Source organism: Zingiber officinale, chromosome 2A (genome assembly GCF_018446385.1).
Source record: "Zingiber officinale cultivar Zhangliang chromosome 2A, Zo_v1.1, whole genome shotgun sequence".
Lineage (NCBI taxonomy): Eukaryota > Viridiplantae > Streptophyta > Magnoliopsida > Zingiberales > Zingiberaceae > Zingiber > Zingiber officinale.
In genome coordinates, this window is record NC_055988.1 from 163,475,253 (window position 1) to 163,547,341 (window position 72,089).

The window sequence follows — 72,089 nt, forward strand, 5'->3', positions numbered from 1 at the left end:
TTAATATAACCTAGCCTTAGAAGCCAAAGATATAATTGGTTCATTTTCGAAGGTTACTTTCTCTTAAAGTTAGAAGATGTGTTACTAATTACATTTGTTGCATCGTGAGAGTTATTGGATTTATAAATTGCCAACCAACGTACCAGAACAGATAACTTCCCTCTTTTTTTTAATAACAACTTTGTTATTAAAAGAGGCAGAATATCAAGTTCTTTGAATAGTTTAGAAACTGAAAACTAGTTATTTCTAAACTTGGTGCGTAAAGACAATTACTCAAAAATCCATGTTTTATTCTTATCAAAAGATAAATATCTCCCACTGCAACATTTCTCTTATTAGAGTTATAAGATGTGTTTTAATTTTCATTTAGTTGCCGGGTTTCCCTGCAATGAATTGCGGACATGATTAATGGCATCTGTATCTACACTCCAGGTTCTGGTAGATAACACCACTAAACATGTTTCAACTAATGAATTAAATACACCTATATTGTTCTTAGTTCTAAGAAGACAGTTTACCTTAATGTCCAAGTTCTATTTCCAATCATTACAATTAGGATTACTAAGTCTTTCTTATAGTATGACTACTAGGGGATTGACAAACATTTTAAATCCTAAGAATCACAAAAATACTTGGTCAAGATCAACTCCATAAAAATTCCCATGAATTTTGTATGCCACGATAGTGTGGACGTATACAAAATCGAAGAGAAGATTTTATTCATTAATTTTATTATCTCGTCAACTTTACTTTATGACGAATAAAATTAATAGTTGATCTGTCTTTGATCAAATATTTGGTCAAAAACTTTTGAATTTAAAAAAAAATATTGATTCCTCAAACAATATTATTTAAATTCACCAACACCTCAAACACTGTGAATTTTGTATGCCACGTTAGTGTGGACGTATACAAATTAAACATTTGTAAAAGGAGGGTTTTAACCCATTAATTTTATTATCTTGTCAACCTAACTTTTTGACAAATAAAATTAATAGTTGGTATCATTTGGTCACACAAATAATAGCAGTGACTCCGATGGGGAGGATACTATTAGATGTGTCTAAGTGTATACCATTACTTGACAGTAAGTCCATTAATAAGATTATGCCCCTTCCGTTGGGGAAGATCACACGCTCTTAATTAACTTCCTATAGTCATCCAAAAATGGAAGTCTGTTCTAGTGATCCACAAACAAGCTCACCTGTTATGGAGGAAGGCACTCAGAGCCAACGCGCAAGCTTGTTTGCATCACTTACAAACCAGTAATGGAAACCATGGGATTTACTTACAAAACCCTCTCCCACTTAGTTATTTATAAATGAGGAATTTTAACTATGCTAGCCTACTAAATATATAAACTAACATGCACACACAACACAATATAAAAGCAATAAATAGAAAATCTAATTTTCAACTATTATGACTTTTATCTCTTGTTGTCCTCTGTGTGTTGTCATCCCAAGCTGCTGCCATATTTGGCCACTGCCATCCATCTTGCTCCTAGTTTCGCTGCGCCTCTGGTCCTTAGAAGGTTCCACGCTTTGCAAGATTCGATCCGCGACATAAATAGAATTTTACATTTTGATCCTATATTCCTCGAAGGAATGTACATGTAAATTAGATCGAACATAAAATAAAATTTACATCCATCGATCCTATATTCCATAAAAGGAATGTACATATAACTAGATCAAAAATAAAATCCTAATAAAACTAAATACAGCTCCTGCTGTATTTTATAATACAATCATGCACACATAATAAAATGCCCTTGACATGTCCAAGGGTCCAATCACACACATAATAACTATAAGCCATAATAGTTGGATCATGCATCCACAAAGTTAGCACATCCTACTATTAACCTGCCTAAATTATGTATGACATGTGCATAATTAAACTAATACCAAATACACAGAGGCAAAACCCTAGCTCTGATACCAATTGTTGGTTGCTACTCGGAAAACCTAGAGGTTCCACTGTACAAAATTTTGTACAAAGGTCTGAACCTTTTCCTAGCTACCATGTGTTCTTTTAAATTAAATTTTGGATCGCCTGCGGAACTTAACACGTTTGATCCAAAACTTAATCTATTTGTTCTTTTAGGTTTTGACTTGGATCTCCTGCGGAACTTAACATGTTCGACCCAAGTCACCTTAAGTTATTAATTCCATTAAATATTAATTTTCATAATTGGTTCCCAGTACTGACGTGGCGAGGCACATGTCCTTCTTGGATATGGGAGCAACCACCACCGACTAGACAAAACCTTTTATAGAAATCTAATATTTAATTTCCTAAAATAACTTTAGGTTAACCAAAAAGAACAATCAAAACACAAGGAAAAAAAATAAAAGAACACAACTTCGAAAAACATATTCGAAATACTAGAACGTAAGCCTCTTGTATTTGGTATTATTTCCATAAATAACTAGCACGATGCGGAAAAAAAAAATTACTAGTTATACCTTCTAGAAAGACCTCTTGATCTTCTACCGTATTCCTCTTCTAACCTCGGATGTTGTGTGGGCAACGATCTTCCGAGATGAGAAACCACCAACCACCTTCTTCTCCTCCTAGCTAGGTTCGACCAACAATAAGGAAGCTTCACCAAGGAAGAAGATCAAAACACCAACCAAGCTCCAAGAGATGATAGCTTTCTCTCCTTCTTCTTCTTCTTCTCCAAGTAGTATCCGGCCACCACAAGAGCTCCAAGGGGAGAGAGAGGTTCGGCCACCACAAGAAGAAGAGAGGGAGAGGATGATGGCCGGCCACATCAAGGAACAAAAGAGGGAGAGAAATAATAGAGGTTGTCTCTCATGAAGGCACCCTCACCCCTTCTTTTATATTCCTTGGCCTAAGCAAATTAGGGAATTTAATTACAATAAAATTTCCTTAATTTCCTTGACATGATTTAATTGAGGAAAATAAAATAAAATTTCCCCAATTAAATTCTAATGGTCGGCCACATCATGAAATCAAATTAGACAAGTTTCAATCAACAATTAAAACTTCCTAATTTGTTTCCAGAAATTTTAAAATTAAAATTTCTCTTCAAAATCTCTTCATGGTTGATAAAAAGAAATTTCTATAATTTTAATTTTACAACATGTGAATAATTTTTAAAGAGAAAATAAAATATCTCACCAATCTACAAATAAGGAAAGAGATCTAATCGCTTTCTTTAATCTTTTGTAGATCTTTTACAAGAGAGATAATTTAATTTTAATTATCTTTAATAAATTATATCTTCCACATAATAAAAATTAAAATTAAAATTCTTTTTTAATTTAATTTGGCCGACCCCTCTAGCTTGGGTTCAAGCTAGGGTCGACCACCCCAATTTATACCTAGGCCGACCCTAGCTTGGTTCCCAAGCTAGCTTGGCCGACCCCCTTTAGGTGGGTATAGAAGGTGGGTATAGGTGGGTATAGTACTCTATAAATAAGAGGCTACGATAGGGACCGAGAGGAGGAATTAGTTTTGGTCTCCCGATAAAATTAAGCATCCCGTGTTCGCCCTGAACACACAACTTAATTTTATCAATAATAATTCATTCCACTAGAGAACTATTATTGAACTACCGCACCAATCCCAAATTATATTTTTGGGCTCCTTCTTATTATGAGTGTGTTAGTCTCCCTGTGTTTAAGATATCGAATGTCCACTAATTAAGTGAGTTACTGACAACTCATTTAATTAATATCTTAGTCCAAGAGTAGTACCACTCAACCTTATCATCATGTCGGACTAGGTCCACCTGCAGGGTTTAACATGACAATCCTTATGAGCTCCTCTTGAGGACATTATCAACCTAGTATCTCTAGGACACAGTTTCCTTCTATAATCAACAACACACACTATAAGTGATACCATTTCCCAACTTATCGGGCTTATTGATTCATCGAACTAAATCTCACCCATTGATAAATTAAAGAAATAAATATCAAATATATGTGCTTGTTATTATATTAGGATTAAGAGCACACACTTCCATAATAACCGAGGTCTTTGTTTCTTTATAAAGTCAGTATAAAAGAAACGACCTCAAATGGTTCTACTCAATACACTCTAAGTGTACTAGTGTAATTATACAGTCAAGATAAACTGATACCTAATTACACTACGACATTCTAATGGTTTGTTCCTTTCCATTTTGGTCGTGAGCTACTGTTTATAATTTATAAGGTACTGATAACATCATCTTCTGCATGTGGCACCACATACTATGTTATCTACAGTATAAATTAATTGAACAACTACATTTATCACAAATGTAGACATTTGACCAATGTGATTCTTATTTCTAGATAAATGTTTTATACCAAAAGCTAGGCTTTTAGTATACATTCTAACACTTACGTTTAGGAGGAAGAGAAAGACTTGGAAGCTTTGGACAGAGACTTAGGATTTATTCAATGAGCATAAGTAACCTCCTTCATGTCCCAAAGCTCTTCTTAAATAAGAGAAGAGAGTTGATTACAGTATCAACTCATCTGGCATCAGTTGACTGGTATTTCCATCAGTCGACTGATGCTACCGTTGGGCTGTGGCCAACAGCTACATCGCAGAATGCCAACGGTCACAAACGACCACTTACCAGTCGATTGGTAAAAGTACCAATCGACTGGTCGCTGTTGGCTGAGTGAATAGAATGCTTCTGTTCGCTTCCAATGGACTGAGCAATCGACTGGACCAGTCAACTGCAACTTTCATCAGTCGACTGGTCCCGTTACATACTCACACTCATCTTCTCCGGAATCGTCCTTGAAGCCCTCTTCCTCGGCCTTCATCCCTTAGATGCACCCGAGCCCGTGGCTCCTCTCCGTGTCATCCTTCATATTGCCTTGAAGTCCGCTTCCCTCGGCTCAACTCCATTGCTCATCGTCTGGCGGTCCCTCGGATATCTCCCACATCATCCTTCACCGTCTCAAGGACTCGAGCCCTAGGATGAGCTTCCCAAGCTTAGCCACACCAAGCTCCTCATGTGTGTTTTACCAAGTCCTACATGACTCAAACACACATATCAAACCAATATGAAAGCCTAACTTAAACTTTTTGACACACATATCAAAACTATGATCGTACCGATTAAACTTAGGTCGATTACACCAACAATCTCCCCCTTTTTGATGTATGGTATATGTTTAAGTTAGATACAAATAATAACAACTTGAAAATTACAAGCATAGTATAAAACCTAAGCTCCCCCTTAACATATGCTCTATCACTCAATTTTCAAGTTTTGCACAAAATAGAGAAATAAAAGTTTCTAACTTAAACCTTCTCATTTCTCCCACTTTGACACCATAAAAAAAATTACACTTATCTTCCAAGTACACTATGGTATCAATGTTGACTTAAAAATACCCAAAATCAGCTTCTGAAAGTGCTAGAAAATAGCTACCAGTTGACTGATAACTGTTGCAGTCGAGTGACACAAAGTCAATCCCAATTTCAGCCTTTTGAAGCCAACTTATATAAAAAATTTCAGAAAATTCAAAAAATCATGAAATTTTGAACACATTTTTTTTTTATAATGTCCTTTAACTAGGAAACATATGTATTCATGAAAATTCATTATATTTTTAAAGTTTTGATAAAAACTCAAAAACTTTGAAAACAACTCAAATTCGTATCACTTTGAAACCTAGTTTTGCAATTATATGTTTCAAAATAGCTATGCCACAATAAATAAAATATAGAATTATTTTCAAAACATTTGAAATATCCAATTATGATCTATGGGCAAAATGCCCATTAATTATGATACATTTCATAACTCATCAAAATACCATAAATATAAGTGAATTATTAGTATCATCCTAGCATCTCACATCTATGTTTAAAATGATAAAGCAAGCCATTGTGAGATGAAATGAAGGTTGTAGGGATCGTTGGTTGGCTAGAAGGGGGGTTGAATAACCCTACACAAATTAAAACAAAACGAACCCTTATTAGACAATTAACTTAAATAAAGAACACTTACATAAATAAAATAAGAAATGAACTGAAAGACAGAGGCACCGAAATTTTACTTGGTTACAATCGGGGAAGTTGTTAATCCAAGGAGGTGAATGCGCACTAAAAATCTCCTTCAGGCGGAGAAGCCTCTTTACAGCATGAAGCACAGAAAGTGAGAAGCTAAATGGAAATTAAAGCGTGTATCACTATGTGAAAAATCTAGAATAGACTTCGGATATTATCCGAAGTAATAGGTAGATATTTACCGAAGTAGACACACGTGAAGTAAAAGGGTTAATTTTTTACTTCGACACACGATTACCGAAGTCTATCACCGGTCCAAAACCGGTTCAAAATCAGACCGTTTTCGAAGTAAAAAACCGCTATTACTTCATCAAGACCAGTAAAAATATCGAAGTAGTTGATGACATATTACTGCATAGGTTACATTGTCTGACGAAGTTTAAAGGAGTTACGACTTCACAATTGTTTATATTATAGTGTAGTAAATATATAATATTACTTCTACATATTTTAGCTTTATCGAAGTAATTGTTATTGTATTACTTCATCGTAGTATGGAAGTAGGAAAGCATATTTTACTACACTTCAACAATTTAAGTTAGCGCAGTAATACATACAAACGACTTCAACAATTTTAATCACGTGGCCAAGTAAATAGTTTCTTTAACTACGATAGTATTTAAATTTATTGAAGTCTTATGTGTTGTATTACTTCATCATTTTTATTTATAGTATCGAAGTAGTTGACTATATTTTACTACGATACAAATTTAATTGACAAAAGTGTATATCATAATATTTTGCTATAACACAATAGTTTTCATCACTAAAATTGAACAAATATCTATCAAATATAATCCAAAAGTGTATTCATAAAACAAATGTTTAACCACAACCCAAAAACTTTTTGTATCCATAAATCTTTAAATACAATCTAAAATTTGTAGCATAGCCTACACTTAGGCACCCACATAGAAATAGACGAATTCGCTCCATTCACTTCTGACTTCATCATTCTGAGATTGATTGTAATATTGTTTGTTTTTTGATGCTGCAAACTGAATCATTAACAAAAGTTTGAGGATCAATGAAAAATAAGTTAATATTTTATAAATAAAATATTTCATAAAAAAAATATTCACCTTCCTCTCCAATTGTGGATATTCATCTAAGACTATCTCTTTCATGTACCGCATCACACAATATCCACATTCAACGCCACCATTTTGTTTAAGATACCCTAATGAAATTGAAAATGTTATGCAAGAAGGAACAATCATAATAATAAGAATTATTAATTGATGTCTAAATACATAGTCACAATACATACTGTCAATTGTTTAAAACCTGGTCCTTTTGAAATACCCCTTGATGCATTGTATATCTTGACCCCACTACATTGTAAAAAATAGAAAATTATTTTTTCAATCTATAATGAATTGAATGCATTCAAAGTCAACATAAGTTACTACTTACTTGGTCACAATAGTTTGCCAAGCATGATCTCGGTTCCTGTTACTCAAAGAGTCCAATAAATATATCATATTATTATCTTCATTAATTATAGTCAAGATCCAATGGTACCTGCACAAATAAAAATATAACATTAACTAGCATGTAGTAGGAAATGATAAATAATTAAAATCTTACCCAATGTTATATGGGATGAAGCATATGGTATCTCTGTTCGATGCTCCCAACTGAGCAGCAATATGTTGTGATAATTTGCTACCTTCTTCACCCACACCGCATGTAGGTATGTGACCAGGATCCACAAATGACACATACTGGGCTCTATTTTCTTTCTTCAAGTATTTGTAAAGGTAACTGCAAGGTAATTGAAAGGTAATGACAAAGTAATGAAAAATATAAATATACGCCATGTAAACCAAAGCAAAAACATGTGAACAAATTTTGTGAACAAAGCAAAGCATGTGAACAAATATTGTATTTAACACATAACATACCCCATGTAAACCAAAATTTGTCTGACACCTATCTCTTTCATCTCCATAAAGTGTAAGATATCTTCTCTTAGCAACCATACACTTTAGGACGTCCAAACATAGCTTCATCAAATTCTATGTGTATGCTCTCATCTTTAGGCATCAATCTGATAACATATGAATAGATATACTTGCATGCCATCGACAAAGTTTTTTCAATTTCCTTGTACTTGTCCTGATCACCATGAACATCCGAAGGAGCAAATGATTGATGTTGCATATTCTTCTACAATATGTTAAAATATTCATATGAGTATTCAAATGATTAAGGTTTTTTCAAATATCAACTTTTCAAGAAAATTGAAAATACCTTCTTCGTTGGTAAAATGACCAACTCTTTAGGCCAAGCAACAATTGTTCCAACAGCATCATTGACGATTGTTGGTCCAGACCGAATTGGGATTGGAAGTTCTGCTTCTTCATCTAAGACAACATCAATAGATACCTTGAAATTCCCTTCCCCAAGTGCAACATGATGAATCAATATATTTGGGCCTCCTTTTGATAGTATTGTGCCATACGCCACCACATTTTCACGTTGTTTCACAGCCAAGTTACATTTTTTTCCCTATAAGAACAATAAGAAATTGTATATAAATATGTGAATTTGAAAACAAAAATTAATTTGACATAAAATTGAGAAATATAGAACCTCCAAGTTTGAAGTGCCACATTCATAAACCTCCACATCATCTCTCCAATTTGGGTCGTTCATGTTTGAGGACTTATTCGATATCACAACCTCACAAGTTTGATTATTAATGACCTTAGCAAGTTGAGCCTTCAATCTCTCTACTTCAACCTTCAAGCTCTTATTCTCCTCCGATTGTTCTTTGAAGTTATCGATCAAATCCTTTGGGACTAATTCCCTATTCTTTCTTGCAGTTTTAAAGTAGAGTTGGGGTTTTACGCATCCTCCCACACCTCTAACTCGTCCATAGTGTTCCTGATTTCCTAATGCAGTGGTTAATACATCGTTCATCCCAGAAGGTTTGAACTCTCCTTTCATCTTCTTTTCCAATAAGTCATCCTACAATTAGGGATGTAACAAATTAATCCAAAAATTCCAATATTATTTAGCTAGACAATATGAAAATTAGATAAAAATAAACATTTACAATTTTTTCAGCAACTTCTGCTATCTCCATATTTGTAATGTTGCCAGATTTGTCCTCACGAGCTTTACGCCAAAGCAACGATCTATCAACTTCCTCATTTTCAGCAATTAATTTTTTCTCCCTCTACAATTCCAAAAATGATCAGTTACATAATATTAAATACTTGCTTGAAAATGCCAAGTATAATGCATGGTAGCTTACCAATTCAGCCTCTAAGCCAATGTAGCTTTTGCGAGACAATCTGTGATGATATTTATAATGCATCGTTCGTTCTTTTTGCTTTTCATGAATAACCTACATAGAAAATACATTCAACAACAGCCAGCAAATGAACAAATTGCAAATTCACGAATAACCTGCACATGAATAAAAAAAACGAACAAAAAAAGGAACAGCAATTGAACAACCTGCAAATGAATAAAAAACATGCAAATGAATAACCTGCAAATGAACAAAAAATGACCAGCAATTGCAAATTCAAAAACACGTCCAGCACTTGCAAATTGGAAAAAAATGAAAAGCAATTGGAATGAACAAAAAACGAACATCAATTGCAAATGAACAAAAAACGAACAGCAATTGCAAATTCAAAAAAACGTCCAGCACTTGAATGAATATAATGAACAAAGAATTGCAAATTGGAAATGCTGGACGCACCATTACAAAAATTGTAAATTGGAGCTGAAGCAAATTGGGACGAGTTAGAGCTGAAGCAAATTGGGACAAATTGGAAATGCTGGACGCACCATTACGTGTAAGCATGAAGCATGAAGCATTTGAATATGAAGCAAATTGGAATAAACAAATTGGAAATTGGAATGAACACCATTACAAAATAAACAAATTGGAATAATAAATAAAATGAACACCATTACAAAATAAATAAAAAAATGAACATGAAGCAAATTGGAATAAACAAATTGGAAAAAACGTGTAAGCATTTGAATGATATTTCAAATTGCAACTGCACCATTACAAAAATTGCAAATGCAAACAAACAAATAACACCATAATAAATACATGAACTTGCAAATGCAAAAGTACAAACAACACTATTCTTTCTAAGACAAGAAGTTATATAAGCCAAATTTCCAGTTAACACCATATGGGTGCGTACCTCCCATGATGGATGGAGTCTCTCATCTACAAATGCTTTCCAAACTGCTTTTGGAATATGATATTGACTCGGTGGAGAACTTAAATTTTCAGGATTACCTATATTTGGCCAAACAAATCTGCTAGTGAGTTTGTTTTTGAAATCTCGTCACTTTTGAGATGCTGAATTCATCACAGCAGATTCACTTTGTGGTGCTAATTCAAACACATTCTGCAACACAAAAAATTAGTTAGTACTATTAATAGATAAGTTGAATAGGAATAAGAAACTAATAAACATACAAGCTGGATAATTATACAACTATATGACAAGAATGGATTAAATAAAACAATAATAGCAGAGAGTTGGAAAGCTAACTTGATTTTGGATTGTATGTATATATAAATCTTACCGAGATCTCTTCCCACAATTTTTGTTTTATATTTTCTGGAACACTAGGCCAAGACTTTATGTTGATTGACACCATGGTTCTAGCAACAGAGCCAATGTATGATTGCAATGCCTTTCCATTTGTATTGTATAATGGCCACCCCATGTCATCATAATCAATCTTCACTTTTTTTACCCATCTTGTAGCTGCAGTGAGTTTACACATTGATGTAGGACCTCGTTTGTTCTTCTGCACATCTACAGAACGTTCTTCTCTATCAGTAACTTCATGTAGCTCTGCATCGGCTACTCCATGTAGCTCAGCATCGACTATTCCATGTATCTCCTCAACTGCTACTCCTTGTTTTTTACGACCCATCTAGTATTGTCTGTATAAGAATATAAATGAAACCAATTAAAATTTGTACAATAATAATAACATAAACATGACATATATAATTACACTAACACAATTATAAATAAATACCAACACAGACATAAACTTATCATAGAATTGCATAAATAATTTTTTAAAGTGCATAAAACATTTCTTTATGTTCATAACAAAACCATTACATAAAAATGAAAAACATTATTTTTTATTTTTTGTGACCCAAACACCCTCAATTTCCGATCTAAAATATCTTTCTTGAGTAGGAATGCAATGAGTATCAATATCATCAATTGGTCTAGAATCAGGAATACTGCTCCAATCATCATCATCTCCCTCATAACATCTATTTGGAACTGGGAGCACAATTGACCACCCCTTTTGTAATGGATCATCAATATAAAAGACTTGGTTGACTTGACTTGCAAGCACAAATTCGTCATTCTTGTGTCCTCGTTTGTTCAAGTTGACAAAGGTGAAGCCACATTCATCGTTGTTGATTATTCCTTTGTCATTTGCAACCCAAGCACATTTGAAAAGAGGAACGTGAAATTGATGATAGTCTAATTCCCATATTTCTTCAATCACTACATAAAAAGACACATCAGCTAGCAAGAGATTCTTATCTTTAGCACTACATACAAGCATGGTGTTGGCAACTAAAGAAACCCCACTGTTTTGGCAAACTCTGTCATCACCCCGCGCCTTTGTTTGGTATAAATTGCCATTTATCACATAACTATTGTACTTAATAATTTATGCACGAGGTCCATGGGCCAACCATGTTAATGTCGATGTTGTTCCACCATTGCAACTGTCAATTTCAGCAGCCACCTAACATGTAATCAATTTGAATATGGTGATTAAAAAAAGTAAATATAAGTTGTTCTGTACAAATGATAGTAAAAATTTAATCAATATGGTATCCACCTTTGTACGAAACCAATCAATAAACCTCTTGTTGTGAGCATCTTGTATCCACCTTTCATCTTTCTCTTTTTTGGGAAACATTGATTTCAAAAAGGTTTTATGCTCACTGTAGAAGTATTAATATATAAATTTGTGTGAAACATTAGATAATCTCAAGTACATATGCAGAATCATAAATAATACAATACACTTACATTATATAGGGAGATACTTCCTCCATATTTTCTAGCACAGTCAAATGTGCTTGTTGCAGATCAACTTGTTGCACTATAATTGGTGTGTTGCATGCTTGCAAGCCAGAAACATTTGCTTTTGGGTCTCGAATTGATTGAGGAACTCCAATAGGATCAACGTCATTGAGGTATTCTGAACAAAACTCAATTGCTTCTTCTGCTAAATATCTTTGAACAATGCAACCTTCAGGATGTTTTCGACTGCCTACATAACTCTTAAGCACCTTCATGTATCTTTCAAATGGATACATCCATCTGAAGTAAACTGGCCCACATAATCGGACTTCTCGAACAAGATGGACAGTTAAGTGAAGCATGATATCGAAGAAAGATGGGGAAAAATATTGCTCCAATAAGCAGAGTGTAACAACCAAGTCAGATTGCAACTTATCTAACTTGGCTACATCTATAACTTTGCAACAAATATCTTTGAAGAAGAAGCATAATCTTATGATAGCATATCTAACATGTTTTGGCAGCGCATCACGTATAACTATTGGCAAGAAATGATGCATTAAAACATGACAATCATGGGATTTCAAGCAAGTCAACTTCAACTGATCCATGCACACAATATTATTCATATTCGAAGAGAAACCTTCTGGAACTTTTATATCCTTTAATGACTTGCACACCTGTAACTTTTCTTTTTTTGTGAATGAGCACGCAGCAAGAGGAAGATATGTTCTCTTCTCCCCAAATATAGGTGTTAATTCAGGCCTAATTCCCATCTCAACCATGTCCAACCTAGCTGCCACATTATCCTTGGTTTTTTCCTTTAACATTCATCAAAGTATTAATGAGGGATTCAAAGATATTTTTCTCGATGTGCATAACATCGAGACAATGCCTTACATGCAGGTGTTTCCAGTAAGGAATATTAAAAAAGATTGACTTCTTCTTCCAATATTTTCTGAAAATTGTTGCTCCTAAATCTTTTTCTTCTATATTGACTTCCAATATATTAGCCTTTGCATTCTTTTTTTTCCCTCTCACACTTATCCTCTTTCCAAACTCACACCTTATGTCAGAAAGTTTGTCAAACAACTTAATCCCAGATAATGGTCTAGCTGCTTCTCCAAGTTCCTCCATGCCATTAAACTCCTTCATTTGCCTACGATAGGGATGAAACCGTGATAGGAATCGTCTATGGTCAGCAAATGACATTTTCTTCCCATTTTCCAAGTGACTTGCATAAGTATCTTCTCCGCATATTGGACATGCATAATAACCATGTGTAGTACATCCACTAAGGTTACCATAGGCAGGAAAGTCATTGATGGTCCATAATAAGACTACTTTAAGAGTGAAGAACTGCCTTCGATAAGCATCGTAGACTCCATCAACTCCTTCCCACAATTGTTGCAAATCTTCAACTAACACCTCCAGATAGACATCAATATCGTTTCCAGGCTGCTTAGGCCCTGAAATGAGCATAGTTAGCATGATGTATTTGTTAGAGTGTATACTAAAAGCCTAACTTTTGGTATAAACATTTATCTAGAAATAAGAATCACATTGGTCAAATGTCTACATTTATGATAAATGTAGTTGTTCAATTAATTTATATTGTAGATAACATGGTGTGTGGTGTCACACACAGAGGATCATGTTATCAGTATCTTATAAATTATAAACAGTAGCTCACGACCATAATGGAAAGGAACAAACCATTGGAAGGTCGTAGTGTAATTAGGTATCAGTTTATCTTGACTGTATAATTACACTAGTACACTCAGAGTGTATTGAGTAGGACCATTTGAGGTCGTTTCTTTTATACTGACTTTATAAAGAAACAAAGACCTCGGTTATTATGGAAGTGTGTGCTCTTAATCCTAATATAATAACAAGCACATATATTTGATATTTATTTCTTTAATTTATCAATGGGTGAGATTTAGTTCGATGAATCAATAAGCACGATAAGTTGGGAAATGGTATCACTTATAGTGTGTGTTGTTGATTATAGAAGGAAACTGTGTCCTAGAGATACTAGGTTGATAATGTCCTCAAGAGGAGCTCATAAGGATTGTCATGTTAAACCCTGCAGGTGGACTTAGTCCGACATGATAATAAGGTTGAGTGGTACTACTCTTGGACTAAGATATTAATTAAATGAGTTGTCAGTAACTCACTTAATTAGTGGACATTCGATATCTTAAACACAGGGAGACTAACACACTCATAATAAGAAGGAGCCCAAAAATGTAATTTGGGATTGGTGCGGTAGTTCAATAATAGTTCTCTAGTGGAATGAATTATTATTGATAAAATTAAGTTGTGTGTTCGGGGCGAACACGGGATGCTTAATTTTATCGGGAGACCAAAACCAATTCCTCCTCTCGGTTCCTATCGTAGCTTCTTATTTATAGAGTACTATACCCACCTATACCCACCTTCATACCCATGAGAAAGGGGCCGGCCAAGCCTTGGTTCATGGGTGGCCGGCCCTAGCTTGAACCCAAGCTTAGGTGGCCGACCCCCATTAAATTAAAAAGAATTTTAATTTTAATTTTTATTATGTGGAAGATATAATTTATTACAGAGAATTAAAATTAAAATATCTCTCTTTAAAAAGATCTACAAAAAGATTAAAAGAAAGAGATTAGATCTCTTTCCTTATTTGTAGATTGGAAAGATATTTTATTTTTTCTCTCTGAAAAATTATTCACATGTTAAAAATTAAAATTATAGAAATTTCTTTTTATCAACCATGAAGGGATTTTAAAAGGAAATTTTATTTTTTAAAATTTCCAAAGACAAAAAAGGAAGTTTTAATTGTTGATTAAAATTATCCTAATTGCTCTACATGAGGTGGCCGGCCACATACAATTAATTAGGAAAATTTATTTAATTTTTTCTTAATTAATTGTTGTCAAGGAAAGTTAAGGAAATTTTATTATAAATAAATTTCCTTATTTGCCAAAGCCAAGGAATATAAAAGAAGGGGTAGGGGTGCCTTCAAAAAAAACAACCTCTATTATTTTTCTCCCTCTTTTCTTTGGTGTGGTGGCCGGCCCTTCCCTTTCTCTCTTCTCCTCTTGTTGGCCGAAACCTATCTTCTTGGTGGAGCTTTTGTTTGTGGCCGGATCAAGGAAGGAGAAGAAGGAGAGAAAGCAAGTCTCATCTCTAGCATCCCTTGGAGCATTGGTGGTGGCCGAAATTATTCATCCTTGAAGAAAATTATTGTGGCCGGCCATCCTCTTCCTTTCTTCCTCTTTTGTGGTGGCCGAAACTTATCTCTTGCTTGGAGTTCTTGTGGTGGCCGGATACTACTTGGAGAAGAAGAAGAAGAAGGAGAGAAAGCTTGTATCCCTTGGAGCTTGGTTGGTGTTTTGTTCTTCGTCCTTGGTGAAGCTTCTTTGTGTTGGCCGAACCTAGCTAGGAGAAGAAGAAGGTGCTTGGTGGTTTCTCATCTCGGAAGATCGTTGCCCACACAACGTCCGAGGTTAGAAGAGGAATACGGTAGAAGATCAAGAGGTTTTTCTACAAGGTATAACTAGTAATTTTTCTTTCTGCATCATACTAGTTATTTATGAAAATAATACCAAATACAAGAGGCTTACGATTCTAGAATTTCGAATATGTTTTTCGATGTTGTGTTCTTTTGTTTTTTATTTTCCTTGTGATTTGATTGTTCTTTTCGGTTAACCTAAAGTTATTTTAGGAAATTAAATATTAGCTTTCTATAAAAGGTTTTGTCTAGTCGGTGGTGGTTGCTCCCATATCCAAGAAGGTCGTGTGCCTCGCCACGTCAGTACTGGGAACCAATTATGGAAATTAATATTTAATGGAATTAATAACTTAAGGTGATTTGGGTCGAACGTGTTAAGTTCCGCAGGAGATCCAAGTCAAAACCTAAAAGAACAAATATATTAAGTTTTGGATCAAACGTGTTAAGTTCCGCAGGCGATCCAAAATTTAATTTAAAAGAACACATGATAGATAGGAAAAGGTTCAGACCTTTGTACAAAATTTTTGTACAGTGGAACCTCTAGGTTTTTCGAGTAGCAACCAACAGTATTTCCTTTTCATGCACATATTTGGAGGTAAATTATAGTTGGCCAACATGATTGGCCAACAACTGTACCGACTACTAAGGTTGCTATGAGGATTAATGCCATCAGCTGCAAGTGCTAGGCGAAGATTTCTCGGCTCACTTTCAAAGTCGGGCCACAAATGATCCACCAACTTCCATGATGGTGAATCAACTGGATGACGTAACTGATCAACAACTCTTGTAGAATCTGCATGCCATGTTAAATTTCTTAAGGTCTCTAAAGATTTAAACATGTGCTTAAATCTTGGAATGGGAGGGAAATACCAAACCACCTTAGCAGGAACACCTTTCATCTCAACCTTGTTTTTCGTTAGCTTCCATCGTGACAAACCACATTTAGGGCAGCTTACACAGTTTTTATATTGCTTCCTATAAAGAATACAATCATTGGAACAAGCATGAATCTTTTCATGAGTCAATGCCAAACAACTCAATGTCTTTTTTACCTCATACATTGAAGATGGTAGATTGTGATTAATTGACAGCATATCCCCAAAATCTAATAGTAGATCTGAAAATAGAGCATCACTCATTCCATGCTTTGCTTTGGTATTGTACAGTTTCACAAGTGCACTCAATTTTGTGTAACGTTGACATCCCTTATACAATGACTTCTCTGATTCCTCTAAAAATTTCATAAATTCTTCAGGATTTTCTGTATAGTTATCATACGCTGCCTCACACATATGAGCGGTTTCAAAGTTATCATAATAATTGTTAATTGGCTCTTGGTTGACACTCCCTTTTGCTTTATCATCTTTGGCAGGCTCACCATGTCAAATCCAATTCACATAATTTTGACTAAAACCATGGAAATAAAGATGCTCTAAAATGGACTTAACCGGTCCTTTCTTAAGATTGATACATTTGCAACAAGGACAATGAATATCATTGGGGTCAATATTGGGATTCTGCAAACAATTTCTAATGAATTGTTCCACACCCTCCTCATACTGTTTGGACCTTCTATCCAAGTATATCCAGGTTTTATCCATTTCAATCAAGCAAAATCTCCAAACAAATGGGTCAAAATCTGAAGATATTAAAGTGAATAAACAAAAGTTAAAAAAACAAATACAACATTTGTGTTCAAAATGTAAAATCCATGAAACTTTAATTTGTAAAATCTATTGCAATAAGTCATATAGTGACACACAAAAATTGTAGAAGTCATGCGACACACCAAAAAAATGAACACACAAAAAAATCATATATTGACACCCAATTTTAGAAGTCATGTGAGGCTTTCATATATTGTCATGATTGAGATGAAATTCTTCAAACACATACTACAACAAGATATCCTTGAGGTTTTCATGACACAGGCAAGAGAAGCATTCTCAAAAGCAATAGCCAATAGCATATCAATCAAATATAAGAATGCAGTACCTTTATCATCATATTGGCTTTAATTTGCTCTAAGTATCATTATTATTTGTCTCTTAATTCTTTGAAGGATAACTTGGAAAAACATCCAAAAGTTACTGTACTTGATCCAGCTACCATAAAACTTTTGCAAATCACCAATCAATACCAAATACAAAATACTAATTATGCTTTGGATAGGAAATTACATCTTCAATGATGTTACTATAAGCACTATAAAAAAATCACAATACCAAATTCTAAATCAACAGAATCATGTATTGACAAGAAAAATAACCCTAACAAGAATAAGAACTAAATCACCCTAACACTTTATGATTGAAGTAAATCTGCTTAATAATAGGACCTTTGGAGCATCTTAGCAGTTCATTATACAAAAAAAAAAAATCCATGGGAGAATCAGAAACATAACGGAGAGGCAGAGAGGAAAGGAAAGAAGGGGTCAGTAAGGGAACAAAACCTAGCGTTGTAGAGAGGAAAGGATCTCCGTGCGTTGGGGTGGGAGGTGGGACTCGAAGGTCGCTGGGTGAAGTGGATCTCCGTACGTGACGAGGGGGAGTCAAAGATCGCCTGGTGAGATGCGAAACGACGGAAAAAAGGAAGAGGGAAGAGGCGCCAGGTGCGTCGGGCGAAAAAACACGAACAAGGGAAGAGGGAAGAGGCGCGCTGGGTGAGAACCGAAACGACAAAAAAATGGTTAAGAGGGAGTAGGGTTTGGTTCGCATGCGTGGAAAATATTAACCAGTTCAATAGGGAAATTTTTTAAAACCAGTTCAAAGTTATTACTTCACCACTTAAATATATTAGTTTGATATTGTAACTTTTTACTTCATCAAATTTATATTATGAAGTAAAATGTTAGATAAAATTAGAAGTGAGCCCCGCCTTTTTATATCTATGAAGCCTAAAATAGTATTTACTACATCAAATTTATTATTGAAGTTGATTGTAATATATTACTTCACAAATATTGATTGCCGAAGTAAATAATTGCGAAGTCTATTCCAGATTTTCACATAGTGGTACAAATATTGTTGCAAGAATGCTTGTTGTTGTTCAGCTTCTGGACCAAGGATGTATTTATAACCTTGGTTGGGGTGCCTGGAAGGGTTCCGGGCGCCTGGAGTGGGATAGATTTCTATCCCCGACGCAACGGTCAACGTCCACGTCGATGATGATAAAAGTTGGGTTCAGGACTCCTGGACCTCAAAGTCAACCCCGTTGACTTATTCTATCCGGGCCTTCTGCTCTAGTGCTGCTCGTCTCGGTCCGGATCTTATGCTCCGACTTTGCTCGCTTGGGTGATTTCGGCCAACCGAAATAAGGCTCACCCGAACCCAATTTGAGCCTTCTCCTCGGGCAGACTTTCGCTTCGGCTTCTCGTCCCTCGAACGTCGCATATGTTCTTCTCATCCACCGATATACTCTTCCGCGACACCTCGTCCCTCAGACGCACCGAGCCTATCGGCTCTCTCCCGTGTCGTCCTTCTCGCTAGCCACGTCTTCCACTCGACTTCATGTGCTCCTAAGCTCCTACACACTTAGACACAAGGATTAAAACCAATAGGACCTAACTTAACTTATTTGATCACATCAAAATAATCTTGGAGTTTCAACAATCTCTCTCTTTTTGATGTGAGTAACCTAAGTTAAGCTAGAGTAAACAAATAAAGTTAAAACAAAAATAAATTTTGCAATAAAACACAAAAAGTAGGAAATTTAATTTTAAGCTACCTCCCCCTACACTTAATTTTTTTCTTCTCCCCCTTTGATCACATAAAAAATGGAGTACCAAAAAAATCTAAAAGTAATTCTGATTTTCAAACAATTTTGAAAAAACTTATCAAGATTTTTCTAAAAATAATAATTTTGATAGCACTAAAAATGCAAAAATGAATTCTAAGTAAATTTTATTTTTGAGAAACGATAAATTCCTTAGTTAAACAAATTAAAAAAAAAACTAATTTTGTAAAGTAAATCTACTACTTAAAAAAAACTTTAAGTCTTAAAAAATTTTAAATAAGAAAATTTCTAGTAGAAGAAAAAAATATTCTAAGTTTAAAAAAAATTTTGTGCAAAGCAAAGTTTGTAAAATAGCTTAAAACTAAAAATGATAAATTTTTCTAAGTTAGACAAATTTACATATATTTTTTTTAAATTGAGTAACTATTTAAAATATTATCTAATTTAAATTTTAATGCTCTAATAGTTAGTTAATTAAACATTTTATTTCAATATTTAGCTTCCAGGTTGTGGCGAGACACTAGGCCTTCTTGGTTATTGGATCATCAACCACTTTCTAGACAAAGTCGCATAAGGAAATTAAACGTCTAATTTTCTCGCTGAAAGCGGTAAGTAAAATTAAAGTTCAAGTTAAACAAGACTTTGGAACCCAATATAGGTTCCAACCAACTTGATTAATTAAATATTTTTTAGGAACATATTTCTTTGAAATTTTCCTAATTTTCTCTTTGTGATATTTAAAATACCAGTTCAAATTATATTTTCTAAAACTTGTACTATATGTGCATGTATGATTTTTCAATTTTTTTATTTCTTTTTGTAAATTGTCATTTTCTATCTTTAATTTATCAAAATCTTCTAATGGACAAGATTTTGCTAGAATTACTTTTAATTCTTTAATTTCTTTTTCTAATTTGTAACAATCTTTAGATAATAATTTAATGAATTTAAACATTTTATCGGGAGGAAGAAATAGTACCTGACTTACCTTGTCGATCTCGTTATCCGTGGCTCCCCCTGAACTGCTGCTTTCTTCTGATGCCGCTCCCCCTTCATCGATGCTCATTTCGGAAGGGCTTTCTTCATATTCATCTTGATGACTTGCCATCAATGTAAGCCCGAAGAAAGCCTTAACTTCCGAATCGGACGATGTTTCGTCCCACGTCGCCTTTAAAGTCTTGTACTTGTTCATTTGGATAGACTTATTTCCTTTGTCCTTATCCTTGATCCTTAGATTAGGATAGTTGTCCTTAATGTGCTCTTCTTCTTTGCAGTGGTATCATCTGATTGTCCTTTTCTTTCTACCCTGCGGATGGTCAATTTTTCTTGATTAAAATAATTTTTTAAAACGCCTTACCATCTAATCCGACAGTAAGGACGGGGGACCCCCTTTGTGGGGAGCCTACGTGTCAGAAGTCAAAAGGGTCAACATGAGGTCCATCCGATCGGCCGAACGGGTCCGGGCGGAATCAAAGACAACCCGACGGGGAGTCGGGTTTCCGACGCTCATGGTTAACAAGGTCGCCGGGCCGAGCGGGTAGCCCGCTCGGCCGAGGCATAAAGCAGCAATGTTGTGAAGGAACAGTTTCAGCCGAGCACGCGATGGAGTGAAATCTTCCCAGTCGGACCGATACCTACGCCCGGTCGGACCGATGCCTGCCGAGCAGATGGACGCTCGGCTCGGGGGAAAAAAGGAGACAAGGACAAGGGGACATTGAGGAACATCTTCTGACAACAGGCATGTTCGACGACCAAGCCATACGCAGAATCCTACGACGGAATGTTCTGCTGTTCTATCAGAAAGGTGCTCGGACTGTAGCAGTATGGTGTCAAGCATGCTCCTCTGGTAAGCCCATACTGAGGTATGGTAAAGGACACGTGTACGCCTCGACATGTGTGCACAAGCCTCGCTAGAGCTCTATATAAGAGCCCACAAACTTCATCGGAGGTACGCGATCTCTCATCTTTGGAGCCACTTCATCGTTTTCCTCTTGCTTGACTTGAGCGTCGGAGGGTCGTCGCCGGGAACCTCTCCCCGGCTCGACTTCCTTGCAGGTTCGCCGGAGATCCATACGGCCGGTCGGAGATCCACATCATCAGTGGGAAGAGCGCCACATCCCCAGCGTCCGTCGACTCAGCGTTCGGACAGGATTAAATTGGCGCCGTCTGTGGGAACGCACCTGCATCCGAGCGGAATAGATGGACGAAGCTGGACGACCTCACACCGTGATGCTCTCCCAGGAGGAGCTCGATGCTCTAATCGAGGCAAGAGCAGCTAAGTTCGTGGAGCAACAGAAACAGAAGGCGCAAGCCGAGCGATTAGAGCAACAAGCGACGTCAGCGTCAGGAGGCCGAGCGGAAGCACCGCCTGCCCCAGTTCCATTTCATCGGGCCCTATTCCGTACGCCTCCTGAAGTCGCACCAACCAACCTTGATCGAGGATCTTCATCCGACGAGGCGCCCCGGCGAGACTACAGAAAAGGCAAGGCTCCCCGAACGGACGCCTCCCCCGAGCGGATCAACCGACAGTTTTCAGAGGCCATCCCGCGGGACCCTCTGCCAAAGCATTATGTGCCCCCGGCGATCGGGGAATACAACGGAACCACCGACTTGGACGACCATCTAGGTAAGTTCGACAACACAGCTACACTACATCAATACACAGATGGAGTGAAATGCCAGGTGTTCCTTACCACCCTCTCAGGATCGGCGCAACGATGGTTCCGGAGGCTGCTGGACGGATCCATTACAAGTTTCAAGGAATTCCGCACGGCCTTTCTCCACCATTTTGCAAGCAGTCGGCGTTACCAGAAGACCAGTGTCAGTCTATTTGCCATCAAGCAAGAGCCCAGGGAGTCGCTCCGAGCTTACATCCAACGATTCAACCGGGTGGCCATGGATATTCCAACGGCCACCTCAGAAACAATGATGAATGCGTTCACGCAAGGCCTCGTGGACGGTGACTTCTTCCGTTCACTTATTCGAAAGCCGCCCCGAGACTATGATCATATGTTACACCAGGCCAATGAGTACATTAATGTGGAGGAAGCACAGACAACCCGAAGAAAAGAAGCTCCAACTGAGCGGCAAGCCCCTGCCGAGCGGAAGCCGCTCACTGGCCACCAGCCGCCCAGAGGACCGCGAGCTGAAGCAGCCCACCCTCATCAACATGCAAGGTCCCATGCCATCCAAGAGGTATCCGCCGAGCGGCCCAAACCAAAAAAGAAGGTATGGACCCCCATGTTTTGCTCGTTCCACCGGACCGACACGCATAACACGCGAGATTGCCGAAGCCTTCTCATGATCGCCCACCCCGCTCCCCGGAGTGGCCGCCGTCGATCGCCCTCATCCGACAGGCGACAGCAACACCATGAAGCTGGTCGGTGGATATCCAGAAAGTCTCCCGAGCGGTATCATCCTCAGAGGCACGAGGACAATCCCCGGGTATCTAAGGAGCAGCCTAGGCCGTCCACACGGGAGGAAGAAAATAGAAGCAACACGTCCCGAGGCGAAATCAACATCATCGCTGGCGGACCGACCGGAGGTGACTCCAATAGAGCAAGGAAGGCGAGTGTCAGGCAGCTCCGCCCGAAATCAGCTTCAGGCCCAGGGACCTTGAGGGAGTCGAAGTGCCACATGACGACGCCCTCATCATCAAAGTGGTAATAGCTAACTATACTATTCACCGTATTTTCATCGATACAGGTAGCTCGGTCAACATTATATTTAAAAAGGCCTTCGACCAACTACAAATTGATCGAGCTGAGTTGCTGCCCATGACAACCCCCCTATACGGGTTTACGGGCAATGAAGTTCTACTGGTCGGACAGGTCCGACTGGCTATTTCGTTGGGAGAAGAGCCGCTCAGAAGGACGCGGACTGCCAACTTCGTCGTGGTCGACTCTCCCTCAGTATACAATGTTATCCTGGGGCGACCAGCGCTCAGTGAGTTCCGAGCGGCCGTCTCCACCTTCTGCCAGAAAATTAAGTTCCCGGTTGAAGATAAAGTTGGAGATGTTGGAGTGTATACTGAAAGCCTAAGCTTTGTAAACATTCATTATGAATAAAGAATTACATTTGGTCAAATTGTCTACATTTAGTTGTAGTTGTTCAATTAATTTATACTGTAGATAACATAGTATGTGGTGCCACATGCAGAAGATGATGTTATCAGTACCTTATAAATTATAAACAGTAGCTCACGACCAAAATGGAAAGGAATAAACCATTAGAAGGTCGTAATGTAATTAGGTATCAGTTTATCTTGAGTGTATAATTACACTAGTACACTTAGAGTGTATTGAGTAGGACCATTTGAAGTCGTTTCTTTTATACTGACTTTATAAAGAAACAAAGACCTCGGTTATTATGGAAGTGTGTGCTCTTAATCCTAATATAATAACAAGCACATATATTTGATATTTATTTCTTTAATTTATCAATGGGTGAGATTTAATTCGATGAATCAATAAGCCCGATAAGTTGGGAAATGGTATCACTTATAGTGTGTGTTGTTGATTATAGAAGGAAACTATGTCCTAGAGATACTAGGTTGATAATGTCCTCAAGAGGAGCTCATAAGGATTGTCATGTTAAACCCTGCAGGTGGACCTAGTCCGACATGATGATAAGGTTGAGTGGTACAACTCTTGGACTAAGATATTAATTAAATGAGTTGTCAGTAACTCACTTAATTAGTGGACATTTGATATTTTAAACACAGGGAGACTAACACACTCATAATAAGAAGGAGCCCAAAAATGTAATTTGGGATTGGTGCGGTAGTTCAATAATAATTCTCTAGTGGAATGAATTATTATTGATAAAATTAAGTTGTGTGTTCGGGGCGAACACGGGATGCTTAATTTTATCGGGAGACCAAAACCAATTCCTCCTCTCGGTCCCTATCGTAGCCTCTTATTTATAGAGTACTATACCCACCTATACCCACTTTCTATACCCACCCAAAGGGGGCCGGCCAAGCTAGCTTGGGAACCAAGCTAGGGCCAGCCTAGGTATAAATTGGGGTGGCCGGCCCTAGCTTGAACCCAAGCTAGAGGGGGCCGACCAAATTAAATTAAAAAATAATTTATAATTTATTAAAGAGAATTAAAATTAAATTATCTCTCTTGTAAAAGATCTACAAAAGATTAAAGAAAGAGATTAGATTTCTTTCCTTATTTGTAGATTGGTGAGATATTTTATTTTCTCTTTAAAAATTATTCACATGTTGTAAAATTAAAATTATGGAAATTTCTTTTTATCAACTATGAAGAGATTTTGAAGAGAAATTTTAATTTTAAAATTTCTGGAAACAAATTAGGAAGTTTTAATTGTTGATTGAAATTTGTCTAATTTGATTTCATGATGTGGCCGGCCATTAGAATTTAATTGGGGAAATTTTATTTTATTTTTCTCAATTAAATCATGTCAAGGAAATTAAGAAAATTTTATTGTAATTAAATTTCCTAATTTGCTTAGGCCAAGGAATATAAAAGAAGGGTGAGGGTGCCTTCATGAGACACAAACTCTATTATTTCTCTCCTTCTTTTGTTCCTTGGTGTGGCCGGCCATCATCCTCTCCCTCTCTTCCTCTTGTGGTGGCCGAACCTCTCTCTCCCCTTGGAGCTCTTGTAGTGGCCGGATACTACTTGGAGAAGAAGAAGAAGAAGGAGAGAAAGCTAGCATCTCTTGGAGCTTGGTTGGTGTTTTGATCTTCTTCCTTGGTGAAGCTTCCTTATTGTTGGCCGAACCTAGCTAGGAGGAGAAGAAGGTGGTTGGTGGTTTCTTATCTCGGAAGATCGTTGCACACACAACGTCTGAGGTTAGAAGAGGAATACGGTAGAAGATCAAGAGGTCTTTCTAGAAGGTATAACTAGTAATTTTTCCTTTCCGCATCATGCTAGTTATTTATGGAAATAATACTAAATACAAGAGGCTTACGTTCTAGAATTTCGAATATGTTTTTTCGATGCTGTGTTCTTTTGTTTTTTTTCCCCTTGTGATTTGATTGTTCTTTTTGGTTAACCTAAAGTTATTTTTGGAAATTAAATATTAGATTTCTATAAAAGGTTTTGTCTAGTCGGTGGTGGTTGCTCCCATATCCAAGAAGGTCATGTGCCTCGCCACGTCTGTACTGGGAACCAATTATGGAAATTAATATTTAATGGAATTAATAACTTAAGGTGATTTGGGTCGAACGTGTTAAGTTCTGCAGGAGACCCAAGTCAAAACCTAAAAGAACGAATAGATTAAGTTTTGGATCAAACGTGTTAAGTTCCGCAGGCGATCCAAAATTTAATTTAAAAGAACACATGGTAGCTAGGAAAAGGTTCAGACCTTTGTACAAAATTTTTGTACAGTGGAACCTTTAGGTTTTCCGAGTAGCAACCAACAATTGGTATCAGAGCTAGGGTTTTGCCTCTGTGTATTTTGTATTAGTTTAATTATGCACATGTCATTCATAATTTAGGCAGGATAATAGTAGGATGTGCTAACTTTGTGGATGCAGGATCCAACTATTATGGCTTTTAGTTATTATGTGTGTGATTGGACCCTTGGACATGTCAAGAGCATTTATATGTGTGTGCATGATTGTATTAAAAATACAGCAGGAGCTGTATTTAGTTTTATTAGGATTTTATTTTTGATCTAGATACATGTATATTCCTTTTATGGAATATAGGATCAAAAATGTAAAATTCTATTTATGTCGCGGATCGAATCTTGCAAAGCGTGGAACCTTCTAAGGACCAGAGGCGCAGCGGAGCAAGATGGATGCGACAGCTAGACCCGGTGGCGGTGGCCAAATATGGCAGCAGCTTGGGATGACAACACACGGAGGACAACTAGAGATAAAAGCCATAATAGTTGAAAATTAGATTTTCTATTTATTGCTTTTATATTGTGTTGTGTGTGTATGTTAGTTTACATGTTTAGTAGGCTAGCATAGTTAAAATTCCTCATTTATAAATAACTAAGTGAGAGAGGGATTTTTAAGTAAATCCCATGGTCTCCATTACTGGTTTGTAAGTGATGCAAACGCGTTGGCTCTGAGTGCCTTCCTCCATAACGGATGAGCTTGTTTGTGGATCACTAGAATAGACTTCCAATTTTGGATGACTATAGGAAGTTAATTAAGAGCGTGTGATCTTCCCCAACGGAAGGGGCATAATCTTATTAATGGACTTAGTGTCAAGTAATGGTATACACTTAGACACATCTAATAGTATCCTCCCCATCGGAATCACTGCTATTATTTGTGTGACCAAAAGACACCAACTATTAATTTTATTTGTCAAAAAGTTAGGTTGACAAGATAATAAAATCAATGGGTTAAAACCCTCCTTTTACAAATATTGAATTTGTATACGTCCACACTAACGTGGCATACAAAATTCACGGTGTTTTAAGGTGTTGGTTAATTTAAAATAGTATTGTTTGAGGAATCAATATTATTCAAAATTTAGAGTTCTGACCAAAAGTTATTTGTGATTCTTAGGATGACTTTCAATCCACTGTCCATCATACTTCAACAGAATAGACTTACTGGACCAAATTACATAGATTGGAAAAGAAACCTAGACATTGTTCTTACTGCTGAGGGCTATAAATTTGTACTAACTGAGGCTTGCCCTGAAGCACCTACTGGTGAATCAACCCAAGAGGAGATTGAATATCATAGGAAATGGGTAAAAGCTGATGAGATGGCGCGGTGTTACATTTTGGCTTCAATGTCAAATGTATTGCAACATCAGCATCAAAATTTACCGACAGCTTATGATATTATGAACAATCTCAAAGAACTCTTTGGTCATCAGGATAGGGCTTCTAGGCAAGAAGTCATGAGAAAGATAATGACAGCCACCATGCAAGAGGGTACTCCTGTGAGAGATCATATCCTAAAGATGATGGCTTATCTGAACGAGATACAGATCCTTGGAGGAGAAATTGATGGGGAAACCCAGATCGATATGATCCTCCAAACGCTACCAAGAAGTTTTGAGCAGTTTCGCCTGAACTATAATATGAATAAGAGGACTTATTCATTAGCAGAACTACTGACAAAACTTCAAGCAGCAGAAGGATTATTTCGTCACAATGCTCAAATTCACTATGCTGAAAATGGTTCTACTTCTAAACCGAGAGGAAAGAAGAAGAAGAAACAAGTCGGTTCAGCAAAGAAAGTGAAGAGTACGGGATTTAAAGCTGGAGTGAAGAAGCCGAAGGGCAAGTGCTTCATCTGCAAGCAGGCAGGACATTGGAAGGCGGACTGTCCTCGTAGGAACCAAAACAAAGGTATATCTCATGCTCTAGTTGTTGAAACATGTTTAGCGGTGTTATCTACCAGCACCTGGTGTGTAGATACGGGAGCCACTGATCATGTCTGCAATTCCTTGCAGGGGTTCCAGGAAACCCGACGACTATCTGAAGGAGAAATTACTACTAAGGTGGCAGCTGTTGCAGTGGGAGACGTCTACTTATCTTTTAGTAGAAATAGGAATTTGGTTTTAAGAAATTGTCTTTATGTACCCAGTTTTAGAAAGAATTTAATTTCAGTTTCTAAACTATTTTTAGATGGATATTCAGTTTCTTTCAGTAACGATAAGAGAAATAAAGTGATTATCTGTTCTGGTACATTAGTTGGTAATTTGTATACTTTAAATCCAATTTCTTCCACAAAGCAAAACATGGAAATTTATAACTCATCTTCTAACTCAAATAAAAGAAAAGAACCTTCGGAAATGAACCAAGCATATCTTTGGCATCTAAGGCTTGGTCATATTAACTTAAGTAGGATTCAGAGGCTAATAGCCGATGGACTTTTGGGTTCATTAGAGTTGAAAAATTTTTCAACTTGTGAATCTTGCTTGGAAGGTAAAATGACCAAGAGGCCATTCAAGGCCAAGGGGTATAGAGCCAAAGAAGTGTTGGAATTGGTTCATTCTGATTTGTGTGGTCCTATGTCTGTCCAGGCAAGAGGTGGTTTTGAATATTTTGTCTCTTTTATAGATGATTATTCAAGATACGGATATATTTACCTAATGCGCCACAAGTCTGAGTGCTTTGATAAGTTCAAAGAATACAAGGCTGATGTGGAGAAACGATTAGGTAAAAGTATCAAGACACTACGATCTGATCGTGGTGACGAATACCTCTTAGGAGAGTTTAGGAATTACTTATCAGAGGCCGGGATTCAATCCCAATTGTTTGCACCTGGAACACCCCAACAGAATGGTGTAGCAGAACGAAGGAATAGGACTCTTATGGAGATGGTTAGATTGATGATGAGTTATTCAGAATTACCAAATTCGTTTTGGGGATATGCTCTGGAAACAGCAGTGTATGTTCTGAACTTAGTACCTTCTAAATCAGTTTCTTCTACTCCCATAGAATTGTGGAATGGACGAAAACCCAGTCTAAGACATATTCGGATTTGGGGTAGTCCAGCACATGTGCTGAAACCAGATGCTGATAAGTTAGAATCCCGTACAGAAGTTCGTGTGTTTGTAGGATATCCCAAAGGAACGAAAGGTGGTTTATTTTATAGTCCTAAAGACCAGAAGGTCATTGTTAGCACCAATGCCCAGTTTTTAGAAGAAGACTATATAATGTTGGTGCAGGAAGCATCCGACGATCGAACCTAAGTTTTGATAATGGCAAAGGGATTCAAAGTTAAGATTCTCTGTTATCTAACATGTTGAATGAGTATTTCAGGAAAGTCCTAACTGCGGTTAGGCAGGTGAAAACCTTAGGGGGTGGTAACCCTAGGTGGAGAAAAGTCCTAGCTGCGGTTAGGCAAAGGGAAAACCCTAGGGGGTGGTAACCCTATCCGGAAAGTCTTGGCAGGTCGATGGCTTCAGGCAAAAGTCCTAGGGGGTGGTAACCCTAGGTGAAAAGTCCTGGTGTCGCGAACCAGGTGAAAGACTGGACTAGCCGGGGAAGCGGATGTCCAGCAGAAAGTCCGGAAGCATCGAGTGCTGAGCAAAAGTCCAGTCGATCTGGAGGATCGAATGGCAACAGGTAATCTCCTGAGTGGAGTAGGTGAGGACGCGTTCCCCGCAGAGGGAACAGTAGGCGTCGGGTCGACCTAGGGTTTCCGGAAGGAAATTCAAAGTCAGACTCGGACAGTCCGAAGACTGTCAATTATTACTTACTGTGTTTTATCATATTCTAACATTGTCTTGTAGGGTATTTTGCTCGGACTAACCTTTGTTTGCAGGTGAGGAACCTGCTGGAAAAAAGCTGTCCGGGCGCCCGGAACCAAATTCTATCCCCTGCGCGACTTCGCCACGTGGAGCATCCTGGTTGGTTGGCCACGTCACACTCCAGGCGCCCGGAAGGGATCCAGGCGCCCGGAACCGCATATAAAAGGAGGGTTGAGGTGCAGCTTCTAGAGAGAACGAATTCTAAGTGATCTTTCATCAACACGCTGCTCTAAAAGACGCTCCAAAGTGCTACTACAAGTACCCGACGACCCGAAGCTTCAGAATTAGCATTTCTTGTTGTCGGTATAATTTTTGATAGCTTTTATTTGTATTCATAATTGTAATCTTTTAACGAGCTTATAGTTGTTGCCCACCGGAAGCGATCAAGGATCGCGGGCCTTCGAGTAGGAGTCGACTTAGGCTCCGAACGAAGTAAAATCGACCTGTCTCTTTGTGTTGTCTCTTTATTTTATTTCTGCTTATTCCGCTGCACGTTTTAACTCCGATAGTTTTTCGATAATCGAACGAAATAGCCACGAGCGCTATTCACCCCCCTCTAGCGCTTCTCGATCCAACAATTGGTATCAGAGCGGGGTCGCTTTGAACTGGTGCAACCACCATTCAAGTTTTTTTGTGGCTTTGTCGTGTTTATAGGGTAAAATTATTTCCCCCCCCTTTCGTTTTTTCCCTCCAAAATTATTTTCGAAAAATACATTTTCATCCTTTCACGATTTATTAGTATTGATAAAATATTGAATTTGACAAAATTTGAAATAATATTTTTAAATATTTTTTTAATAATATTTTATTATTATTTTATTATTTTTTCTTGAAACTCATAAATTTCTTTTTCTATCCTTCTACCACACTACTAATCCAGGATTAAGTCCTGGGACAAGATTTTTGCTCATTTTTTCGTGCAAGATTCAATGGCTCTCCAAGAAGGCTATAGCACCACTCGACCACCGCTCTTCTCCGGCGAAGACTTCGGCTACTGGAAAGGCCGAATGGAGTCGTACCTACAAACCGAGTTCGATGTCTGGATGATCACCAAGACCGGGCTCGAAATACCAACTGACGGCGCTGGCATGCCACTACCGTTCGAGAACTGGGACGCGAACCTTATCAAAAAGGTAGAAGCAAACGCAAAAGCAACGTATACACTTCAGTGTGGCTTAACGAATAAGGAGCTGAATCGCGCCGGCCCAGCTGTGGGAGAATCTGATTCAGTTACACGAAGGTACCGAAGTAAGTAAGCATAATTTAATAGACGATTTATTTAAATTAGATGAACAATATGATACTACTTCGGTCGAGGAAGGTATTACATTGGTTGCAGGTACAAGCAAGACAGAGGAAGCTAGAAAGAAAAATACGAAGAAAGTGTTAAAGGCAACATGGTTCGAGTCATCAGACGAATCTGAATCCGATGAAGAAGAACAAGCAAGCCTCCTCGCTCTACCAGTACTAGCACATGTTGTTGAAACAGAGTCCGAGTTCGAGTCCGATTCAGAAATCGAGAGCGAATCAGACACCGAGTCCGAGCGAAGCCACGGATCCGTATCCGTTTCAGAAGGACCCAAAACCACTGTAAGTGCTTTAATGTCTAGTATTAGCTTAGATGACTCGCAAAATTTAATTCCATACTTGCTTAAGAAGTTGGCTAAATCCAACGTTCGGGTTAAGTCGCTCCAAAAGGAGGTAACAACCCTTAAGGAAGCGACTGACTCGAGTTCTTTAACTGAGTCAGTTCAAATTGGAAGTTCAACTCAAGTCCAACAAATTGAGGCAGAAAATTCCAATCTGAAAGCTCAAATTAAAGAACTCAAGAACACGTTGGAACGGTTCACCTTGGGTTCCAAGAATCTGGATCTGATTCTTGGAAAACAGCGAGCCGTTTACAACAAAGCCGGACTTGGATTTAAGACCAAAACGAAATACAAATCGTATTTATCATTAGTTAATAGAAATAATGTAAAGGTAGTCCAAGCTGTTGGTTGCTACTCGGAAAACCTATAGGTTCCACTGTACAAAAATTTTGTACAAAGGTCTGAACCTTTTCCTAGCTACCATGTGTTCTTTTAAATTAAATTTTGGATCGCCTGCGGAACTTAACACGTTTGATCCAAAACTTAATCTATTTGTTCTTTTAGGTTTTGACTTGGATCTCCTGCGGAACTTTACACGTTCGACCCAAGTCTCCTTAAGTTATTAATTCCATTAAATATTAATTTCCATAATTGGTTCCCAGTACTGACGTGGCGAGGCACATGACCTTCTTGGATATGGGAGCAACCACCACCGACTAGACAAAACCTTTTATAGAAAGTTAATATTTAATTTCCTAAAATAACTTTAGATTAACCAAAGAGAACAATCAAATCACAAGGAAAAGAAAAAACAAAAGAACACAGCATCGAAAAAACATATTCGAAATTCTAGAACGTAAGCCTCTTGTATTTAGTATTATTTCCATAAATAACTAGCATGATGCAGAAATAAAAATTACTAGTTATACCTTGTAGAAAAACCTCTTGATCTTCTACCGTATTCCTCTTCTAACCTCGGACGTTGTGTGGGCAATGATCTACCGAGATGAGAAACCACCAACCACCTTCTTCTCCTCCAAGCAAGGTTCGGCCACATAGGAAAACTTCACCAAGGAGAAAAACCAAAATACTAACCAAGCTCTAAGAGATGCTAGCTTTCTCTTCTTCTTCTTCTTCTCCAAGTAGTATCCGGCCACCACAAGAGCTCCAAGGGGGAGAGAGAGGTTCGGCCACCACAAGAGGAAAAGAGGGAGAGGATGGCCGACCACACCAAGGAACAAAAGAGGGAGAGAAATAATAGATGTTGTGTTTTTTGAAGGCACCCTCACCCCTTCTTTTATATTCCTTGGCCTAGGCAAATTAGGAAATTTAATTACAATAAAATTTCCTCAATTTCCTTGACATGATTTAATTGAGAAAAACAAAATAAAATTTCCCAATTAAATCTACATTGGCCGGCCACATCATTGGAGAACAAATTGAACAAGTTTCAATCAACAATTAAAACTTCCTAATTTGTTTCCGGAAATTTTAAAATTAAAATTTCTCTTTAAAAATCTCTACATGGTTAATAAAAGAAATTTCTATAATTTTAATTTTACAACATGTGAATAATTTTTAAAGAGAAAATAAAATATCTCACCAATCTACAAATAAGGAAAGAGATCTAATCTCTTTCTTTAATCTTTTGTAAATTTTACAAGAGAGATAATTTAATTTAAATTCTCTTTAATAAATTATTTCTTCCACATAATAAAAATTAAAATTAAAATTCTTTTTAATTTATTTTGGCCGGCCCTACTAGCTTGGGTTCAAGGTAGGGCCGACCACCCATCTAATTGCCGGCCCTAGCTTGTTCCTCAAGATAGCTTGGCCGGCCCCTACTGGGTGGGTATGAAGGTGGGTATAGGTGGGTATAGAACTCTATAAATAAGAGGCTACGATAGGGACCGAGAGGAGGAATTGGTTTTGGACTCCCCATAAAATTAAGCATCCCGTGTTCGCCCTGAACACACAACTTATTTTTATCAATGATAATTCATTCCACTAGAGAACTATCATTGAACTACCGCACCAATCCCAAATTACATTTTTGGGCTCCTTCTTATTATAAGTGTGTTAGTCTCCCTGTGTTTAAGATATCGAATGTCCACTAATTAAGTGAGTTACTGACAACTCATTTAATTAATATCTTAGTCCAAGAGTAGTACCACTCAACCTTATCGTCATGTCGGACTAAGTCCACCTGCAGGGTTTAACATGACAATCCTTATGAGCTCCTCTTGGGGACATTATCAACCTAGTATCTCTAGGACACAGTTTCCTTCTATAATCAACAACACACACTATAAGTGATACCATTTCCCAACTTATCGGGCTTATTGATTCATCGAACTAAATCTCACCCATTGATAAATTAAAGAAATAAATATCAAATATATGTGCTTGTTATTATATTAGGATTAAGAGCACACACTTCCATAATAACCGAGGTCTTTGTTTCTTTATAAAATCAGTATAAAAGAAACGACCTCAAATGGTCCTACTCAATACACTCTAAGTGTACTAGTGTAATTATACAGTCAAGATAAACTGATACCTAATTACACTACGACCTTCTAATGGTTTGTTCCTTTCCATTTTGATCGTGAGCTACTGTTTATAATTTATAAGATACTGATAACATTATCTTCTGCATATGACACCACATGCTATGTTATTTACAGTATAAATTAATTGAACAACTACAAACAAATGTAGATGATTTGACCAAATGTGATTATTTATTCAAGACAAATGTTTACAAAAGTTTAGGCTTTCAGTATACACTCCAACACAAGCATGGGTCCCAAAGTCCAAATTGATCAATCAAATTGGACTTGGCCAATACTGGGTTCCGAAGGATCAAATACACTACCTCGATAGACCATATCGAGGCCATGATCCAGGGGGAGCAAAATAGAAAAACGATATTAATCAAACCAACTTAATTCAAAATTCAAATTAAAAAATTCAAATTAAAAAATTCGAAATTAAATTCAAAAATAAAATTATAAAATTCTAAATTCTAAATTAAATTAAAATTTAAAAATTCAAAATTCGAAATTAAATTCAAAATTCAAATTACAAATTACAAATTCAAAATTTAAAATTAAATTAAAATTCAAAAGTCAATAGAAGGAGGATCCAGAATAGCTGGCACCCCCAACTAAATTACCCGACTGGGTAACCGAACTTAATCTACCCGGAATGGGTAAACAAGAGTAGACTACCCGGCAGGGTAATTAAGGTTAGATAAATGGGCGAGGTTTAACTTGACCCACGGTACTGGTGAAGTTTTTGGATGATAGTACGTTAGGGAAGCTTGGGCATCGCATGTCTAGGAAGATATGGCTTCGACCTGGTGCATTTGGCCAAGTGGAACTGACCGAAGCTACCCTTAAATGGATCCTAACTAGTTAGACCAAGGTTTAGTATTAAGTTCAATGGGTAGGACTATTTGGAAAACCTCGAAGGCATGGTTACTTTAATGAGTTCCTCGAGACTCACCATAGCCCAGAAGTTTATCCAAAGAATGCTTACTTGTTGAACCCAAAGCTAAACCTGAATCTAATACAAAGTTAAACCAAACCCTTAAATAGAACCTCAATTCATCTCACAACAATTATAGGATTCCCTGATTGAAAATTTAGATCGGGTGAGATGACTAAGTAATTAAAATCAAACTGATAATCAATTCAAAACTCAATTTTTTTTTAAAAATTTATTTGAAAAATCTTTTCAAAATGAATTTCAAGATTTATTTGAAAAATCTTTTCAAAATGAATTTCAAATTTATTTAAAAATCTTTTCAAATGAATTTCAAAATTATTTAAAAATCTTTTCAAATGAATTTCAAAATTATTTAAAAATCTTTTCAAAACTTAATTTCAAAATCATTTTAAATAATTTCAAAATCTTTGAAAAATCATTTCAAAATCATTTTAAATAATTTCAAAATCTTTTCAAAATCATTTCAAAATCTTATAAAAAATTATTTCAAAATCATTTTAAACTTAATTTCAAAATCATTTTAAAATCTTTTCAAAACTTAATTTCAAAACCATTTTAAAATCTTTTCAAAAATCATTTTAAAATCTTTTTCAAAACATAATTTCAAAATCTTTGAAAAATCATTTCAAAATCATTTTAAATAATTTCAAAATCTTTGAAAAATCATTTCAAAATCATTTTAAACTTAATTTCAAAATCATTTCAAAATCATTTTAAACTTAATTTCAAACTTCATTTCAAAATTATTTGAAAAACTTTCAAAATCATTTTAAAAATCTTTTTAAACTTCATTACAAAATTATTTGAAAAACTTTCAAAATCATTTTAAAAATCTTTTTAAACTTCATTTCAAAATTATTTGAAAAACTTTCAAAATCATTTTAAAAATCTTTTTAAACTTCATTTCAAAATTATTTGAAAAACTTTCAAAATCATTTTAAACTTCATTTCAAAATTATTTGAAAAAACTTTCAAAATCATTTTAAAAATATTTTTAAACTTCATTTCAAAATTATTTGAAAAACTTTCAAAATCATTTTAACTAGTTTCAAAATCCTTTGAAAAATACTTGAAAAACTAGTTTCAAAATCCTTTGAAAAATACTTGAAAAATTATTTCAAAATCCTTTGAAAAACACTTGAAAAACTTATTTCAAAATCCTTTGAAAAATACTTGAAAAACTTATTTCAAAATCCTTTGAAAAATACTTGAAAAATTATTTCAAAATCCTTTGAAAAATAATTGAAAAACTTATTTCAAAATCCTTTGAAAAATACTTGAAAAACTTATTTCAAAATCCTTTGAAAAATAATTGAAAAACTTATTTCAAAATCCTTTGAAAAATACTTGAAAAACTTATTTAAAAACCTTTGAAAAATACTTGAAAAATTATTCAAAAACCTTTGAAAAATCTTTGGAAAACTTATTTCAAAATCCTTTGAAAAATACTTGAAAAACTTATTCAAAAACCTTTGAAAATTATTTGAAAAACTGATTTCAAAATCCTTTGAAAAATACTTGAAAAACTTATTCAAAAACCTTTGAAAAATATTTGAAAAACTTATTTCAAAATCCTTTGAAAAATATTTGAAAAACTTATTTCAAAAACCTTTGAAAAATACTTGAAAAACTAGTTACAAAATCCTTTGAAAAATACTTGAAAAACTAGTTTCAAAATCCTTTGAAAAATACTTGAAAAACTAGTTTCAAAATCCTTTGAAAAATTTGAAAAACTTATTCAAAAACCTTTGAAAAATCTTTGGAAAACTAATTTCAAAATCCTTTGAAAAATACTTGAAAAACTAACTTGAAAATCTTGCTCCCCTAAATTTTCTAGACTTACAAGAATATGGAATTAGCCCTGAAGGAAATGGAGATTTGAAGTTTGAGCATGCTTATACTTTAGGGCTCTGATACCTGAACAAAACAATCTGGATAACTTAAAATCTATTTAACCTCCTGCTTGGACTTAAAGACCAGCTAAAATAAATAACCTAAATTAAACATTTAGTCACTCCCTCTTTGTATTAACAAATTCTTACTCCTATCTTTTCAAAATTAAGTTTTAACGCTATGTACCTTTTAAACTGAACCTACATTCTCAAAATTCATTGTTTGCAAAAGGCTTAGCTAAAGTGACTCATATAGCAACCTTCAAACTTTCTCAAACTTAGCCCCCTTATAAATTTTAACTCTAAATGCTAAAATACTTTTCTAAGTTAAAAATATTCCGATTAACTAAGTTTCACAAGCCTTCTTCTTCCTTCTCTCAAAAAGATTGTTTTCTTAAAATCTTAAAACTTGCTTTCAACTGATTTTTGATATATGGCAAAGGGGGAGAGTAGAAGAAAATTCAAAGAATTAAAGAAAATTGAAAGAAATTCAAATTTTAAAAAGTGAGCTTTATATTAAGGGGGAGTCTTTATATTAAGGGGGAGCTCTGCACTTAATTTAGCTCTGCACTTAACTATCATTATGCTTGTATTTTCATGCTTATCTTTTAATGGCATTATTTTCTTAACTTTGAATTTTTGTTGCCATAATCAAAAAGGGGGAGATTGTTGGTGCAGGAAGCATCCGACGATCGAACCTAAGTTTTGATAATGGCAAAGGGATTCAAAGTTAAGATTCTCTGTTATCTAACATGTTGAATGAGTATTTCAGGAAAGTCCTAACTGCGGTTAGGCAGGTGAAAACCCTAGGGGGTGGTAACCCTAGGTGGAGAAAAGTCCTAGCTGCGGTTAGGCAAAGGGAAAACCCTAGGGGGTGGTAACCCTAGGTCATAGGGGGTGGTAACCCTATGCGGAAAGTCTTGGCAGGTCGATGGCTTCAGGCAAAAGTCCTAGGGGGTGGTAACCCTAGGTGAAAAGTCCTGGTGTCGCGAACCAGGTGAAAGACTGGACTAGCCGGGAAGCGGATGTCCAGCAGAAAGTCCGGAAGCATCGAGGGCCGAGTCAGTCTGGAGGATCGGAATGGCAACAAGTAATCTTCCGAGTGGAGTAGGTGAGGACGCGCCTCGCAGAGGGAACAGAGGGCTTGTCGACCTAGGGTTTCCTAAGGAAACCAAATCGACTTTGACGGTCCAAGATCGCCAATTATTACTTATCGTGTTTTATCATATTCTAATATTGTCTTGCAGGTATTTTGCTCGGACTAACCTTTGTTTGCAGTGAGGAACCCGCTGAAAAGTTATCCGGCGCCGGATGGATCCGGCGCCTGAGGTCCGGTGTCCTAAGTGTCCGCCCGGACCACCTATCCTCCGTGACTTTGCCACGTGGAGCATCCGTTGGTTGGCCACGCCACACTCCAGGCGGAACTGCATATAAAAGGAGGGTTGAGGTGTTCTAGAGAGAACGAATTCTAAGTGATCTTTCATCAACACGCTGCTCTAAAAGACGCCCCTACAAGTACCCGACGACCCGAAGCTTCAGAATTAGCATTTCTTGTTGTCGGTATAATTTTTGATAGCTTTTATTTGTATTCATAATTGTAATCTTTTAACGAGCTTATAGTTGTTGCCCACCGGAAGCGATCAAGGATCGCGGGCCTTCGAGTAGGAGTCGACTTAGGCTCCGAACGAAGTAAAATCGACCTGTCTCTTTGTGTTGTCTCTTTATTTTATTTCTGCTTATTCCGCTGCACGTTTTAACTCCGATAGTTTTTCAATAATCGAACGAAATAGCCACGAGCGCTATTCGCCCCCCTCCCTCTAGCGCTTCTCGATCCAACATATAATGGATCACTAGCCCAGTAGTAAAGTTGTTTTAGAAGAACTAAGAGATGACACGTCTACTTTAGTACCAATAGTACAAGATGAAGTACCACAAGAGACTGCAACACGTGTCACACATGATACACAACCACAGACAGTGACTCGTCGTAGTGGGAGGGTTGTGAGGCAGCCTGAGAGATTCATGTTTTTGGGAGAGTCTTCGGACTTGATCCCGGGTAAATATGAACCTGATCCCCGGACATATGACAAAGCACTCCAAGATATAGATGCAGCATCTTGGCAAAAGGCGATGAATTCTGAAATAAAGTCTATGTACTCTAATAAGGTCTGGGAATTTGTAGAACCACCTGATGGTGTAAAAGCCGTTGGATGCAAGTGGATCTACAAAAGGAAAAGAGGGACAGACGGGAAGGTAGAAACCTTCAAAGCTAGTCTTGTTACGAAAGGGTACACTCAGAAAGAGGGAATCGACTATGAGGAGACCTTTTCACCGGTAGCCATGCTTAAGTCTATCCGGATACTCTTATCCATTGCTGCTCATATGGATTATGAGATTTGGCAAATGGATGTCAAGACAGCTTTCCTTAATGGAAGTCTTGAAGAGAACATCCATATGAAGCAACCAGAAGGGTTCATTGAAAAAGGCAAAGAGCATCTAGTGTGCAAGCTCAATCGGTCCATTTATGGACTAAAGCAAGCTTCAAGATCTTGGAACATCCGGTTTAATGAAGTAATCCAGTCATATGGATTTATTCAAAGTCTGGATGAGTCTTGTGTATATAAGAAGTGTAACGGAAACGTGGTGGTATTTCTTGTACTATACGTAGATGATATTTTGTTAATTGGCAACAATGTCAAGGTATTATCAGACGTAAGGGTATGGTTGTCCAAACAATTTGATATGAAGGACTTAGGAGAGTGTGCACACATTCTTGGGATCAAAGTAATAAGGGATCGCAAGAAAAGAATGTTGTGTCTATCCCAAGCTTCATATATAGATACAATCCTTGCTTGTTTTAGCATGCAGGATTCCAAGAAAGATTTTTTACCTTTTAGGCATGGAATAGCTCTATCTAAAGAGATGTCTCCTAAGACATCAAAGGAGATAGAAGACATGAAAGCAGTTCCTTATGCCTCGGCTGTAGGAAGCCTTATGTATGCAATGCTATATAGACCCGATATTTGTTTTGCTGTGGGCATGGTGAGCAGATATCGGAGTAACCCACAAGGACATTGGACTGCAGAAAACATATATTAAAGTACCGAGAAGGACTAGAGATTATATGCTAGTTTACCAAGCAGACGATTTGCTCCCTATGGGTTACATGATCAGATTTTCAATCCGATAGGGACAACAGTAAGTATACATCGGGCTATGTGTTTACTTTAGGAGGTGGAGCCATTTCATAGAGGAGTGTTAAGCAGAATTTCGGCCTCAACCATGGAAGTCGAGTATGTAGCAGCCTCCGAGGCGTAAAGAAGCAGTATGACTCAGAACTTTCTAATGGACTTAGATGTGATTCTGGTTGTCCAAAATCATCACACTTTATTGTGATAATAGCGGTTGCAAACTCCAAGGAACCACGAGCTCATAAGGCAAGTAAACATATAGAGCGCAAGTACCACCGATACGAGATATCGTGAAGCGAGGAGAAGTTGTCATCGCCAAGATTGCATCACGGATAACCTGGCGGATCCTTTCACTAAGGCCCTTTCGATCGGCATGTGGAGGGAATGGGAATCAGATGTATGGTAGAAGATATGGCAGCTTAGTCATTAGTATAAGTGGGAGATTGTTGGAGTGTATACTGAAAGCCTAAGCTTTGTAAACATTCATTATGAATAAAGAATCACATTTGGTCAAATTGTCTACATTTTGTTGTAGTTGTTCAATTAATTTATACTGTAGATAGCATAGTATGTGGTGCCACATGCAGAAGATGATGTTATCAGTACCTTATAAATTATAAACAGTAACTCACGACCAAAATGGAAAGGAACAAACCATTAGAAGGTCGTAGTGTAATTAGGTATCAGTTTATCTTGACTGTATAATTACACTAGTACACTTAGAGTGTATTGAGTAGGATCATTTGAAGTCGTTTCTTTTATACTGACTTTATAAAGAAACAAAGACCTCGGTTATTATGGAAGTGTGTGCTCTTAATCCTAATATAATAACAAGCACATATATTTGATATTTATTTCTTTAATTTATCAATGGGTGAGATTTAATTCGATGAATCAATAAGCCCGATAAGTTGGGAAATGGTATCACTTATAGTGTGTGTTGTTGATTATAGAAGGAAACTGTGTCCTATAGATACTAGGTTGATAATGTCCTCAAGAGGAGCTCATAAGGATTGTCATATTAAACCCTGTAGGTGGACCTAGTCCGACATGATGATAAGGTTGAGTGGTACTACTCTTGGACTAAGATATTAATTAAATGAGTTGTCAGTAACTCACTTAATTAGTGGACATTCGATATCTTAAACACAGGGAGACTAACACACTCATAATAAGAAGGAGCCCAAAAATGTAATTTGGGATTGGTGCGGTAGTTCAATAATAGTTCTCTAGTGGAATGAATTATTATTGATAAAATTAAGTTGTGTGTTCGGGGCGAACACGGGATGCTTAATTTTATCGGGAGACCAAAACCAATTCCTACTCTCGGTCCCTATCGTAGCCTCTTATTTATAGAGTACTATACCCACCTATACCCACCTTCTATACCCACCTAAAGGGGGTCGGCCAAGCTAGCTTGGGAACCAAGCTAGGGCCGGCCTAGGTATAAATTGGGGTGGTCGACCCTAGCTTGAACCCAAGCTAGAGGGGCCGGCCAAATTAAATTAAAAAAAAAAAGAATTTTAATTTTAATTTTTTATTATGTGGAAGATATAATTTATTAAAGATAATTAAAATTAAATTATCTCTCTTGTAAAAGATCTACAAAAGATTAAAGAAAGAGATTAGATCTCTTTCCTTATTTGTAGATTGGTGAGGTATTTTAGTTTCTCTTTAAAAATTATTCACATGTTGTAAAATTAAAATTATGAAAATTTCTTTTTATCAACTATGAAGAGATTTTAAAGAGAAATTTTAATTTTAAAATTTTCGGAAACAAATTAGGAAGTTTTAATTGTTGATTGAAACTTGTCTAATTTGATTTCATGATGTGGCCGACCATTAGAATTTAATTGGGGAAATTTTATTTTATTTTTCTCAATTAAATCATGTCAAGGAAATTAAGAAAATTTTATTGTAATTAAATTTCCTAATTTGCTTAGGCCAAGGAATATAAAAGAAGGGGTGAGGGTGCCTTCATGAGACACAACCTCTATTATTTCTCTCCCTCTTTTGTTCCTTGGTGTGGCCGGCCATCATCCTCTCCCTCTCTTCCTCTTGTGGTGGCCGAACCTCTCTCTCCCCTTGGAGCTCTTGTGGTGGTCGGATACTACTTGGAGAAGAAGAAGAAGAAGGAGAGAAAGCTAGCATCTCTTGGAGCTTGGTTGGTGTTTTGATCTTCTTCCTTGGTGAAGCTTCCTTATTGTTGGCCGAACCTAGCTAGGAGGAGAAGAAGGTGGTTGGTGGTTTCTCATCTCAGAAGATCGTTGCCCACACAACGTCCGAGGTTAGAAGAGGAATACGGTAGAAGATCAAGAGGTCTTTCTAGAAGGTATAACTAGTAATTTTTCCTTTCCGCATCATGCTAGTTATTTATGGAAATAATACCAAATACAAGAGGCTTACGTTCTAGTATTTCGAATATGTTTTTCGAAGTTGTGTTCTTTTGTTTTTTTTCCCCCTTCTGATTTGATTGTTCTTTTTGGTTAACCTAAAGTTATTTTAGGAAATTAAATATTAGATTTCTATAAAAGGTTTTGTCTAGTCGGTGGTGGTTGCTCCCATATCCAAGAAGACCATGTGCCTCGCCACGTCAGTACTGGGAACCAATTATAGAAATTAATATTTAATGGAATTAATAACTTAAGGTGATTTGGATCGAACGTGTTAAGTTCCGCAGGAGACCCAAGTCAAAACCTAAAAGAACGAATAGATTAAGTTTTGGATCAAACGTGTTAAGTTCCGCAGGCGATCTAAAATTTAATTTAAAAGAACACATGGTAGCTAGGAAAAGGTTCAGACCTTTGTACAAAATTTTTGTATAGTGAAACCTTTAGGTTTTCCGAGTAGCAACCAACAGGAGAAGTGCGAGGAGACCAGCTGGCGGCTCGGCGATGCTACTTCGAAATGGTCCGAGCCGAAGCTAATTCCACTCGGAAGACGCCACGGATCGAGGTGAATGCCATAACCGAAAAACCACCCTCTTGGGTTTATGAAGAAAAAGAGGAGGTGCAGATCCACCCGACCCGATCGGAGGCCACCACATTCATTGCGGCCGATCTGGAGGCAAACCAGAAAAAGGAGGTGATCAAATGTCTTCAGAGAAACTGCGACGTCTTCGTTTGGTCGACGCATGAGCTGCCGGGAATTTCGCCAAGTATAGCACAGCATGAGCTTCACGTCCGACTGGACGCTCGGCCGGTGAAGCAAAGGAAGAGGGACTTTAGCGCCGAACAAAACACCATCATCTGAGCGGATGTCGAGAAGCTCTTGGAGGCCGGCCATATAAGGGAGGTCCAGTTCCCGAGCTGGCTCACAAATGTAGTGCTAGTCTCCAAACCGGGCAACAAGTGGAGGGTTTGCATCAATTTCCGGGATCTCAACAAAGCCTGCCCAAAGGATTTCTACCCTCTGCCCCGGATTGATCAATTGGTGGACTCTACAGCCGGGTGCGAGCTGATATGCATGCTAGACGCCTATCAGGGCTACCATCAAGTGCCGCTCGCCCGAGAAGATCAAGAGAAGGTCAGCTTCGTCACATCCGACGACACTTACTGTTACAATGTAATGTCGTTCGGACTTAAGAACGCGGGAGCAACCTACCAGCGCTTGATGAACAAAGTATTCAAAGAGCAGATCAGAAGCAATTTAGAAGTGTACGTGGATGATATTCTTATCAAGTCCGTCCGAGCGGCTGATCTTTTTACGGACATGGAGGAGACCTTCCAAATGTTGAGGAAGTATGGAGTTAAGCTGAACCCTCAAAAATGTTTGTTCGGAGCAAAAGACGGGTGTTTCTTGGGCTATATAGTGATCGAGCGGGGCATAGAGGCAAATCCCAGCAAGGTAAAAGCGTTGCAAGATATGCCGCCCCCAAGAAATCTGAGGAAAGTACAGCGCCTGACCGGGCGGATAACTGTATTGTCAAGATTCATCTCTAAGACTGCCGACCGGAGTCTCCCTTTTTTCAAGATCCTATGCAAAGCTACTAAGTTTCATTGGGACGAAGAATGCGATCGGGCATTTGAGGAGCTGAAGACATACCTGAACTCCTTGCCCGTGTTAGCCAAGCCAGCTGTAGGTGAGCCGCTCTGTATTTATTTATCTTCAACCGAGCGGGCAGTAGGCTCGGCATTAGTGAGGATGAGCGGTGAAGAACAACCCATGTACTTCTTGAGCCATATTCTAAAAGATGCTGAATCTCGCTACACTGGGCTCAAGAAGCTGGCTTTTGCTTTGGTCCTCACCGCTCGGAGACTTCATACTTATTTCCTAGCACATACAATCATCGTCCGGACAAATAGCCCATTGGGAAGAGTGCTGCTGAACCCAGAAGCGTCCAGACGGCTCATCAAATGGATAATGGAGTTAAGTGAATTTGACATTCAGTATCAACCCCGTTCGGCGATAAAGGCGCAGTCCTTAGAAGATTTTGTTACCGAAGTGCAAAATCCCGAGCCCGAAGCAATGTGGAAAATATTTGTGGATGGATCGTCCACTCGGCTCGGGAGCGGGATTGGTGTGCTATCACTCTCTCCCCAAGAAGAATGGATTGTTGGTGCAATCTTAGGTCAAGGTTGACCTGGTTGACCCGACTCGAGTTGACCTGACTCGAGTTGTATTTTGATGTTTGACGAGAATAGAAAAGTTGTATCTTGATGTTTGACAAGAATACAAACTTGGGAGATTGTGGGTGCAACCTTCGGTCAAGGTTGACCTGGTTGACCCGACTTGAGTTGACTTGATTCGGTAAAGTCCAAGTATGGAGACTTGGCACGGGAAAAGTCCAAGTATGGAGACTTAGCACGGAAAAGTCGAGCTTGGCACGGGAAAAGTCCAAGTATGGAGACTTCGAAAAGTCCAAGCAGGGAGCTTGACAGGAAAAGTCCAAGTATGGAGACTTGGCATGGAAAAGTCCAAGCAGGGAGCTTCGGGAAAAGTCCAAGTATGGAGACTTTGAAAAGTCCAAGCAGGAGCTTGGCACGGAAAAGTCCAAGTATGGAGAGTCGGAAAAGTCCAAGCAGGAGCTTGGCACGGGAAAAGTCCAAGTATGGAGACTTGCAAGGAAAAGTCCAAGCAGCTTCACAGGAAAAGTCCAAGTATGGAGACTTGGCATGGAAAAGTCCAAGCAGGAGCTTGGCACGGGAAAAGTCCAAGTATGGAGACTTGAAAAGTCCAAGCAGGAGCTTGGCCCGAAAAGTCCAAGTATGGAGACTTAGGAAAAGTCCAAGCAGGAGCTTGGCACGGAGAAGTCCAAGTATGGAAGCTTGGCATGGGAAGTCGGAGAGGGCTCGGCACTCGTTCTCCGACTAGGTCGAGAGGGCTCGGGAGCTCGCTCGGACGAAGTCGGAGAGGGCTCGGCAGCTCGTTCTCCGGACTAGGTCAAAGAGGGCTCGATAGCTCGTCGGACCAGATGAGGAAGTCGGAGAGGGCTCGGTAGCTCGCTCTCCTGACTAGGTCAGAGAGGGGTAGGCTCGGCTCCGACCGGACGGTCGGAGAGGGCTCGGTAGCTCGTTCTCCTGACTAGGTCAGAGGGGAGCTCGCTCTCTGGACCGGATGAAGTCGGAGAGGGCTCGGTGAGCTCGCTCTCCGACTAGGTCGAGAGGGCCTGGAGCTCGCTCGGACCGGGTCCGAGAGGGCCTCGAGCTCGCTCGACTAGGCCAGAGGGCCCGGAGCTCGCTCGACCGGATGAAGTCGGAGAGGGCTCGGTAGCTCGTTCTCCGACTCAAGTCGAGAGGGCCTGTAGCTCGCTCTCGACCGAATGTGGAAGTCGAGAGGGCTCGGTGTAGCTCGCTCGACTAGGTCGAGAGGGCTCGGTAGCTCGTTCTTTAGACCGGAAGGCTTTAGGTTTAGGGCTGGGAAGTTTGGATCGGTTTGGTGGCATGAGATCTGGATTACTCCGATCGGGTGACCGATCGAACCAAATGTAATGTTTCAGGTTAACCGATCGGTCTCAGACCGATCGTAGCGGCGGACTTCGAGAGTGATTCACTTATAGTCGATCGGTCCACGCATCGATCAGACAAGCCAACTCTCGGAGAGTTGGTTGATCGTTCAGGGACCGAGCCTAGGGCCCTGATCACCACGCATCGATCAGAGTCTCCTGCATCGATCGAGTCTCTGCATCGATCAGGTTGGAGCGATCGTCTGTGCCCAGCCGCGACACAACGACTAGATTGTGTTGCTCTTGTCTTCTTCACAGCGCAGCAGTGTGATATATATCGAGGTCGAGGGCCTCTACGAGAACTCTTCTTCTTGTTCCTCACTCTTGCGATTTGAGCTTGAGCTCTTTGAAGCTTCGTGAGCTTCCTCGATCGTGATCACCGCTGACATCGTGAAGTTGCTGCTTCATCGAACTCCAGTCGACGAGAAGGCAAGCAAAGTGTTTTTACATTTATACTGTTCTTGTTTTCTTTCTCTATTGGTATTACTTCATTCTTGCTGTTGCAAGAGAGATTGTGGCGAAGTTTCTCCACCCAGAAGGAGTTCATATTAGCCGGTTATCCGGGGTCTCATCCACCGACGGATTGATAGGCTTCATCCACCTTACGGACACGTCGAGGAGTAGGAGTATCATCTCTGAACCTCGTTACATCATCGTGTTTGAGGTTTGATCTTCTCCACTTTCGTTTCTACATTGTATTTCCGCTGCGCTAACCTAAATTGTAGGAAGAAACGATAATTTGAGGTCGGCTATTCACGCCCCCCCCCTCTCTAGCCGCTATCCGAAGGTCCTAACAAGTGGTATCAGAGCAAGGTTGCTCTTCGACGGATTAACACCTGGGGGAGCACAAGCTAGAGAATGGATCGACTTGGAGAAGACATCACGATTCCACCCTTCTACGATCGCGACGACTTCGCGTATTGGAAGGTAAGAATGAAGTATTTTCTTATGACTAACCTAGTAAATTGGAATTGTGTACAAGTAGGTTTTATTCCTCCGGTGGATAAAGAAGGAGAACCTCTTGAGAAGAAGAAGATCACGACGACTTCGCGTATTGGAAGGTAAGAATGAAGTATTTTCTTATGACTAACCTAGTAAATTGGAATTGTGTACAAGTAGGTTTTATTCCTCCGGTGGATAAAGAGGGAGAACCTCTTGAGAAGAAGAAGTGGACGAAGGAACAAATCCACCGATCCATGATCAACGACGAGGTAACGAAAATCTTTGAATTTTCATTACCTAATGATGTCTTGCGTAAGATAGGTGGATACAACAATGCCAAGGAGTTGTGGAACAACTTGGCTAAGTTCCATGAGGAGAGCTCCAATTCAAGTCATGAAGAGGAGTCAAGTGAGCCAAGTAGCTCACATCATGGAGGTATGGAATTAGAAGTTGAGGGCTACTCAACATCTAAGGAAGAAGAGGAGGAGAGTTTTTCATCAAGATTGGTGCAAGAAGAAACCTCTACCTCCGGAAGGGATGAAGAAGAGAGCTTATATCCATCCTCAACCCTAGGTAACTCAAGCAACTTAATTTCAAGTAAATTACATATAATGTGATTTGAGTGTAGGGAATATGGGCATTACAAGAGTAAATGTCCAAAGAGGATTAGGAAGACTCCACCGGCGCCAAAGGTAAAGGAAGCCGGAGTCCCGATACGCAAGGGCAAGGAGCACGTGGTGTGCTTCCAATGCAAGCAAAGGGGACATTATAGGAGCCAATGTCCGAGGGAGGGGCAACCTCACAAGGACAAGAGACCAAGCACATCTATGGGGGGAGCTAAGGCAAACCCTAAGGTACCCTTTAAGGCATATCCTTGCAATTCTAATAAGAAACATGCTAGTAGCTTTATTGCATTTGTCAATAATGATAAGCATGATAACTATAGAAACCGATACATGTGCTTAGGTGCCAAACATGTTAGTCTAGATAAGGACAATACTAGAAGTACCAACCCTAGAATTAATTCATCTAAGGTTAAGGAAAACCTAGATAGGAATCCCAAAACAACTAGACATATGCCTAGGAATACCTCAAAGAAAAATGACAAATTAAAACTTGAGGTATTAGAGAAGGAAAATCAAGTCTTAAGGTCAAGACTTGACACTTTAGAAAAGGCCCTTAAGAATTTGGAGAAGTCAACTCTAGGGTCTAAGGGTCAAAAACAAAAGCCCAAGGACATGAGAGGTTTGAGTCACAAACCTAAGTCTCAAGTGGTCAAGCCCACTTATCATAATGTTCCATTCGATTATGGAACAAGACCTAGGGATAGGAAGACCATCACCAAGGTCACAAGGGGAGTCACCCCTAGAGTTGATCTTGATGAGTCCCAAATGACCAAGGCTTTAAAGCCTAGGAGGGTCATTAGGAGGGTTGCTAGGGAAGTCATCCCTAGTGAATGTTTAGTGAACCCAATGAGCTCAAATAGGTTTTGGGTTCCTAGGAGCGTGATTCCATCACGCTAGATGGGTTAAGGTGTGCCAACCTTAATTGGATAGGTAGTTAACCTAATCATGGCAAAAGGTGGCATTTTAGGAATTTTCAAGGTGTAATCAAGCCTTGAAAATGAAATTTTACTCATTCCTAAGGTGATTAGGATGTGCCAACCACACTTGAGGAATTTTCTAGGGTCAATCTAATTGGCACATAGTGATCTAAAAATCTTTAGTATATGATTTTAGATCTATTACACTTAGGAATATAGAATTTATGGCAAAATGATCAAAATTATCAAAAATTGCAACTAAAGCTAGAATTAGGTATTTTCTATACCTTTATATGTTATTTGCCATATATTGTTTGCCATATGCCATGTCATGACATCATATCTAATTTACTATCATTTGAAATGTCATGATAATGCTTAGGTTAGTTATATGTCATGCCTTATTTAAGTTTCATACTTTATGCCATGTCATCATCTCTTACATGTATGATCAATTAAATTGATTTAAGGATAAAAACATAATTTGATATGGAGATCAAATTGTTGTCTAGAAAATGCATGAGAACTTAGCTTAAGATGACCTAAACCCATATCTCACATCAAAATTGACTTGGATGTGTTTGATACACCTTAGATGTGTGTGAGATATTAGGATTATGAGTTAGGATCAAGGTGCATAGCTCTTGTACCTAGATGAGCCTAATTCTAAATTGAGGATCATAGGGAAAGCTTGTGTACAAGTCATGTACATTTAGCCCTAAGATTGTGGTCCTAAATTGAATGGTTTAAAATCATTTCAAAATTGATTTGAAAAATCTTGATGAAGCTTTTCTAGTGATAACATTCATCATTGAGCAAGTTGATACAAAGATGGATTAACCTTGAGCTATTTCAAAGTTTTTCGAACTTTGTATCAAGATTTGAAAATGGAAGTTATTTTCATAGAAAACTATTTTTCCATGATAATATATGTTATGAGGAATGTATCCTCAAAATTTTACAATTTTTGGAATTTTCTGTGAATTTTTAGGGGTTTCTGAATTTCGGGAGAAAAATCAGAAATTCCTATCAGAGCTTTGTGGACCGATCAGAGGGGATGCTGATCGGTCCAGGGAGGTCTGGATCGGTCACTGGACCGATCCAGAGAAGTGTGGATCGGTCTGGTGATCGATCCAGTGAGGTTCTGATCGGTCTGGTAACCGATCAGAGCGTGCCAAAAATGCTAATTTTCTATTGTTGTCTGAAATTTCAGCTTTGGAAGTTGGTGTTTTTGATTTCTAAAGGGTTGAAACTCTTCAAGACATTGTTGGTGCAATGGTCAAGGGGGAGTTTTACCTATTGGTCAAAGGGGAGTTGACTTTTAGGGGGAGTTTTTACTCGATTACTGAGGATGAGTGATATGGGATTATCACTAAGTTGATTATTGTCTTTAGTATCAAGGGGGAAATTAAGGGTTTTAATGAAAGGTATGGGACTTTCATTAGGAAGAAACTCTTAACCTTGATTCACTCTTTTTGATGTATGTCAAAAAGGGGGAGAAATATCTAGAGAATGTTCAAGGAAGAACATTGGAGTTTGGGGAGAATGTTCAAGGAAGAACATTGATTGGAGAACTATTGGAAAACCTAAGTTAGGTTATCGGGTTAACCTAACTTGATTATGGTTTTTGTCAAACATCAAAAAGGGGGAGATTGTTGGTGCAACCTTAGGTCAAGGTTGACCTGGTTGACCCGACTCGAGTTGACCTGACTCGAGTTGTATTTTGATGTTTGACGAGAATAGAAAAGTTGTATCTTGATGTTTGACAAGAATACAAACTTGGGAGATTGTGGGTGCAACCTTCGGTCAAGGTTGACCTGGTTGACCCGACTTGAGTTGACTTGATTCGGTAAAGTCCAAGTATGGAGACTTGGCACGGGAAAAGTCCAAGTATGGAGACTTGGCACGGAAAAGTCCAAGCAGGGAGCTTGGCACGGGGAAAAGTCCAAGTATGGAGACTTGGCACGGGAAAAGTCCAAGTATGGAGACTTGACACGGAAAAGTCCAAGCAGGGAGCTTGGCACGGGAAAAGTCCAAGTATGGAGACTTGGCACGGAAAAGTCCAAGCAGGGAGCTTGGCACGGGAAAAGTCCAAGTATGGAGACTTGGCACGGAAAAGTCCAAGCAGGGAGCTTGGCACGGGAGAAGTCCAAGTATGGAAGCTTGGCATGGGAAGTCGGAGAGGGCTCGGCAGCTCGTTCTCCAGACTAGGTCAGAGAGGGCTCGGGAGCTCGTTCTCTGGACCAGACGAAGTCGGAGAGGGCTCGGCAGCTCGTTCTCTGGGCGCGGGAGCTCGTTCTCTGGACCAGATGAGGAAGTCGGAGAGGGCTCAGCTCGTTCTCCGGACTAGGTCAGAGAGGGCTCGGGAGCTGGTCCGAGAGGGCTCGGGAGCTCGTTCTCGACCGGACAGTCGGAGAGGGCCTCGGTAGCTCGTTCTGACTAGGCCGAGGGCTCGGGAGCTGCTCTGGACCGGATGAAGTCGGAGAGGGCTCGGTAGCTCGTTCTCCGACTAGGTCAGAGAGGGCTCGGGAGCTCGCTCTCCGGACGGAGTCGGAGAGGGCTCGGTAGCTCGTTCTCCGGACTAGGTCCGAGAGGGCTGGGAGCTCGTTCTCTGGACCGGAGGAAGTCGGAGAGGGCTCGGTAGCTCGTTCGGACTAGGTCGGAGAGGGCTCGGGAGCTCGTTCTGGACCGGATGAAGTCGGAGAGGGCTCGGTGGCTCGCGGACTAAGTCCGAGAGGGCTCGGTGGCTCGTTCTCGGCCGAACGTGGAAGTCGGAGAGGGCTCGGTGGCTCGTTCTCCGGACTAGGTCGAGAGAGCCCGTAGTTCGTTCTCTCAGACCGGAAGGCTTTAGGTTTAGTGGGAAGTTTAAGGCATTGGATCGGTCCGTGACCGATCCGATACTCGATTATGCGATCGGTCGGTGACCGATCGAACCAAAGAATGTTTACGTGGGTTACGATCGGTCAGACCGATCGAAGCGATGGACTTGAGAGCGATAGGAGGATCGGCGTGGACCGATCACCTATAGTCGATCGGTCCTCGACCGATCAGACTTGCCAACTCTGTGAGAGTTGGTTGATCGGTCCGGGACCGATCAGTTTAGCCTGATCGGTCCATAGACCGATCGAACTCCCTTTTCCCTTCCGCGCCTAGCCGTTGCGACACAACGGTTAGATTTCTGTGTTGCTCTTTGTCTTCTTCACAGGTGCAGCAGGTGCAAGATATATATCGAGGTCGAGGGCCTCTACAGTAACTCTTCTTCTTGTTCCTCACTCTTGCGATTTGAGCTTTGCTGAGCTTCTCTTTGCTGAAGCTTCGTGTGAGCTTCCCTCGACTGGGTGATCAGCTGCTGTTGACATCGTGAATTTGCTGCTTCATCGAACTCCAGTCGACGAGAAGGCAAGCAAAGTGTTTTTACATTTATACTATTTCTTGTTTTCTTTGTCTATTGGTTGTACTCCATTCTTGTTGTTACAAGAGAGATTGTGGCGAGATTTCTCCACCCAGAAGGAGTTCATATTAGCCGGTTATCCGGGGTCTCATCCACCGACAGATTGATAGGCTTCGTCCACCTTACGGACACGCCGAGGAGTAGGAGTATCATCTCCGAACCTCGTTACATCATCGTGTTTGAGGTTTGATCTTCTCCACTTTCGTTTCTACATTGTATTTCCGCTGCGCTAACCTAAATTGTAGGAAGAAACGATAATTTGAGGTCGGCTATTCACGCCCCCCCTCTCTAGCCGCTATCCGAAGGTCCTAACACGGATGCACCTATCCGTCCGGCTGGACTACAAGACCACAAATAATGAAGCGGAGTATGAGGCCCTCATAGCCGACTTACAGGCAGCCCGGCATGTAGGAGCCGGTCGGGTGACAATCCATTCAGACTCTCAGTTGACCGCCCAGCAGCTCTCGGACACTTTTGAGATTAACAACGCTCGGCTCAAGCTCTACGCTGAGGCCTTCAAAAAGCTCAAGAACCACTTCAGAGAAGTCATTATCCAGAAGATACCCCGAGCAGAGAACCAGGCGGCAGATTAGTTAACCAAGCTCGCAAGTTCAATATCACCGGTCGTCATCCAGCAGCCAATTGAGCAAGTATCCTTGGTGGCGCACATTGACCGGATAGAGGGTCTCGCATTCCTGAGCGATTAGAGGACAACCATCATAGGGTTTCTGCGCTCAGGTGCGACACCGTCCGATCGGGAGGAAGCCCAGCTATTGAGGAGGAGAGCCGGTCGGTTCACACTCGTTGGAGACTAACTCTACAAGAAGGCTTTCTCCCGCCCACTTTTGAAGTGTGTGAGCTCGGAGGACGCGGAGTACATCCTCCAGGAAGTGCACCAAGGATCGTGTGGAGGACATCCGGGCGAGCGATCGCTGGCTAGGAAGATCCTGCTGGCCGGGTACTTCTGGCCAGCCCTGCAAGCAGACGCCGCTCGGACCGTCGCGACGTGCCTTTTCTGCCAGAAGTACCACAACGTCTCCCACCGACCGGCGGAGGAGATGAAAGCATCTACAGTGTCTTGTCCGTTCGATCAGTGGGGAATGGATATCGTAGGTCTATTCCCTATGGCGACCGGTCAGCGGAAGTTTCTTCTAGTGGCGGTTGACTACTTTTCCAAATGGGTGGAGGCCGAGCCACTAGCCAAGATCACCGAGAAAATGGTCAAAAGGTTTATCTGGCAGCATATAATCTGTCGGTTCAGCATTCCTCGCCGGCTCATATCTGATAACGGGCGACAGTTCGTCGGGAAGCAGCTCGAAGAATAGTGCAAAAGTTATGGCATCGAACAACACTTTACTTCCGTGGCGTATCCCCAGAGCAATGGTCAAGCCGAAGTAGCCAACCGGGAGATTCTTCGCATTCTTTGGGCTCGGCTCGACCATATGGGAGGAAGCTGGGTGGACGAGCTGCCGGGTGTCCTATGGGCTATCCGCACGACCCCAAAGGAGGGAACGGGCGTCACACCATTCCATTTAGTGTACGGCGGCGAAGCAGTTATCCCAGTTGAAGTCGGCATAGAGTCTGTCCAGATCTAGAACTATGATGATGACAATGCCGAGCGGAGGAGGATGGAGTTGGACTTGATCGACGAAGAGCGAGCCAAGGCGTCCGTCCGCCTGATGGTGTACCGGTAGAGAATGAAGCAGAACTACAACCGGCGCATGATCCCTAGATCATTCCAGGTCGATGACCTAGTATGGAAGAAAGTAAAGCCGACCGGGGACGTTGGCAAGCTGGAGGCTCCTTGGGCGGGCCCCTTCAAAGTCATTGAAAAGCTCCGCTTGGGTGCCTATTATTTGGAGGATGAAGACGGACGGCAGCTGGATCAACCGTGGAGCGCAAATCATCTCCAACCGTACCGAGCTGGGTGAGAGGTGCGCCGATGTAATTCATTTTATGTATGTCTTGGTCGCCTGTGTCCTTTTAATGCAGGAAGCAAAGTGATAAAACACATTTGGCATTATTCGTCGAACGACCGCTCGGCATGACGTATATTAACTGTGTTTAAAGTAGCCTCAGAGGCCGTCGAGCTCCGACGTTAAATATCAAGAGTCGGATCGGCGACTATAAACCCCCCGAACGGAAGACCGTCGAGCTCCGACGTTAAATATCGAGAGTTGGACCGGCGATTATAAACCCCCCGGACGGAAGATCGTCGAGCTCCGACGTTAAATATCGAGAGTCGGATCGGCGACTATAAACCCTCTGGCCGGAAGATGATCAACGAGAATAAAAGGTGAGAACGCGTGAACGAGCGCTATTCGCGTCCGAACGGCCACACGGTCGAATTAAGAGGCATTTTACGGACAATCGGCTCAAGCTCAACTTAGAAATATGGAGGTGTTAGGCTGAACCGTCGAGCTATTAAATATCGAGAGTCGGACCGGCGACTATAAACCCTCCGGGCGGAAGACCGTCGAGCTCCGACGTTAAATATCGAGAGTCGTACTGGCGACTATAAACTTTCCGGTCGGAAGACCGTCGAGCTCCGACGTTAAATATCGAGAGTCGAACCGGCGACTATAAACCCCCCGGCCGGAAGACAGTCGAGCTCCGACGTTAAATATCGAGAGTCGGACCGGCGACTATAAACCCCCCGGCCGGAACAAGAGCTCACGTTAAATCGAGAGTCGAACCGCGACTATAAACCCTCCGGCGGAAGACCGTCGAGCTCCGACGTTAAATATCGAGAGTCGGGCCCGGCGACTATACTTCGGGCGGAAGACCGTCGAGCTCCGACGTTAAATATCGAGAGTCGAACCGCGACTATAAACCCGGTAGGAAGGCGATCGACGACGTTAAATATCGAGAGTCGGACCGGTGACTATAAACCCCCCGGCCGGAAGACCGTCGAGCTCCGACGTTAAATATCGAGAGTCGGACCGGCGACTATAATCCCCCCGGTTGGAAGACCGTCGAGCTTCGACGTTAAACCCAAGAGTCGGACCGGCGACTATAAACCCTCCGGCCGGAACGAAAGACGCTTGAAGAGGAGCAGTAAGGGAAAGTAGTGACAAGTCATATGCCACCTACGCCCTCTCGGGAGGCCTAGTTGGCCGAGTTGTGTGTCATAGGCCCCGACCAAAGCATGCAAAGTAAAAATGAGGTTGCACAACACAGATAAATTTTTCATTGAAATTAGAGAAAGCAAGGCCGAGCGGCCGAATTACAAAAAGGGAAGGTTGTGCCCGAACGGCCGAATTACATAGAGACTTCTATTCCAAAAAATCATAAAGGTCCTTAGGGATGGTGCTAAGGAGCGCCGCATAGTCTTGGGCCGAGATGCTGGCGGAGTCAGGGAGCTGACCCTTGGACATCAGATAGGCTGTCATGGCGGTGATGGCAAGCTTAAAGGCAGTATACATCCGCTCGCACACTTTTTCTGAAAATTCGATTGAGCGGATGTGCTTCAGCCTCAGGGCTGCGACTCGGCCGGGTTCCGCCTCTTGATATTCCTTGAAGGCAGCTTGGGAAGCTTCGAGAGACTCCTGCAAAGTATTCAGGTCATCCTTATGTTTAATCGCCTTGGCCGAGCGGCTCGCCTTCTCGCCGTCCAGTTGCTCCATCAGCTCTTTGACTCGTTGCTCTAGGCCCCGGGCCTCGACATTTTTCTTCTCCAGATCGGTGATGACCGTCTTCTTCCGATCGGTGGCAAGGCTTATTTTCCGGTCAAGAGATTTGACCTGTCGTTCGAGTTCGGCCAGAGTATGGGCCTGGCCGACCGTCTTTTTTTGCTCAGCCGCCAACAGATCTTGGGTCTTCTTGAGCTCTTTCTGCAGCTCGGTGTATGAAGAACCCTGGGAGGGTGCGTTGCCCAAACTCCTTAGCGTCTTTAACTCTTCGTGCACCATGGCAAGACGATTGGAGACAGCGATCTCCTCTACCCATCTCTGGCATGAATAGAAATATTAATAGCCGGTCGGAATTATGGCATAAAAAACTTCAGAAGAAAACACACTTACCCCAGTGGCCTGCTGCATATGGTTGTTGGTCAGGTTGCCGAGTGGAATCATCGCGACGCATGCCCGAGCGTCGGCCCACATCTCGGCTAGGGGCCCCTTCATGGTAATCATGTGCTCAGGCGCGGTTGGTCGATCGGACTCGGGCATCAACTCTTCAGTGGGGAGATGCAGGGAGACCCTAATGGTACGGCACCGACCGGGAGTCGTCTGAGCGGAAGCTGGGGAAGGATCGGAGGCCGGTGCAGAAAACTGGGACAAAATGGCCGAGCGTTGGACTCGGCGGGGAGAGGGCGGAAGGGCGCTGATAGGTATGGCCTCGAGGGGGTTCGCGGACACGTCCAGGTGGGATGGGGTCCGATCGGGCGAGATCGCCTCCACAGCTGTGGCTTTGCCGCGAGAATCGGCGGTGGTCGGTTTGGACGGCTGAACCGCGGAAGTGGCCGATCGAAGTGGTGTCTCCGTTCGGCGCCTCTTTTGTCGGAGAGAGCGCTCTTCCTCCTGAACAGAACCTTCCTCCCGGACGGAAGGGCCTCGGCCAGAAGTTGCGCCAACCGCTGGCTCCGGGAGAGAAGCCTGAGCGGTCGACTCCTCGTGGATCTCGCTCTCCCCTTCATGTGAGCCGACCGGCTCAATGCCAAGCAACTCCATCTCCTTGGCAGCTGCGGCCTCGAGCGCCGCCGCTTTCCTCTTCAAAATCCCGGCCATCACAGACTCCATGACAATGTCCGCTGCAAAGGAAAAAGAAGAAAATCAGTTAGCAATCAAGGCGAATGCACAAGTAAAATTCTTACCGAAGCCGCTCGGGAGGGGAGTCCGGATTGGACTCAGGCCAAATATGTACATCACCCCTTCAGGTAAGAACTTGTTGATGTCAAACTTCAGACCGGCTAGCATGTTGGCAGCGTGAAGATAGTCCGGTCGGGTCTTGAACCTCTTTAGCTCAGGGGAGGTTGGCGGTCCGACCTGCCACTGGGTTCGGAAGGAGGCCCGTTCGGGAAGACGAAGATAGAAGTAGTACTCTTTCCAATGTTTATTGGAAGAGGGCAGTTTATTAAAGAAGACTAAACCGGGCCGAGCCTGGAACATGTAAGTACCCAGCTCGGACTGTTTAGGATAATAAAAATAGTAGAAGATCTCCGGTCGAAGGGGAATGTTATGGATTTTGAACAAAACAACAACGCCACATAGAAGGCGGAAGGTGTTAGGGACTAATCTTCCGAGCGGAATGCCAAAAAATTACAAACTTCTACGATAAAGGGATGGATTGGAAATCGCAGACCGGCTATGAACTGGTCGCGGAAAACACAGATAGCTCCGCGTGACGGTTTGTGTGGCCGAGCGGAGGGGGAGGGTAAGATAAGTTCAAAGTCAGAGGGGATGTTAAAATTGTCCATCAGAATATCGGCGTTGCACCGATCGAAGCGCGACTCCATGGTGGTATAGCACGGGCCGAGGGCTGGGTCTTGAGGCTGAGAGGAACTGGCCATTGTCTGAACGGGTGAGACCACAAAAGGCGAGGAGAGGCAAATGATAAAAAGAAGAAGACAACAAACAATACAGCAACCAGAGAGCGAGAACTCGGCAAAAAACACGAGGATAATAGAGAAGGGGTAAGGACCTTGCAAAGAAGCTGAGGATCGAAAGGAGGAGGCTGAAGATCGCCGGAAACGGAAAAGCGGGATCGCCGGAAGTCGGAAACGCCAGAGGAAGCTGTGGAGCACGAGAAGGCACAGATGCGGCGAAGAAGGGGAGAAGGCGAAGGCTTTATAAGGTTGAGCTCGAGCGGCCTCCACCGTCGGATGCAGGTCACGGGAACCGAAGCACGCATCAGGTCGTCCATTTTAAACCGCCTCGGTCTCGTCGCCCGCGACGCCACCACCGTACGATGATGGCAGTAGTGCCACGTGGCATTGGCCACTAGAGTGCATTTAATGAGCGCCTTCACGAGGCACAAAGCGCATGTCCGGCCTTAATGTTGAAGATTGGCGCAAATTTCGAAGAGATCCGAGGAATGTTGGCGTTGACTAAGGTCAAAGCTACCCCCGTGGGGGTCGAGTGGAGGACAGTTTCACAGAGACGCCATTCGGCGTGACTGGCGGTCCAATCAGTCGGACTAATCGCTTCCTTCGACTAGACTTGAAGGGGAGGCAAGTGATCCGGCAGTAAGGACGGGGGACCCCCTTTGTGGGGAGCCTACGTGTCAGAAGTCAAAAGGGTCAACATGAGGTCCATCCGATCGGCCGAACAGGTCCGGGCGAAATCAAAGACAACCCGATGGGGAGTCGGGTTTCCGACGCTCATGGTGAACAGGGTCGCCGGGCCGAGCAGGTAGCCCGCTCGGCCGAGGCATAAAGCAGCAATGTGAAGGAACAGTCTCAACCGAGCACGCGATGGAGTGAAATCTTCCTGGTCGGACCGATACCTACGCCCGGTCGGACCGATGCCTGCCGAGCGGATGGATGCTCGGCTCGGGGAAAAAAAAAGGAGACAAGGACAAGGGGACATTGGGGAACATCTTCTGACAACAAGCATGTTCGACGACCAAGCCATACGCAAAATCCTACGACGGAATGTTCTGCTGTCCCATCAGAAAGGTGCTCGGACTGTAGCAGTATGGTATCAGGCATGCTCCTCTGGTAAGCCCATACTGAGGTATGGTAAAGGACACGTGTACGCCTCGACAGGTGTGCACAAGCCTCCCTAGAGCTCTATATAAGAGCCCACAAACTTCACCGGAGGTACGCGATCTCTCATCTTTGGAGCCACTTCATCGTTTTCCTCTTGCTTGACTTGAGCATCGGAGGGTCGTCACCGGGAACCCCTCCCCGGCTCGACTTCCTTGCAGGTTCACCGGAGATCCATACGGCCGGTCGGAGATCCACATCATTGTTGGTGCAACCTTAGGTCAAGGTTGACCTGGTTGACCCGACTCGAGGTGACTTGACTCGAGTTGTATTTTGATGTTTGACTTGGGAAGATTGTCGGTGTAACCTTAGGTCAAGGTTGACCTAGTTGAGTTGCATGTCGATGTTTGACGAGAAGAGAGTTGTATTCTTGATGTTTGACAAGAATAGGTGTTTGGGAGATTGTAGGTGCAACCTTAGGTCAAGGTTGACCTGGTTGACCTGATTCGTGAAAAGTCCAAGTATGGAGACTTGGCACTGGAAAAGTCCAAGTACGGAGACTTGGCACGGGGAAAAGTCCAAGCAGGTAGCTTGGCACGCGGAAAGTCCAAGTATGGAGACTTGGCACGGGGAAAGTCCTAACTGGGATGTTAGGCAGTTGGAAAGTCCCGGTGAGTGAAGCGGGCGGGAGAAAGTCCTAGCTGGGATGTTAGGCAGTGGAAAGTCTGGTGAGTGAAGCCAGGCAGTGAGAAAGTCCTAACTGGGATGTTAGGCGGTTGGAAAGTCCTGTGAGTGAAGCCAGGCAGTGAGAAAGTCCTAGCTGGGATGTTAGGCGGTTGGAAAGTCACAGTGAGTGAAGCCGGGCGGTGAAAGTCCTAACTGGGATGTTAGGCGGTGTGGAAAGTCCTAGTGAGTGAAGTCGAGCATGGGAAAGTCCTAACTGGGATGTTAGGCGGTTGGAAAGTCCAGTGAGTAAAGCCGAGGCGGTGAGAAAGTCCTAGCGGGATGTTAGGCGTGTGAAACCCTAGTGAGTGAAGCTAGGTGAAAGTCACGGTGAGTGAAGCCGGGCAAGGGAAAATCCGGATGGATCAAGGATGATCGGACATCGGTGTTGAGAAGGTCAAGTAGGTCAAGGGTGGCCGGATGCTTGACACGAAGAGAAAAGTCAAGTGGGTCAAGGTTGGCCGGACACTTGGTGAGGAGTCTTAGTCAAGGGTGGCCGGATGCTAAGCATGATGTACCAATAGTTCAAGGTTGACCGGATATTAGTTTGGAAGGTTTGGGACTTGGTTTGGGCAAAAACCAAGCTCTGGATCGGTCTGCAGACCGATCCGGTGATACGTTGTGTATCTAATCGATCGGTGACCGATCGGATAACAAGCGAAGGCAAAGCGCAGTTACGTGAGCTTCGATCGGCTCAGGGACCGATCGGCATGAATCTGATCGGTCTCCGACCAATCGAGGCGGCAGAGAGAGGTGGGATCGTGCGTGGACCGATCATGTTGGCTGATCGGTCCACGGACCGATCAGAAAGTTGGGCACTTTACGTGGAGCAATCTGATCGGTCTAGGGACCCGATCAGCCCAGCTGATCGGTCCCGGACCGATCGGAAGGTCTGGACCGATCGAGTGGGCTGATCGGTCCCGATTCGACCATTGAGTCTGGCGGGTCGCTCCGTCTTCTCTGCGGCTTCTTTCTTCGCTGTGGTTCGCAGGTTATAAAAGGAGATCAAGGCTTTGGTGCTTTTTCTTTTCTTCCTTTTTCCTTCTCTAGAGATTTGTGGGCTGCGATAAGAGCTCTGCTGAGTTCCTTCCAAAGCTTAGCGTGAGCTTCCCTGATCGAACATGTCGTTAGGGTTTTAATTTCTTCAGGACTCGACGAGAAAGCAAGTTTGGTAGAGTGCTTGTGTATTCTTATTGTATTTCTTGCTTATTCTTTGTACTTGTACTCTGTTTGCTGTTGCAAACAAGTGTGGCGAGGTTTCTCCACCCGGAAGGAGTTTTTATTAGCCGGTTTTCCGGGGACTCATCCACCAACGGATTGATTGGGTTCGTCCACCTTAGACACGAGGTATAGGAGCATCATCTCTTGTCATCGTTGTGTTAGGGTTAGATTTCTATTCTTCTTCGTTTTGTTTATTTTCATTCGTGCTAACAATTGTAGGAAGAAACGACGTGAGTGCTATTCACCCTCTCTAGCCAAGTACGAAGGATCCTAACAAGTGGTATCAGAGCGAGGTCGCTCTTCGCCGGATTAACACCCGAGGGAGCACAAGCTAGAGATGGATCAACTCGGAGACAACATCACCATTCCACCCTTCTACGATCGCGACGACTTCGCGTTTTGGAAGGTAAGAATGAAATATTTTCTTATAACTAATCTTGAGAATTGGAGTTGTGTCCAATTAGGTTTCAAGCCTCCGACGGACAAGAAAGGAGAAACCCTAGAGAAGAAGGAGTGGACCAAGGAACAAGTCCACCAATCCCTAGTCAACGATGAGGTATTGAAGATTTTTGAATTTTCTTTACCTAATGATGTTTTGTGTAGGATAGGTGGATACAACAATGCCAAGGAGTTGTGGAACAACTTGGCTAAGTTCCATGAGGGGAACTCCACTTCAAGCCATGAAGAGGAGTCAAGTGAGCCAAGTAGCTCACATCGTGGAGGTGAGGAATTAGAAGTTGAGGGCTACTCAACATCTAAAGAAGAAGAGGAGGTGAGTTCTTCTTCAAGATCGGAGCACGAAGAAGAAGCTTCTACCTCCGGGAGGGATGAAGAAGAGAGCATCCATCCATCCTCGACCCTAGGTAACTCAAACACTTTAAGTTCAAGTAAATTGCATATAATGTGTTTTGAGTGTAGGGAATTTGGACATTACAAGAGTAAATGTCCAAAGAAGACTAAGAAGACTCCACCGGCGCCAAAGATCAAGGAAGTCGGAGTCCCAAAACGCAAGGGCAAGGAGCACGTGGTGTGCTTCCAATGCAAGCAACGAGGACACTATAGGAGTCAATGTCCAAGGGGGAGGCAATCTCACAAGGACAAAAGACCAAGCACGTGTAAAGGGGGAGCGAAGGTAAACCCTAAGGTATCCTCTAAGGTTCATTCTTGCACTTCTAATAAGATACATGCTAGTAGTCTTATTGCAATTGTCAAGAATGATAAGCATGTTAACCTTAGAAATCAATACATGTGTTTAGGAGCTAAACATGTTAACTTAGATAAGGATAATACTAGGAAGGCCAACTCTAGGATTAACTCATCTAAGGCTAAGGAAAACCTAGGTAGAAATCCCAAGAAGACTAGACACATGCCTAGGAATATCTCAAGAGAAAATGACAAATTAACACTTGAGGTATTAGAGAGGGAAAATCAAGTCTTGAGGTCAAGACTTGATAATTTAGAAAAGGCTCTTAAAAACATGGAGAAGTCATCTCTAGGGTTTAAGAGTCAAAACCCAAGTCCAAGGACAAGAAAGGTTTGGGTCACAAACCTAAGTCCCAAGTGGTCAAGCCCACTTATCATAGTGTTCCATTCGATTATGGAACAAAGCCTAGGGCTAGGAAGACCACCACCAAGGTCACAAGGGGAGTCACCCCTAGAGTTGATCTTGATGAGTCCTAAATGACCAAGGCTTCAAAGCCTAAGAGGGTCATTAGGAGGGTTGCTAGGGAAGTCATCCCTAGTGAATATTTAGTGAACCCAATGAGCTCACATAGATATTGGGTTCCTAGGAGCATCCTCTCTACCTCATAGATGGGTTAGAGAGTGTCAACTCCGCTTAGAAGGGTAGTTAGCCCAACTTTGAGGAAATTGACACTCAAGGAGCATTTTCAAGGTTTTGTTAACCTTTGAAAATGAAATAGAATTACTAGTTACTCCTTGAAGAGCTAAATGTGCCTAATGGTGGAAATATCATTTTTAATCTTAAGTGGCACAATTTGAGGAAAACCTAGAGAAATACCATAATTGGGATTTTGGTTTAGGGATATAAGGGCAATCTAGGATTAGATGTTAAATTAGCTAAGTGATTAAGGATACTTAGATAGGTAATCTAGGTATTTCATTTGTGCTAATTTACCATGATTGTTTGCCATATGCCATGTCATGACATTATATTTAATTTATGATCATTTGAAATGTCATGATAATGATTAGGTTATTTATATGTCATGCTTTATTTAAGTTTTCAAACTCTATGCCATGACATCATGACATTGGCACATGTTTTTACTTATGATATCATTTTATGCCATGTCATCATCTCTTGCATTATAATCAATGAAATTGATTTGAGGACAAACACAATTTGATATTGAGATCAAATTGGTGTTTAGAAAATGCATGAGAACTTAGCCTAAGATGACCTAAACCCATATCTCACATCAAAATTGACTTGGATGTGTTTGATACACTTTAGATGTGTGTGAGATATTAGGATCATGAGTTAGGATCAAGGTGCATAGTTCTTGTACCTAGATGAGTCTAATTCAAGAAATTGGGGATCATAGGGAAAGCTTATGTACAAGTCATGTACATATAGCCCAAAGATTGTGGTCCCAAATTAAAGGGTTTAAAATCATTTCAAAATTGATTTGAAAAACCTTGATGAAGCTTTTCTAGTGATAGCATTCATCATTGAGCGAATTGATACAAAGTTGAGGTAAACTTGAACTATTTCAAAGTTTTTGAACTTTGTATCAAGATTTGAAAATGGAAGTTATTTTCAGATAAAACTATTTTTCCATGATAGTATGTGGTATGAGGAATGTATCCTCAAATTTTCATAATTTTTCGAATTTTCTGTGATTTTCTAGAGGTTTCTGAATTTCGGAAGGAGAAAAATCAGAAACTACTGATATCAGAGTTGTGGACCGATCAGAAGGGAGTCTAATCGATCCAGGTTTGTGTGGATCGGTCACTGTGACCGATCCAGGGAAGGCCGGATCGGTCCGGTGACCGATCAGGGCGTGCCAAATGTTGAATTTGCTGAATTTCGACTGTGGTCTGAAATTTCAGCTGTGGGAGTTGAGTTTCGGGTTTCTAAAGGTTTGAAACTCTCCAAGACATTGTTGGTGCAATGGTCAAGGGGGAGTTGACCTTTAGGGGAGTTTTACCTAATTGTCAAGGGGAGTTGACTCTTAGGGGGAGTTTTTACTCCTTAAGACTTTTGAGGATTAGTGATATGGGATTATCACTAAGTTGATTGTTGAATTTAGTATCAAGGAGGAAATTAAGAGTTTCAATGAAAGGTATGAGACTTTCATTAGGAAGAAACTCTTGACCTTGATACTCTCCTTTTTCTTTTTGATGTGTGTCAAAAAGGGGAGAGTGTTCATTGGAGAATTATTGGAGAACCCAAGTTAGGTTATCGGGTTAACCTAAGCTAGGGGAAGAATGTCAAGGAATGTTCGAGGAAGAACATTGGAATTCTTTTTGATGTGTGTCAAAAAGGGGGAGAATTATTGGAGAACCCAAGTTAGGTTATCGGGTTAACCTAAGGGGAGAATGTCCAGAGAATGTTCAAGGAAAGAACATTGGACATTGGAAGATGGTTGGAAAACCTAAGTTAGGTTATCGGGTTAACCTAACTTGATTATGGGTTTTGTCAAACATCAAAAAGGGAGAGATTGTTGGTGCAACCTTAGGTCAAGGTTGACCTGGTTGACCCGACTCGAGGTGACTTGACTCGAGTTGTATTTTAATGTTTGACTTGGGAAGATTGTCGGTGCAACCTTAGGTCAAGGTTGACCTAGTTGAGTTGCATGTCGATGTTTGACGAAAAGAGAGTTGTATTCTTGATGTTTGACAAGAATAGGTGTTTGGGAGATTGTAGGTGCAACCTTAGGTCAAGGTTGACCTGGTTGACCTGATTCGTGAAAAGTCCAAGTATGGAGACTTGGCACTGGAAAAGTCCAAGTACGGAGACTTGGCACGGGGAAAAGTCCAAGCAGGTAGCTTGGCACGCGGAAAGTCCAAGTATGGAGACTTGGCACGGGGAAAGTCCTAACTGGGATGTTAGGCAGTGTGGAAAGTCTTGGTGAGTGAAGCCAGGCAGTGAGAAAGTCCTAACTGGGATGTTAGGCAGTGTGGAAAGTCCTGGTGAGTGAAGCCAGGCAGTGAGAAAGTCCTAACTGGGATGTTAGGCAGTTGGAAAGTCCTGGTGAGTGAAGCCAGGCAGTGAGAAAGTCCTAACTGGGATGTTAGGCAGTGTGGAAAGTCCTGGTGAGTGAAGCCAGGCAGTGGGAAAGTCCTAACTGGGATGTTAGGCAGTTGGAAAGTCCTGGTGAGTAAAGCCAGGCAGTGAGAAAGTCCTAACTGGGATGTTAGGCAGTGTGAAAACCCTAGTGAGTGAAGCTAGGTGAAAGTCCTGGTGAGTGAAGCCGGGCAAGGGAAAATCCAGATGGATCAAGGATGATCGGACATCTGGTGTTGAGAAGGTCAAGTAGGTCAAGGGAGTGACCGGATACTTGACACGAAGAGAAAAGTCCAAGTGGGTCAAAGGGATTGACCGGACACTTGGTGAGGAGTCTTAGCAGGTCAAGGGAGTGACCGGATGCTAAGCATGATGTACCAATAGGTCAAGGTTGACCGGATATTGGTTTGGAAGGTTTGGGACTTGGTTTGGGCAAAAACCAAGCTCTGGATCGGTCTGCAGACCGATCCAGCGATACGTTTGTGTATCTGATCGATCTGGTGACCGATCAGATAACAAACAGAAGGCAAAGCGCAGTTCTGTGAGCTTACTGATCGGTCGATCGACCTGAAGTCTGATCGGTCTCCACGGCCGATCGAGACGCAGCCGAGAGAGGTGGGATCGGGCGTGGACCGATCTGTGGCCTGATCGGTCCACGGACCGATCAGAAGCGAAAAGTTGGGCAACTTTCGTGGAGCAATCTGATCGGTCTAGGGACCGATCAGCCCCTGATCGGTCCCGACCGATCGGAAGGTCTGGACCGATCGAGGTGGAGCTGATCGGTCCACGATCGATCGTTGAGTCACAACGGTCGCTCCGTCTTCTCCGCTGGCTTCTTTCTTCGCTGTGCGGTTCGCAGTTATAAAAGGAGATCAAGGCTTTGGTGCTTTTTTTTCCTTCTCTTCTGCTGAAGATTTGTGGGCTGCGATAAGAGCTCTGTTGAGTTCCTTCCGAAAGCTTCGCGTGAGCTTCCCCAACTGGAACAGCTGCTGCTGTTAGGGTTTTTGAAGCTGCTGCTTCATCCGGACTCCAGTCGACGAGAAAGCAAGTTTGGTAGAGTGCTTGTGTATTCTTATTGTATTTCTTGCTTATTCTTTGTACTTGTACTCCTGTTTGCTGTTGCAAACAAGTGTGGCGAGGTTTCTCCACCCAGAAGGAGTTTTTATTAGCCGGTTTTCCGGGGACTCATCCACCGACGGATTGATTGGGTTCGTCCACCTTACGGGCACGCCGAGGAGTAGGAGTATCATCTCCGAACCTCGTACATCGCTGTGTTAAGGTTTGATATTCTTCCTTTCGTTTCTAGTTTATTTTTCCGCTGTGCTAACGAATTGTAGGAAGAAACGAGCGATTTGGGGCGGCTATTCACACCCCCCCTCTCTAGCCAAGTACGAAGGATCCTAACAATCAGTGGGAAGAGCGCCACGTCCCCAGCGTCCGTCAACTCAGCGTTCGGACAGGATCACCATCATTACCATTTCTTCGTTGTCGAGAGAGGATTTTGACTCATGTTCGTCTCTCGTTGCCTTGAAGGCGATGTTATGCTTCGGCTCCTTCGTACCTGCACATCTCGATTCATGCACTTCAAAAGTTGAAAATAATTCTTCTAAGGTAATAGATTCTAAGTCCTTAGAGATATAAAAGGCATCTACTAGTGATGCTCATTTTGTATTTCTAGGGAAAGCATTAAGAGTGTACCTTAGCGAATCTCAGTTGCTTACCTTTTCTCCGAAATTTGAAAATCCGGTGAAGAGCTCCTTTATCCTCGAGTGAAGATGTGCAATCGTTTCATTTTCTTCAAATCGTAGATTGGTGAGCTGGTTGAGAAGCAAGGGCGGAGTTAGGATATTAGTTGAGTGTATGCCAAATTTGACGAGCTAGCGTAGTGATGCAGCGACATGGCAACCTCGTGTCTCGCGAGCGTTCGCTGCCACGCTAGGTAGCGATGCGACCTCTGCCCTACTAAGAAGTGACCTGGTCGTGCAAGGTAGAACCACTCGTGAGGTGGTCACGTCACTACCTTATGGGGCAATGATTGGTTTACGAGCAACCGCGTCATTGTTTGGTCGACCAGTGGGCACTCTGGAGGTTACCACGTTGCGGCCTCGTTGAGTAGCACGAGCCGTCATGTCGTTGCATTGCATTTTTTTGTTGAATAGGAAAAAAAATTAAGATTATCTTTTAGCAGAATTCCTTGCTTGATGCATAGAGGGCGTTGCTTGTTGTAGAGAAGAAAAAAGATAGAGGGTGTTGCTTGCTGTGACCTGCAGAGAGGGAAGAATATGAAGGGGTTGCTAGCTATGAAGAGTCAAGGAGACGAACAATTTTGGTGTTTAGAGTAAAAAGTGTGCAAGACGCGGATGTGCAATGGCGTGTCATGAAGAAAATTGTGTTGATGTCGTCGGTTTCTCTTTCTTTCATTTTGAAAATTGCTAAGACGGTATCTTATTTGTTGTCGATGTGTAACGGTGTCTCATGGAATTATCGCGATTGGTGCGGTCGGAAGATGGGAGCCCATGCGTTGTTCTTTAATAAAATTACTCTACTACTCGACATCCATCCACTACTGCATTAGTTGAACTATTGGGTCCCACAATTAGGAATTACCTTTAAGAAATTTTAGTTGCTTGATATGCAGATGGGAGGCAATCTTCTTAATTTTGTCTGGCAGTGTGGGGTATGTGGGTAACATTTTGTCTGGTCCAGTGTAGGCAATTGCCCACACTGGGCCAACATAAGCTCCGCCCATGTTGAGAAGTCCCGTTTCACGAGCTTGGCTTCGGGCGTCCCTTCGTGCAGCTCAAGGAACTTCTCCCAAATCTCCTTTGCTGAGTTGTAGGAGCCGATCCGGTTGACTTTTTACGGTGGAAGGATGCTCAGTTGATGAAACTTTACTTTACCGTTTGCCACGTAGTTAGCCTGCTCCTTCTTCATCCACTAGTATTCTTCCTTACGCTCAGGAGCTACAAAATCATACTTCATTATCTAACTAGCGAACTCCCCCTTGAACTTCGGTGGGTATATGCTTGGTCCAACCATTGATTCGGTGCTTCGATCGACAGTTAGTCCTCCTGAAGCATCCTGGCTCTGTTATCACTTATAGGGACCGTTGACCGGCTAGAAGGGGGGGGGGGGGGTTGAATAGCTCTGCACAAATTAAAGCAAAATGAACCCTTCTCAGACATACATAAACAAACTAAGAAATAAACTGAAAGACAAAGGCACCGAAGTTTTACTTGGTTACAACCGGGGAGGTTGTTAATCCAAGGAAGTGAATGCACACTAAAAATTTCCTTCAGGCGGAGAAGCCTCTTTACAGAAATGAAGCACAGAAAGTGAGAAGCTAAATGGAAACTAAAGTGTGTACAAGTGTTGTTGCAAGAATGCTTGTCGTTGTTCAGCTTCTGGACCAAGGCTGTATTTATAGCCTTGGTCAAGGCGCCTGGAAGGGTTCTAGGCGTTTGGAGTGGGATAGATTTCTATTCCCGACGCAACGGTCAATGCCCATGTCAATGATGATAAAAATTGGGTTCCAAGCGGCCGGACCCTCAAAGTCAACCTCGTTGACTTTTTCGGTCCGGGCCTTCTGCTCCGGTGATGCTTGTCTCGGTCCGGATCTTACGCTCCGACTCTGCTCACTTGGGTGATTTCGACCAACCGAAATAAGGCTCACTCGAACCTAATTTCAACCTTCTCCTCGAGCAGACTTCCGCTTCGGCTTCTCGTCTCTTGAACGTTGCATACGTTCTTCTCATCCACTGATGTACTTTTCCGCGGCACCTCATCCCTCAAACACACCGAGCCCGTCAGCTCTCTCCCGTGCCGTCCTTCTCGCTAGCCGCGTCTTCCGCTCGATTTTCTGTGCTCCTAAGCTCCTGCTCACTTAGACACAGGGATCAAAACTAACAGGACCTAACTTAACTTGTTTGATCACATTAAAACAATCTTGGGGTTCCAATAAAGGTAACCTCTACTTAGCTTTCATGAGGTTATATTCAAGGCTAAGTGCTCTCCCTTAAGGTCTCAAGTCAACCACATAGAAAAAAAATTAGAATTATGACTTCCATGGTTGACTTATCCCAAAATCCTCTAACGCTTGAGGATTGATTTTGGTACCCAATAGAAGTTCTTTCTAATTGGGTTGACCAAATACTCTTTGGGGATCCATTTCCTATCTATGATTTTTGTCTTTGATTTCCCTTAGCAATTAGACAATGATAGGGTTTTTCATTGTCGGATTTCTTATACCCCAAACCATTTTTGTTGAAACTTACCCTTTAGCTCTCAATAATCATGTTTAGGGTATTTGAGCCAATTTCAAATTTTCTAAGGGCTTTAGTGAGGTGTTCTACCTTTTCCCTTAAAGCCTTATTTTCTTCTTCTAAGCATGATACATTTAAATAAGAAGAAGAAACATGCAAATTATTATCCTTAATAGTCATGGATTCTAATTTTTCTTCAAGCATGCTAATATCATGTTTCAAAGACTTATTTTTCCTTTTTTCATTAAACAAATCTTCATTTGTACTTTTAATAATTTTAATTAAAATATGAGGAGGAAGATTGTATACCTCACTTACTATGAAGTCCGAGTCGAAAGATTGTCCTCCCCCTTCACTTGAGCTCCCTTCTTCTTCTTCACTTGGGCTGCGTTTGGTAGGACGTAATGTAATCCAACTTGTAATGTAATCAAATTTATAATGTAATGTAATGTAATCAGGATTACATTACTATGTTTGGTGATACTATGCATGTAATCTTTGATTACAAGGATGATTACATTCCCTTGTTTGGTGTACATTATTTTTGATAATGAATGTAATTCATATTATCGTAAAATGAAAAAAATAACCTTATAACAGAATTTAAATAATTTTATTCTTCCTCTCAATTAAATCAAATTTAATCCGACTAAATCAAATAAGATCAAATTAAATAAAATTATTTACAAATACTATCTGGTTAGGATTCATTGTCTAATATCTCTAGTTAATATATATCGATGAGCATCCTCATGGACCGAAACTCATATCCACTGTCTGGATCAATGTGAACCTGTAAAGGTATGCTAGAAACAAAGACGCATAAATCCTCGGGAATAAAAATGAAATTGAAAAAGAAAATATGAGAAAACTCAATGAGACATCACCTCAGGAACAAAAACGAAATTACATCATCTCAAGAAGTCCTTTGCCTTCTAATTAGAAAATATGAGACAGGAAAAAGCAATTGAAGAAAAAAATATCACAGTACAAAAACTAGATCAATAATGGTACAAACATTGTCGAAGGTGCCATCTTTGATGGTACTCTCCGGATTGGTTGGAGAGCTAGCTTTCTCATTGTAGCTTGAAGTGGTACTCCTTGTCTCTCTGGTTGTAGGAATTAAAATCTTTGAAGCAATAAGATGCTGCAATAACTTTTTTTTTGAATAAAATCTGGACCCAGTGGATGGATTGTAATAGCTCTACAAAAGGAATGAGAAATGTGATTAAGTTACTGTAAAAAGGCATTTTCTAACCACAAAATAATTCAACCTATTTTATGTACAATATAAATTTATCCTACCTGCTATCCTAATATCACATTAAAGTACTGGAAGCACAACATACTTAGGTGAATCTTTCTTGTGCAAATTACTCCTAATATTAGCATACCATCTAAAGTTGTATAGATAAATGCACAATCTTAATGGAATAATTGAGCTTGAAAGTATCAGTTAACAATAAATCATATTGAATTAGTCAGAAAGCAAAAGGATGTTTACTTTTTAATAACTCAGCAGTATTTATGAACCTAAAGACCTGCTCCTGTACAAGGCAAATCGACAAAAGTATCTTACATCAGAAAATAAGACATTGCACTATTCCCATAATGTGAGAAATAAAAACATATTTCATTCTCTGATTAACAGAATATAGTTTTTTTTATCTCTTTGTTAATAACATGCATACTAGTATAAAAATAGAATGAGAATGAATGCTACACAAACTCAGAGGGAACAACATAAAAATAAGGGTGGTACTTCACAGGAGAGTCAAATGCAAGCACCATGGGAGATACAAAATTGTCGCCTATATAAACCCAAGGAACATCATCCAAGTATTCTTTAAGAACATCAAATTTATGGGAGCCAACAAATTCCTGTAAATATGAATACATAGACAGGATTTCTCTTGCTAACACAACATCAATTGATAGCCAAGCTTTTGCTCAACTAAGAACACACAACATCTATACTTGGATTATCCTTCCAGCCAAGCTTTTGCTCAAGGTAAAATGAATGACAATCACCATCAAGAATTCGCATTTTAGATGAAACCACCCACATCTGAGATTTTGGCCTAGTACAATTTGGAGATGCCACAAAATTCGCCTATATAATGAATTCTAAGAATGAACACATATATATTTTTTAAACAAGATCAAATTAAATCAAACTAAATTTAATCACAGGAATAAAACCAAACTAAAGTAACTCAAATCAAATTTTAATAAACCGAACAAAGTTAACCACCAAGTTTGCATTAAAAACAAAGTTTAACCACCAAATTCTCTAGGAAATTACAAGTTTAACTTGTCCAAAGAAATTACAACAAAACCTACAAGTCTACGCCTCAAATATCTCCATTCAATAATGCTTTCACAAAAACTTCTTTCTCATCATCTGGTATGGTGAAGAAAATATCTGTAGTCTCACGATCACAACCAATTTTTCTTGTCGCTTTGTGTCGCTCCAACATGCTAAGCCCAGGTAACTTTGTTAAAACCTCATTGATTTTCATTCTTTTGTCAGTGCCTTCATCATATTCCAATGCTTTACTTAATCGATTACTTGCATTGTTAAGTTCTTCCCCAAGAATAGTTGTCGCCTCTCTGATAACTCGAGACAAATCTTTAGTGCTCTCGGTCTTTCTCCTTTTTGGCTTAGAATTCTCTTCGCTTGATCCAAATATGAAATCTTCGGCATATGAAGCATAATCCCCATCAACACCTATACTTTCATCATTTTCAACTGCAACTTTGTCTAATTCTTCGACAATATCAGCAGGAACTTGAGCATCTTTCCCAGATGCACGGTCTCCACCAAAAATGATAGAAAGTTCCTCATAGTAAGTCAATGACTTGTATCTAAATTGTTCTGCATCTCCATGAGTCTATAAAATAAAATTTATATTACTAACTAAACAAATGAAAAATAAAAATAAATCATTTTAATAATAAAATAAATTACCTTAATATATTCATCCCACACAGAATTCTCAGCCGTAACAATTTTTTTTCTGAGTCCCAACCAAAACCGCTGCTACCAACTCCATAATAAAATAAATTACCTTTATATACATTGTGGAGCTTCTGGAAAGTTCTTAACCTTGATTCAATGTGTGGTTTTGCTTTAATTCCATATCCAGGCAAGCTAACCTCAAGCATTTGTTGTAGCTTTAGTCCATGTCCTGGCCTAAAACCTTTCTCATTCTTATTTCTAAGATCTCCAGCATTATTTAATTGCATCAATGCTTCAATAAGTGCAACATCTTCTATAGCAGACCATTGATGTTTATTTTTCACGGGTCTTTTTGGGTTGTAAGATTCTCCTGAAGGATTAGAAGCCATGTTCACCTATAGCACAA

At 40.7% G+C, this 72,089-nt stretch overlaps 2 protein-coding genes across 3 annotated transcripts; both read right to left on the minus strand.

Annotated features, from left to right (window-relative positions):
- Nucleotides 1–8,025: 8,025 nt before the first annotated feature.
- On the minus strand, nucleotides 8,026–10,280 carry LOC122044204. Its single transcript, XM_042604732.1, has 6 exons — nucleotides 10,233–10,280; nucleotides 9,317–9,409; nucleotides 9,116–9,238; nucleotides 8,650–9,027; nucleotides 8,308–8,565; nucleotides 8,026–8,223 (listed from the first exon to the last, which is right to left on the minus strand). Exons 2-6 carry the CDS (start codon nucleotides 9,377–9,379, stop codon nucleotides 8,026–8,028), a joined length of 1,020 nt encoding a protein of 339 aa, XP_042460666.1. The 5' UTR covers nucleotides 9,380–9,409; nucleotides 10,233–10,280.
- Nucleotides 10,281–10,347: 67 nt separating this feature from the next.
- LOC122040233 lies at nucleotides 10,348–18,182 on the minus strand. Of its 2 annotated transcripts, XR_006128559.1 has the most exons (5): nucleotides 12,117–12,436; nucleotides 11,923–12,028; nucleotides 11,774–11,826; nucleotides 10,624–10,990; nucleotides 10,348–10,442 (listed from the first exon to the last, which is right to left on the minus strand). XR_006128559.1 is itself a non-coding variant. In XM_042599570.1 (3 exons), the coding sequence occupies exons 2-3, from the start codon at nucleotides 10,978–10,980 to the stop codon at nucleotides 10,380–10,382; spliced, it is 420 nt and encodes a 139-aa protein (XP_042455504.1). In that variant the 5' UTR covers nucleotides 10,981–10,990; nucleotides 18,062–18,182; the 3' UTR covers nucleotides 10,348–10,379. The 2 variants fall into 2 exon arrangements, 1 of the variants encoding a protein (XP_042455504.1); XM_042599570.1 differs by lacking the exons at nucleotides 11,774–11,826; nucleotides 11,923–12,028; nucleotides 12,117–12,436 and adding an exon at nucleotides 18,062–18,182.
- Nucleotides 18,183–72,089: the final 53,907 nt, after the last annotated feature.

What these genes read in the sequence shown, in the direction of transcription:
- LOC122044204 (XM_042604732.1), bottom strand. Translation starts at nt 9,379, where the DNA reads ATGCATTATAAATATCATCACAGATTGTCTCGCAAAAGCTACATTGGC. An exon ending in CAGAAGTTGCTGAAAAAATT is followed by an intron (nt 9,028 to 9,115) that starts GTAAATGTTTAT and finishes CCCTAATTGTAG; the next exon opens with GATGACTTATTGGAAAAGAA. An exon ending in GTGGCACTTCAAACTTGGAG is followed by an intron (nt 8,566 to 8,649) that starts GTTCTATATTTC and finishes TTGTTCTTATAG; the next exon opens with GGAAAAAAATGTAACTTGGC.
- LOC122040233 (XM_042599570.1), bottom strand. Translation starts at nt 10,980, where the DNA reads ATGGGTCGTAAAAAACAAGGAGTAGCAGTTGAGGAGATACATGGAATA. An exon ending in AATTGTGGGAAGAGATCTCG is followed by an intron (nt 10,443 to 10,623) that starts GTAAGATTTATA and finishes TTTGTGTTGCAG; the next exon opens with AATGTGTTTGAATTAGCACC.